The sequence below is a fragment of the Anomaloglossus baeobatrachus genome, chromosome 3, assembly GCF_048569485.1.
Source record: "Anomaloglossus baeobatrachus isolate aAnoBae1 chromosome 3, aAnoBae1.hap1, whole genome shotgun sequence".
Taxonomy (NCBI): Eukaryota; Metazoa; Chordata; class Amphibia; order Anura; family Aromobatidae; genus Anomaloglossus; species Anomaloglossus baeobatrachus.
The window spans coordinates 103814051-103886139 of NC_134355.1; the positions used below are offsets into that span (position 1 = coordinate 103814051).

Here is a 72089-nt window from a genome sequence, read left to right on the forward strand (position 1 = left end):
GGAGTCTGGATGCTTTACCAATCATGGAAGCATCACTGTGCTCACGTACGCTCAGTCCTCAGCGCAGTGCTAGCTGCTTACAGTGTTTGAATGGCTTGCACTGAGGTAATAACAGCGTTATTGGATGTAGTGTGCACCAAACAAAAAAAGTGGAAAAAGCTTGCCTACCTGCTCCTGGAAGTGTTCTGTTTATAGCTGGCAGCTTGTGGTTGGAGACCCAAACTTCCCAATTAGTGACTTCTATTGGGGTTCAGGTCACGTTGGCATCCCAAACCGATCTTAATTTAAAGTTTGGCACACCCCACGGAACCAAACTTTCATGGGTCCGGTTATCTCTAGTCAGGAAGATTATTATTCCGAGAGTGAAGTCAGGCAAAAGCCCAAAAGAGGAAGCTATGTAGTTCAACTGTTCTCAGAGTCAAGTGTCATGTATAATAAAGAAAGAAAAAGAAGGGTATGGATCAGCGGATAAACCTAGAAGTGGACGACCAAGGAAAACTTCCCCCAAAGTTGATCACATTATTATGGGGTCAAAATGAGTCACCAAACTGTGGTACGACGGCTAAGAGCAGGAGGCTTGAATGCACGAGTTCCAGTCAAGAAGCCTTTCATTGCTGCAAAGAACCTAAAGTTGTGACTTGAGTTTGGCAAAGAACACAGCTAATGGAAAGAGACAGACGGGTCTAATGCCTGCTTTACACGCCTCAATAAATCTTTCAATCCGTCGTCGGGGTCAAGTTGTAAGTGACGCACATCCGGCATCGTTCGTGACGTATTTGCGTGTGACACCTACGTGCGATCAAGATTGAACGAAAATACGGTGATCGCATACACGTCGTTTATTCCTCGTACATTGGACGTTTTGTTGTATGAACCTAGTCAATTGAAACGTGCGACATCCCTCATACGATTTTGATGTCTGAGGCTATGTGCGCAGGTGTGTGCTCTGCACCGCAGCTTAAAAAAGGTCCGCTTCAGAGCACAGCTGAAAAGCTGCGATCTGAAGCGCCTCACAATGTCTGTCATTCAGTAATCTCTGTCAGTCCGTCACTATCTCTGTCCCTCTCTCTCTGTCCATGTTAGTCTATCCCTCTTACCCCCTCTCTCATACTCACCGATCCCCGATCACCGGCGCGGCTCTGCACGGCATTCACACTGCTCCGGCGGCTTTTACTGTTTTGAAAAAGCCGGCCGCCCATTAAACAATCTTGTATTCCCTGCTTTCCCCGCCCACCGGCGCCTATGATTGGTTACAGTGAGACACGCCCCCACGCTGAGTGACAGGTGTCACACTGCACCCAATCACAGCAGCCGGTGGGCGTGTCTATACTGTGCAGTGAAATAAATAATTAAATAAATAAAAAAAACGGCGTGCGGTCCCCCCCCAATTTTAAAACCAGCCAGATAAAGCCATACGGCTGAAGGCTGGTATTCTCAGGATGGGGAGCTCCACGTTATGGGGAGCCCCCCAGCCTAACAATATCAGTCAGCAGCCGCCCAGAATTGCCGCATACATTAGATGCGACAGTTCTGGGACTGTACCTGGCTCTTCCCGATTTGCCCTGGTGCGTTGGCAAATCGGGGTAATAAGGAGTTATTGGCAGCCCATAGCTGCCAATAAGTCCTAGATTAATCATGTCAGACGTCTATGAGACACCTTCCATGATTAATCTGTAAATTACAGTAAATAAACACACATACCCGAAAAATCCTTTATTAGAAATAAAAAACACTAACATATACCCTGGTTCACCACTTTAATCAGCCCCAAAAAGCCCTCCATGTCCGGCGTACTCCAGGATGGTCCAGCGTCGCATCCAGCGCTGCTGCATGGAGGTGACCGGAGCTGCAGCAGACACAGCCGCTCCGGTCACCTCCACACAGCAAATGAAGACAGCCGCGCGATCAGCTGAGCTGTCACTGAGGTTACCTGGATGCAGCGGTGGATGCAGCGGTGGCCGCGGGTAACCTCAGTGACAGCTCAGCTGATCGCGCTACTCACCTCAGTTGCTGAGTGGAGGTGAGAGGAGCAGCGGTGAGTAGCGCGATCAGCTGAGCTGTCACTGAGGTTACCCGCGGCCACCGCTGCATCCACCGCTGGATCCAGTGACAGCGGGTAACCTCAGTGACAGCTCAGCTGATTGCGCGGCTGTCTTCATTAGCTGTGTGAAGGTGACAGGAGCGTCTGTGTCTGCTGCAGCTCCGGTCACCTCCATGCAGCAGCGCTGGAAGCGACGTTGCATCATCCTGGAGTACACCGGACAAGGAGGGCTTTTTGGGGCTGATTAAAGTGGTGAACCAGGGTATATGTTTGTGTTTTTTATTTATAATAAAGGATTTTTTCGGCCGTGTGTGTGTTTATTTACTACTGATCCCTTTAGTTCCCTAGGGGGACTAGTAAAATAAAGTAAAAAGTAAAAAAAGGGTTAAAAATTAAAAAAATAAAAAAGCCTAAAAGTTCAAATCACCCCCCATTTGCCCCATTGAAAATAAAAGGGTTAAAAAAATAAAAAATATACACACATTTGGTATCGTCACGTTGAGTAATGCTCAATCTATCATAATATGAAATCAATTAATCTGATTGGTAAACGGCGTAGCGGCAAAAAAATTTCAAATGCCAAAATTACGTTATTTGGTCATCGCAAATTTTGCGCAAAATGCAATAACAGGTGATCAAAAAGTAGCATCTCCACAAAAATGGTGCCATTAAAAATGTCAGCTTGAGATGCAAAAAATAAGCTATCACTAAGCCATAGACCCCAAAAAATTAGAAAGTTACTGTGTGGCAGAAAATAGTGAAAAAAGTGTGCCACTTTTTTGGGCAAACTTTTGAATTTTTTTAATCCCTTACATAGAAGTAAACCTATACATGTTTGGTATCTGCGAGCTTATACCAATCTAAGGAATCATATCGAAACATCAGTTTTACCATATAGTGAACACAGTGAATAAAATATCCCAAAAACAATCATGCAAACACACTTTTTGTTGCAATTTTTCCGCACTTGGAATTTTTTTTACAGTTTTCTAGTACATTATATGGTAAAACATATGGTTTCATTTAAAAGTAGAACTTCTCCCACAAAACATAAGCCCTCATATGGCAAGATTGACAGAAAAATAAAAAAGTTACGGCTCTCGGAAGAATAAAAAAATATGAAAAATGAAAAATTGGCCGAGGTGAAGGGGCTAAATATTAAATAAGGCAAGCTAGCTACAAAAAAAAAAAAAAGATGACTTCCTCTCCAATCAAGATTTTATTTGTTTTTTCTTGTCCAAAAACAGTAGGAAAAAGGTGCACTAAGATATATGATTATAGCGGAAGGTGTTATAGGTGAATTCACACAACTATGACTCCCAGACCGGCTTCCATGCAGTATAATGGGATTACATACAGTATAATAACCTCCACACCTTTTCACACTGAATAATGACCCACACTAGCCCTCCAAAAGTATAATGGTATCCACACAGCCTGCCGCACATTATGATGGACCCCACACAAAATTTAACACAGTATAACTACTTACATACAATATAATGGCCAACAATAGCCATCCATAAAGTATAATGGCCCCCACATAACCCTTCAAAAATTCTAATAGTCTCCATATAGTCTTCCTAATATTATAATGCCTTCGCATAGCACCCCAAATATTATAATGTCCTCCACATAGCCATCCATACAGTATAATGCGCTCGAAATAACTGTCCATATAGTATAATGCACCTCCATAATGCTCCATATAGCATAATGCACCCCCTATAGTCCTCTATCTAGAATGGATCCCACATTGCCTTCCATTTAGTATAATGCACCACATAGTCCTCCATATAGTATAATGCACCTCCTATTGTCCTCCATATAGTAAAATGGACCCCACATTGCCTTCCATATAGTAGACTACACCCCCTATATGTGGAGACATGAGGGTGAGGGTTGCTCTTGTCCACTGGCCTGGCTGTCTTTAGAAAGACTGCATGGACTGGGGCTTATCCTATTGAATGCCTGTAAGCAAAACACTACTCAGATAATGAAGGGTGAGGTTACCACACTACAGTAATGTGATTTTTTTCGCTCCAGAACTGATAGATCTTGCGATGAGTTTACTTTTTTTATTATGATATTTTGCCTGGATGTCCACCTCTTGGCTTTTGAATGACAGGACAGACTTCATTTTGTATTCTTACAACAGTCATGGCAGTCACATGATGCAGTTTGCCAATTTTCTTGGCCGACAGCTGTCGATGAGCTGAATGATGCTGTGTCTATTTTCTTCAGAAATCTTCTTCATGGCTTCTCCTCGATTTAAACCAGTGATGTTTCACTTGGGAATCAACCTAATAAAACATTGAGCTATTAGGGAATGTGAGAACAGGTTGAAATTTGTAGTATACAGGAAGAAAAAGATTTATCAAATACCAGGAGTAAAACAGTAACAATGCAGTGACATGACAAGAATCTGCATAACTAATCATATGCTAAATAGTTGCAAGTCAAATTTATATATTAGATAGCCAAGATGATTGTCTATAAAATGAAGGTAGTGTTGCACTCGAAGCTGCAATGGATAGTGAGATATGGAGCCTGAAAGCCAAAAGTTCAAAATATTGTTACCCTTTTTCTCGCTGGTATAGTATAATGCCCTCCTTATTGTCCTCCATATCATGTAATGCACCCCCCATAGTCCTCCATATTATATAATACACCCCCCATATTTCTCCATCTGGTATAATGCACTTCCCTTAGTAGTCCATATAGTATAATGCCACCCTAAAGCCTGCTTTACACGTTGCAATTTCGCATACGATATCGTATGCGATTTGCAACGCCCCCAACGTATGTGTGGCATGTTCAATTTGTTGAACGTACTGCACAAACGATTAACCCCCGTCACACGTACTTACCTTCCATACGACCTCGATGTGGGCGCCGAACGTCCACTTCCTGGAGTGGGAGGGACGTTTGGCGTCACATCAACATCACGCGGCAGGCAGCCAAAAGAAGTGGAGGGGCGGAGCTGAGCAGGACGTAAACATCCCGCCCACTTCCTTCCTTCCACATTGTGGACCGGGAGCCACAGGACGTAGGTAAGATCTGTTCATCGTTTTCGGGGTGTCACACACTGCAATGTGTGCTACCCCGGGTAGGATGAACAATCTGACGTTCAACTCTAGAGAAAGGTACGATGTGTATGTGATGAACGTTTTAACGTTCAATCGCAATCGCACGTACCTATCACACACTACAATGTAACTTGCGATGCCGGAGGTGGGTCACTTACGACGTGACCCCGCCGACACATTGTAAGATACATTGCAGCGTGGAAAGCAGGCTTTAGTCCATCATATTGTATAATGCATACTATATTTATCCATATAATATATATAATGCATCTGCCATAGTCATCAATATAGTATAATGCACCCAATAGTCATCCATACAGTATTATGGCCACCAGTGTACTCACTGATTTTGAAAAAAATAAATACTGGCCTCTCCATTGTTCCCTGCTGTACCAGTCTCAGCAGCGGTCTGAAGCTCTGTCTTCACTGCTCAGCACAGCAGATGCTATAAAGTGATGTCAGATGCCGAAGGAAAACAATGGAGGAGGAAGAACACAGTTAGCATTCGAAACGCGTTGCCGATCTCTGGGCTCCCTGGCCTCTCTCATTATGACTTTATGCATTGATGATATGTGTAATTTTATGGAATAAAGATTGAAGATTTTACTATTGAAGCTGGACCCTCCCTCCTTTTGTCTCCACAATTATTTGCACCATTCAGAGTGCTGATCCGTGCATGGCGATCTTTGCCACAGTTGAGCTGGGACTTTTTTTCACTTACATTAACAATACTCATGGGCCTTCCCACTCTAATAATACCAACCCCAAGCTGTCGGCAGTACCTTGGCTGGTTATGAAAAATGCAAGCCTATTTTAAAACTATTTGTTTAAATGGGATTGTGACAACATGGACACCAAATGCCTAGCATGAGTTAAAGTTTCTTAAAATTCAGCCAGACGTATTGTTCTTCTGTGTGTTAACTCATGTTTGCTAAACTATTGTTTGGGACCAGACCCTTCTGAGCAATCATTGTAATGTAGTTGTGTATTGCTAATTTAATGTAAATTACCTTAGTAGCCATTGTCTAGTCTATGACTTGCAGACTTCATGTAGATATCCTCAGTCTTTCTATCCACATCATTTAAATGAACATTATCCATGCAGCTTGAAATTCATCCAATAAGATCAGCAACCTTGTACAACCAATCTGATAAGGGCACAGTTTATCCTAAGGGAAGACTATGGCTATAAAGAGGGACTTCTTTAAAGCTGGGGTCACACTAAACGACAGCGACAACGACGTCGCTGTTACGTCACCATTTTCTGTGACGTAGCAGCAACCTTGTAAGTCGCTGTTATGATCGCTGCTTAGCTGTCAAACACAGCAGCCGAAGCAGCGATCATAACGACACGCGTCGCTGTGCTGCAACATGTGCAGAGAGCAGGGAGCCGCGCACACTGAGCGCTGGCTCCCTGCTCTCCTAGCTACAGTACACATCGGGTTAAGTACACGATGTGTACTGCAGCTACATGTGCAGAGAGCAGGGAGCCGCGCACACTGCTTAGCGCTGGCTCCTTGCTCTCCTAGCTACAGTACATATCGGGTTAATTACACGATGTGTACTGCAGCTACATGTGCAGAGAGCAGGGAGCCGCGCACACTGCTTAGCGCTGGCTCCTTGCTCTCCTAGCTACAGTACACATCGGGTTAATTACATGATCTGTACTGCAGCTACATGTGCAGAGAGCAGGAGCCGGCGCTGGCAGCGTGAGAGCGGCGGAGGCTGAGAACGAAGATAAATATCGGGTAACCACCTTGGTTACCCGATGTTTACCTTGGTTACAGCTTACCACAGCTGCCAGATGCCGGCTCCTGCTCCCTGCTCGCTTCATTTCGTCGCTCTCTCGCTGTCACACACAGCGATCTGTGCGTCACAGCGGGAGAGCGACGACCAAAAAATGAAGCTGGACATTCAGCAACGAGCGGCGACCTCACAGCAGGGGCCAGCTCGTTGCTGGATGTCAAACACAGCGACAGCGACGGGACATCGCTGCAACGTCACAGAAAATGGTGATGTAGCAGCGACGTCGTTGTCGTTGTCGCTGTGTGTGACACCACCTTAAGTCAACAGGTGGTTGATGGATTTTGCATGATCCAGTCTAAGCTCTTAGGAGCTGGCTAGAGGATCAGGATAGCTTGTGGACTCGGTCTAGGGCTTTGGCTCCGACTAGAGGATCACTTGGCTACATGACTTCAAACCAGAGACTACTTAAGAAGGAAACCCAGGATGGGACAATTCAGTCACCTGGTATAGACTTTGCAGACCTCAGCCAGCTTCCTAAATCTGGCGTTATTCCATTCTCGGTGGGTGCCCGTCAAAAGCGGGGTGCTGCTGGATTGGAGTAAATAGCCCTGGAACCTCTGAGGCATGGGCATTATAAATCCCTGGTGAGCCAGCGGAAGGGTGAGACTCTGTTACCTGTTACATTTGTGTGTTTTGCTGGTTATGTGTTATGTGCCGTTAATATTTTGGGGATCCAATAAAGTCTCAATATTGTGATTCCCTCACCCTGTGTTGTCTGAGTAGTGTTCCGCCCACGGTTAAGGAGGTCGTGCGTTTAGTTGGGATGAGCCCTGAGCCACGCTGTCTTTCTAAAGGCGGCTGGGCCAGCGGACAAGAGCACCCACTGAGCCCCGTGTCTCCACAGGGATCTCCTCTATATTTCATAACCAGCCAAGGTTATGACAGTTCAGGATTTTAGCTGTGCTGTTTATGAAAAATAGGGGGAACCCACATCACTTTTTTCCTTTATTTATTTACTAGCTGTAGTACCCAGCGTTGGCCTGGATAGTATCTGTCTCTGTCTCTCTCCCTTTCTCCTAATCTCTATTTGTCTGTCTGTCTGTCTCTCTCTCTATCTCTCTATCTGTCTGTCTCTATCTGTCTCTTTCCCTGTCTGTCTCTGTATTTTTTTGTCTGTCTAGCTCTGTCTGTCTATCTGTCTCTCTCTGTCTGTCTCTCTCTCTTTGCTGGTCTGTCTCTGCCTGTCTATCTGTGTGTCTGTCTGTGTGTCTGTCTCTGTCTGTCTCTGTGTCTCTGTCTGTTTGTCTCTTGCTATCTCTCCGTTTGTCTCTGTGTCTGTCCCTGTGTGTCTGTCTGTCTCTTTCCCTGTCTGTCTCTGTCTGTCTCTGTGTGACCGTGTCTTTCCCTGTCTGTCTGTTTCTGTCTGTCTCTGTTTCTTTCCCTGTCTGTCTGTCTCTATGTCTGTCTATCTCTGTCTGTGCCTATGTCTGTCTCTGTCTGTGTCCATCTCTCCACAGAAATCATATTGCCTCACACATAAGCTTCTTATACTAAGAATGTCCCTTGTTCCTATTGTGGCGCCCCTGAGGCTTCAGTCGCCACAGAGTATTGCACCCAAATTTGGGTGTAATGCTAAACCCAAATCCTGAGGAGATCAGTCCCGGTTTCACCACATTACACACTCAAATACACACCTGGTTGCCCTGTTCCCACTGGGGACTGGGCTAGGGTAGGGTAATAAAGGGGTCGCAGACAGAGTGGTATTTATAGGATGCCCGCAATAGAGGTCCCAGTCCCACTAGCTTAGGACCTGGGAGGGGGAAGGTGCAGCCAGAAGGGGAAGTCAGGAGCCAACACAACAGTTAGAGAGTTCTCCAGTAGTAAAGCAATGGAGCAGTTGCATCTTACAGGTGCTCCAGTGGGAAGGAGGAGAAGTTCACAACGATGCTGCGGGGAGAGGGATCTCTGCTCCCAACGGAATCGATGCCAAGCAGGGTGGCAGGACCCTAGGAAAGATAATACTTCACTTTGGTTTTCCAGAATCTGCCTGGACAGGGAAAGTGTCAAGCTTCCCTGACCACAAAGCGCCTGACAGCACAGTGCCAGAGAGGATCCGGGGTCTTGCATCAAGCCGGACCCCATATTGGAACCACAGCACCTGCATATACGGACAAGAGTACATCTCGTGAAAACCCGGGTCCCCATGTAGCATAAAGCTAGGAGATCCACAGACAGGCGTTACAAGGAGGAAACCCACCGAACATCAAACCGGACTTATCTCTAACGGGTCCGGGTTCGACGGAGCCCATCATGACAAGTGACTGGTATTACCCGGGTGAGAGGCACAGCACTAAAAGTGAGTAAACAACCTGGAACTGCAGCCATACACTCTGACTTCTTATTACCGGTACTGCCGCTCCGCGCCCCTATCATCATCCTCCCGGGGCCCGCTCCACCTGTGGGGAGCGATACCATCCATTGCTTCTACCACCATCTGCCCCGGAGGACAGCAACAGCAACGACGGCCCATTCCCTGGCTGCATGCCACAGGTGGCGTCATGACATTCACCTCACTACTACCCCCATCATCCTTCCCCAGCCATTTTCTGTATGCCTCAGGGCAACGGAGCCAGTCTAGGTCGCCCGTGACATTGACAGTCGATGGCCCGGCAACGAGTAGGTTAACCACCTGCCCTGTGGGGCGCTACACTATAGCAAACAATCGGAGCTCCTATTAATGACCTGTAGTTCCCATCTCCATTGACTTTAATGGAGGCAGTTTTTTGGAGAGTAACTGTAAAACGTGGGGTTAAGTTTTCCCTTCAAAACATAGTTTGTGACGTTCCCTGAGTCACATGGGGTGTCTGTGAAAAATGTTGTGATTGTAAATGTGACGGTGTGGATTCCTTTAGCGGACATATACATACATACATACATACATACATACACTCAGCTTTATATATTAGATTTGGCTAAATAGCTATCCATCTATCCATCTATCTATCTATTTATCTATCTATCTAGCAATGTAGCATTTATCTTTCTAGCATTTTTCTAGCTTTGCACATCTTTTACATATAAAAACCCTTCATACAGTGTCATGCTTTTTTTTTTACAGTACCGATGATGTGGATGTCACATTAAAGTCACCGGACATTACACACCCAGACAGCACACGGATAACACACAGACAACACAAGCATGACACACTCATATACATGGATGGACAAAACATACCATGAAATGTGCATTTTTCCACGGATGTGTGAAAGGGGCCTAAAGCTTATTTTTGGTGAAATGTTATCAAGGGCCTCGATTCAGGTAAATTCTTCTGTTAGTAAGCTCTAAATGGGGTTAGGGGAGGTAAATATTAGAAATACATTGGCTAAATATATATTTATGTTAAAAGCATTGTTAAAGTTACTCTCAGACATTCTAACAAAGTCATATTGTAAGTGTAAATAAAAACGCTTTAAACATTACACTTTACTCTTTTAGAAAATAATGCATTTTCCTTATAATAAGACATAAAAAATTAAAGCTTTCAATCCATTAGACGCACAAGCTAATCTGTTTTCATCAACCTTCTTATGTTACAAAGCATAACAGTAATAAGCTCAAAGGTAAAGTATGAAGAACGAGTGATGGTGAAGCTAATCTAGAGATACAATGTCACAGAGACATCACACCTTGTCTCCTCTTCCTTGTCCTAAAAGACCTCCTTCTCTTTCCTTAGACTAGGTTTTCTAATTAGATTTGACATTGACATTTAGTGAACTATAACTGCATTTCTCGCTGCATTTTTCCAAGAATATAGTCCTACCTTATAGTATTATTCTTTTTTATTTTAAATCCATCTCTTTGTGAAATGATTTAACCATATTATAACCTGATGAAAGTCGATCAGCTGCAATGCATGTAGCGAATAATACTAAGAAAATATTAATTTATAAAATGGAAAAGTAAATGGAAATTTAACCCTCCATCACATACAATATCGGTTCTAACGAGTTCACATACAATGTGACTGTCAGACACAGGCTAGAAAAATACCTATAATATCTAATGTTTTCAATTTCAGTGCTCTAAAAGTGATTAGTGACCTTCATAGGGATGTAATAAAAGAGACTACACATAATCAGGTGCAAAAAAAACCCCTTTACTTAACATAAAACTAATAACTCTGAAATACAAACATTTCAAAACTCCCGCCAAATAGTCCCCAGTTCGACTCAAAAAACTGTACAAAGAAAATTTATTGAAACAAACTTAATTTTAAGGTACCTTAAGTATTATTAAACACATATTCAATCACAATTAGATCCTGAAGTTTCCCCAGAAAAATTACACTTGCAGAGCATGTGATGAATAAAAACATAAAATACCAACCTTATTGAGTGTGACGTGTTCACATACAATGAGCCTGAGAGATTAGCGCAGTTATATCTGTCCTCCTGAAGCTCTGCAATCCAACTGTGGTATGAGGTTTCACAGAGCTGCTAGAGACAGGAGACTACCTGGAGGGAGGGGATTTCCTCACAATCTGGTGAGGAAGGAGAAATGAAAGTAAAAGAGATGTGCCTGTCAGGCCTATTGTATGTGACGAAGGGTTAAAAAATTAATTATCAGTAGAAAAAAATAATAAGAACATAAAGAGTGTATTATATTTTTTAACGATACTGTTGTTGGCCATATTTAAAGCCAAAGGACTGTATCGTTTAAATATGATTATTTCTCATTTGATGTTTTGTTTAATAAAATTTGGCTTTTCACCCATTTACTTAAATGGAAACTGAGCTCCATAACCCAAGAGCGCCTAATATATGGTATATAGAGCTTTTGGGTTCCGGCTATGTACACTGTTTACTTCCGGCCCCTATGGGACTTTCTTACAGCTGATCAGTTAGTTTGCTGGTTGTCTGACCCCAACAAAGCTGATAATAATGACTTATCCGGTAGGCCAACAATATCAAAGTCCTGGACAACACTTTTCACTTTCTAACAAGAGAGATTGAACAAATATTCTGTTAATAGAACATTTCTGCTGTTTTGAAAATGACCATGATGACCTTCATACGATGGTGCAGATCTAGATCGGTCATCTTTTGTTGCATAATATGCTCGCTTTATAAAATTGGAGCAGAACTGGTCAAATGTTTGATTTTCAAGGCTCTTCTGCAAGGTTGGAGGACACGTTAAATGGGTTGTACACTACTCAGACAACTGCATCTCAATCACTATATTTCACCCATGAAAAATAATAATAGCTATACTCAACTCCAATGGGCGTGCCATTCCAGAGATGTTGGCGGTTCCTTTCCTGGGACTCATGTGACATTATGTCACGCAGTCTTTGCAGCCAATCAGCGGCTGCTTCACTCTCACCTCCTAAGCACAAAGCTGACATGCAAAAGTAGTGGGAGCTGCTACTATTCTCTGACTTCCTCAGATGTTATTTTTGTCTAAAAATGGTGAGTGAAGTGGCCACTGATTGGCTGAAAGGCTCGTGTTACATTGTTATGCCCCAGGACAGTAAACACCAACATTGCTGGAATGGGCCCCACCACGGAGGTTAGTATAGCAATTATTTTACAAGGGGAAATATAATGATTGAGAAGGGGTTGTCTAAGTAGTGGACAACACCTTAGTGAATAGTTTCATTGAAAAAATTCTGACTTTTTGTTGGGTTTTAGTATTAAAATTGACACATTCTATGCTTGTGCCAAGTACTGCTCAATTTATGGCGGAATAACTTTTTGTAATTTAACTTATCTGGTGCTTTAAGGCTATGTGCACACTGAATGTTTTGAATATTTTTTGAGGAACAGAAACTAGCTATGTGCACATTTGCTTTTTTTGGAGCAGAAACCGAGAAGAAAATCCTCCTCAAAATTCCTGAAAATTTGGAATTTTCACCTAATTTTTGCTTGGTTTTTGCTCAAAAACCTTGTAAGAGTGCACATAGCCACTGAGAGGATGCTGAGCGGAAAATCTGCAAATTGTCCAAAAAAACTTAAAGAATCTGTTCAGTTTTCTCTCTAAAATTTCTCCAAAAAGACTCCATGTGTATATACATGCATTTGCCAGTGAAAAAAAAATGTTTGGTTTCTGTCTAATTTGTGAAGGTCTTAATTTACTTCTTGGTTCTGATTAAATTTAGACTATGTGCGCATGTAGCGTTCTGTCCCTGTAGAAATTTCTGCAGCGATTTGAACAGCACACGTGCACTTCAAATCGCTGCAGAAAGAGTGCGTACTGAAAAAAAAAAAAGTCTATTACATGCGCTCTGAGTGCAGCCCCTCCCATAGACAGAGCGGGGGATTCATGCAGAGCGCACGGAATAAGTGACATGTCACTTCTTAGAACGCGCGCTTCGGACAGCAGCTGAAGCGCTGCGCTCTAATACACCATGTGCGCACGTCTCCTGCATAATCTTCATAGATTATGCTGGGGACGCAGGATGCATGCAGTTACGCTGCGATCTGCACCGCATCGTAACTGCATGCAAATACGCAATGTGCGCACATAGCCTTATAGTTGACTTATTCATCATGACCATTTGACTCATTAATATTTGTTTAGTTTTTTTAAACGAACTCTACCACCTTTGATCTTAAAGGGGTTGTCCACTAATTTACATGTCCCTTTCATGAGAACTAAGCGCCATGAGCTGCTGTAACCTGAGCTGCTCTTCTGGTCACATGATCTCTTAAAGAGAATCTCCCACTTCCTGTGATGTCATATCAGATTCTTCCTCATGAATGGGTGTGGATTGTTAGACGGACAGGTGGGGTGTGCCACACAGATGGGCAGGGGTGCATCCAGCAGAAATCCCTGTTTATTTGTGCATAATATGTTGCTGCAGACCCTGCTCTCTCTTCTATCTCTATGTATATAGCAGGGTGTATATATGTTATGCCCTGGACTAGCCAGGTAGTCACAGGTAGGCCCTTACACAACACCTCCCCCCTTAATAAGGTGACAGCAGCCAACCTACAAAACCCTTGTCACCTCTCTCAGTGTTCAATGGTCACACCAGGGGGGCGGAGCCAGACGGTTGGCCACGCCCACCTAGGAGTCCGGAGAGCCTGAGACAGGAAAACAGTGAGAGAGTGGAGTTGAGTCAGGTTGGAGTCAGGTTCAAGTGCAGCAGGCCTGAAGTGTCAGATCTGCAGCGTCAACACTGACCGGTGCCGGGGTTGTAGCCCTGGTACCGTGGCAAGGAGGCAGACGGTGGTGGCCAACTGCAGGAGCTGGGATTATAGCCTGTGGAACCATAAGGGACCGGGATCGGGTGGTGGCCCGCCGATACTGAACCGGGGAACCAATTAGAAACCGGAGCACCAGGAGGGGTACTCAGACCCAGTACAAGGCCCAGAAACCACTGGACCGAGTCAAAGCCACTGAATGAGGACTGGACTTTAGGTCCTTTCCCACCTAAGACCCGACTGAAGACAACAGCCCAACGATAGGGGTAGAAAGACACCGACCAGGCATCGAGACCCCACGGGCCAGCGTCTGCAGGCAAATGGGCTCTACCGCCACACACAAGGCTGGGGAGCGGACTACTGTTGCTCAGGCATAGGAGTCATCATTTCTACCAAAAGTGAGGTGCAGGAGAAAGGCGGAAACCACCAACCTGAAAAGGGGAAAAGCGCAGCCGGCTGCGGGCACCGTCCACCATCTTGTTTGGTTTACCAGAGACTCCAGCGTGTCTGTAATAGTGAGTACAACAGTGCCTTTGGACCGCGCACCACGCCGCACCGCACCGACACGCCAGCACGCCTCCATTCCCTCGCTTCGGCACCTCCCTCAGTCCCCCAGGACCATCATCCCCCTACCCACAGAGGGGTCAACACCAAGCTGCACAACACCGTCCCCGGGAGCCTAATCACGGCAGCGGTGGTGTCCATCCATTCACCACAACCCGTGGGTGGCGTCACGAACTTAAATCCCCAAACAACAGCGGCCCCGGCCGTGAACATCCCAACGGAACACTACCCCTCATGTAGCGCCAGCACCCTTTCAGAGCGACGTGACCCCGCGTCCGTGAGTAGCTCGAGCCACCCACCGACGAGCACGGATCCGAGCGGCTCGGCAGCCGGCCGAGCCCCGAGACGGTACATATACATGTACCAACACTGCTGATTATCCTGTATAATGTATAGACACCCTGAGGTATTACCCTTAAGATATGAAAACATCTCTCCCCATCCATTGATCCATCCACCCATGTTAATAAGGAGAAGTAGGGGATAATCATTATTGTCAAGGTTGGTGTAATGGTTCTTTAAGCATAAATTCTGTTTCCTGCAATGTTCTGAACGGATCGTGCTGGTGGAGGGAGTGGGTGGGGATTAGGTGGAGTATCAGGTATGTGTTCACTGCAGGCTTGCAGCCCTGCACAAAGGATGATGGGAAATGTAGTAAGAAGGAAGCAGAGGATTCTGAATAGGAAGTGATCGCTATGGCAACAGAGCTGATACCAGGGCACAATACGAGGAGCAGAAGGACAGAAAACAACATAAAACTGGCAGAAAATGTATACGGGGTTACTTAGGGGCATTATCTGTAAGTATTTGTGGTAAAACCTGTAACTTAGTCAGGGTAGTAGACAACATGTTTAAAATTGTTTGACTTTTCTTTTGGTACCTAATGGTGTTCAATCAAAACTCCTTGATGGAGGTTTTAAAAGTATTGTCTGGTCTGAAACTACAAGTTTGTAGTCACTCTATGCGACTGCAAACTTGTGAATTTTCACATCGCAACTTTCACATTGGTGCACCTGCACCGGGTGGGGATAGGGCGTGACCACAAGTATGTGATTTACATACATGAGATCATGTGCCAACTAAACTGTATCCAGGTCAGATATAATCTAGTTCGAATGTGGCCTGAAGTATGCAAATTACATACTTGCAAACACTTTAGTGCTCACTGCTGGTGCAGGCACTGGAGAATCCTCACAGCGTGCAGTGCGCGTGAAGGTTCATAAGCGTATGACTGCAGACTTGCAGTTTCAGACTTGACAACGCCTTTAAGTTCACAAGAAAATACTTTGCCCAGTATAGCCAGACAGTACATCTAATATAAATGCAGTGAGTCAACGTTCTTCTGGATTGGCTATATGGCATAGTTAAATTTGAATGTAGCCTAATTTGCAGCATTGAGGGTATTTTTACTCAATTACTGTAACAGAAGCTGGCTATGTGCACATATAGAGACTGAGCAGAAAATCTCCAAATCCACCAGAAAATGTCAAAACTGCTTAAAAACTTAGAATTTCTAACCCAGAATCTCTGCAAAAAACCTGCCTGTGTACTTGTCCAGTGAGCAGAATTTTCAGGTTTTTGAGCAGTTTTGAGGATTTGGAGATTTTCCAAATGGTTTCTTCTCAAATATCTCAGCAAAAAAAATCAGGGGAAATAAACCCTTACATTATGCGCACAATTAATCTTTTTACTGAGTTTATGGAACAGAGATAAGCAGAACTCCAAATTTTTGAGGCGTTTTGAGGATTTGGAGAGTTTCTGCTTAGTTTCCACTCAGTGGGTATGGGCACACAGATTTTTTTCAAGTTTTTGAAGCAGAAACTGAATTCAAAATTAGCATAACCTTTACAAATACGAGTCCAAATCTCAAAACTCATCTAAAACTTTAGGTTTTTGATCTAAAAATGCAACAAAAAGATTCCGTATGCATATAACCACTTTCTACTCCAAAATTGTCTCATTAAACTCCATTTTCACATAGCTTATTGACATGAACACACAACTTTTTAGGAGTTTTTTTTTTTTTTTTAGAAAAAACTGAGCAAAATCTCTCCAAATCCTCCTAAGGCCTGCAACACACATCCGTGCCTCCTCTACATGTTTGGTACGTTTTTGCACATACCGGAGACACGTTGATCAATGTTACCCTATGGGAGATGGCCCACACCCGTAAAATCACACGGAACGTGTGTCCGTGTGGTTAGTACGTGTGTGCGTTTTCCCACACGGCCGACACACAGGCACGGACCCGCTGAAGTCAACGTTTTCCCACACGGCCGACACGCAGGCACGGACCCGCTGAAGTCAATGGGTCCGTGCCTGTACGGACTGCGCACGTAGCATGTCCGTGTTCAGCACGTACCGTCCGTGTGCGTTTTTAAACGAACGATGTCGGGTTTTTTTTTGTTTGTTAAATGTCAGTCTACTTACCTTTTTTTTTGCTGTTCTCAGTCATCATCCCTTTGGCGCTCGGTCTGTATCTTCCCCTGTCGTATACTCACTGATCCCTGATCATCAGCGCGGCTAAGAACAGCTGGGCCAAAGATACGCGGCTTCAATTAATTTGAAAAAGCCGGCCGCTCATTAATCAATCTACTATTCCCTGCTTCCTCCGCCCACAGGTGCCTATGATTGGTTGCAGTTAGACACGCCCACACGCTGAGTGACAGCTGTCTCACTACAACCAATCACAGCTGCCGGTGGGCGGGTATATACTGTGCAGTAAAATAAATAATTAATTAATTAAAAAAAACGTGCGGTCCCCCCCAATTTTGATATCAGCCAGGGTAAAGCCATACGTCTGAAGGCTGATATTCTCAGGATGGGTAGCTCCACGTTATGAGGAGCCCCGCAGCCTAAAAATATCAGCCAGCAGCCGCCCAGGATTGCCACATCCATTAGATGCGATAGTTCTGGAACTCTACCCGGCTCTTCCCGATTTGCCCTGGTGCGTTAGCAATCGGGGTAATAAGGAGTTTATGGCAGCAACCCATAGCTGCCACTAAGTCCAAGATTAATCATTGCAGGCATCTATGAGACACCCCCAATGACTAACCTGTAATTTAAAGTTAATAAACACACACAACATAAAATCCTTTATTTGCAATAAAAAACACTAACAAATACTCTCATTCACCACTTTATTAAGCCCCAAAAACCCATCCATGTCCGGCGTAATCCACAGAGGTCCCACGTCTCTTCGAGCTCTGCTACATGAAGGTGACAGGAGCTGCAGAAAAACACCACCGTTCCTGTCAGCTCTATGCAGCAACTGAGGTGAGTAGCGCGATCAGCGATGATGTCACTCAGGTAACTAGCGGCCACCACTGGATCCTCCAACTGTGAAAGCAAATCACCCAAGTGACAGCGATGAAGTCCCAGGTGAGTTGTAGTCTCGGGTGGAGGACTCCAGCTAGCCGCGGGTAGCCTGAGTGACGGCATAGCAAATCGCGCTGCTCACTTCAGTCACTCAGGGGATTAGCGGTCACCGGATAGTCCTTCATGGGTGACCGCTAATCAGTACGTGACACCCAGACAGAGCCGCGGTATGACAATGAAGTCGGGTGAAGTTCACCCGAGTTCATTCTCATCGCGCAACTCTGTCTGCTGTCAGCCGACATGTATCAACGACATTGAGCATCACACACGGATCATTTCACACGGACATTACGCGTAGACATACACAGCCATTCCACATGCACACACGGCTAGCATACGCCATCACACGGATGTTATACGTACCGGAGAAACGCCCATAAAAACGGAACACGGACCCGAAAAACGGAACGTGTCACACGTACGTTTTTTATGTGGAAGTGTGTTTTAGGCCTAAGAAGCTTAAAACAGCTAGAGGTTCTGCTCAGTTTCTGCTCTAAAAATTCTGGAAATAGAGTCCTGTGCACATGCCCTTAAGCTATGAGCACACAAAGTCTTTTGCTCATTTTTGGAGCAAAAACTCAATGGAAACTTAAGGTTTTTGATTTTTTGGGGGGATATGAAGGAGGATTTGGAGACTTTACTCAGTTTTTACTCCAAAAACTCATAAAAGAAACTTCTAAATGCACATACCTTTAAAGCATTATTTACTCTAAAGACACTCAATTTTTTCTAAAGACTTCCGGACATCTTTTTAAGCATTTTGGCATTGTTTTTGACTTAAAAACTAAGGATGATCGAATATTTCGATTATTCGGCTTTGCGAATATTTTCCGAATATCTCGCCACTATTTGATTATTCACAAATATTCGATGCGCAATGTAAGTTTATGGGAAACCCGAATAACAACTATTCAGAACTATTCGGGCTTCCCATAGACTTATATTGCGCATTGAATAGCCGAATAGCGGTGAGGTATTCGGAACATATTCACGAAGCCGAATATTTGAGGTATTCGATTATCCCTATTAAAAACCCTTAGCTGTTTCTTCATTGTTGAGTAGAGTTAAAAAAAATATCTGGAAGAGCCAGAAAAAAAAACAACTCCAAAAATGCAATAATGCTCCAAAAACATTCTGGTAACCAAAAATGTTGATTAAGTGCTCATGAAGCGACAACCCACACCTGAAAAATGCTAAAAAGATGCTTTAGGGAATAGAAAGCCAGCAATTCCTAAAGCAAATACCTCTTAACTCACCTGTAAAAAACATCATGTGCACACACCTTAAGGCCCAGTGCCCACACTGTGTAGTTTTGACGCGTATTTTCAGAAATCTGCAGCAAAATTTGCATGTCTATTGTGAAGCCAGCAAAGTCTATGAGAATTCAGAAGTGCTGTGCCCACGTTGCTTATTTTTCCCTTGCGTATTTGGTGCAGATTTGGTGCAGACAAAAGAAATCTGCACCAAATACGCAAGGGAAAAATACTCAACGTGGGCACAGCACTTCTGAATTCTCATAGACTTTACTGGCTTCACAATGGACATGCAGATTTTGCTGCAGATTTCTGAAAACCTGTGTCAAAATCCGTGTCAAAATCCACAGCGTGGGCACAAGGTCTGCTCATTAGGCTCATGAATATTCACTGCACTGACTGCAGATCCAGGAGCAAGTGTGACAGCAGCATCGGAGACAGGTAAGTATTCAAGTTTGTGCTGTACGTGTGCTATCCGGATGTCACACGGATAGCACACGAACAGCACATAGAACACAAGCACATGGACGGACATACGTGCCTACACCACGGACAGTAAAAAAACGTTAGTTTTTTGCACGGATGTGTGATGTGGGCCTTAGATGTATTACTGGTTGTGCACAACTTTTTATGGACAGTATTTTAGCAACCCCTTTAATAAATCAGATACCATTTTTTTTAGTAGGTTTGAACGAAATGTACAAATTGGATTAAGAATAAATTTAAATAAAAAAAAAATATTTGACTTACTTAAATAAAGAAAACTTGTTATGTGACCCTAAGTGTCCTATGGAGACAGGAGGCAGGAAATGTAATCAGCATTTGCTTGTGACTTTGTCTTAGCAATTACTTTTGATTTTGGGGTGTGTCCAATATATACATCGCTCTACCATACATTATCATTGGCTGTATCTGTCATCATCGAATGGTTGGGAAATTCAGAATCCCTTTGCCTTTATTGTAGTTCTTTTTTTAACTAAATGTAAAATCAACCAACTCTTGAAGCTTTTTTTCTCACAATGTCATCTTGACTTGTGTTCTTTAAGTGGGTGCACAATGTAATGGAGAGGTCCTTACGATGACCTTAAATATATTTATAGACAGTTAAAAAGATTATCTCCAAGGTTCCTCAATTCTAGTCTGAGCAAACCTTGTTAAAGAAACTTCATAAAACTAATCTTTATATCTCTATATTCCAGTTCTGAAAAACTTCATGTATGTCACCTTTTCTAAGTAAAATTTACATAGTATAATGCTTACATTCTTTTTTTTAGTCAAATGTAATTATTATACTAGTTATATGACATTGACAATTGTTGCTGAGTTTGTAGTATTGGATAAAGGGATTTGATGGTAATGGCCCCACAAAAGAATGATGCAGTAAGAAAATACTGTAAACACATGGACCCTAATTATACAAGATTTCTAGAGTAAATTACGTTGAAAAATCAAAATAAAATTAGCATATTGCTTAGTTGAGCAAAAATGTTGCAACTTTTGACTTTTTCATGCCAGTTTTGCCCAACTCCACCAGAATGTGTGGAGTTTTAGACAGCATACCATAGCTCATTTAAGTCATTGTAGACCGTGTGTTGAGGTGGTCTCTCAAGAATACAGTGAACAATGGACAAGGAACACGACCAGACACAATAGTTAAGGAACCTTTCTTTACTAAAAACTGGGTCCATTGTTTCTCAAACCACACAAGGGAAATATTTCACACACCTAGTCAGCGTTGATTAGGACCCCTGTGCTAGAAAACCTTATAGGCCAAATTGGTCTACCAATGCTTCCATCTAATGAGGTTGCAGAGAAATTAATCCAAGGAAAATAATACAATAAAATGAGTGCAAGGAACCAACCAAGCAGTGGTGCAGCACAGAAGTTTATAATCTTAACAATTCTCTAACCCACCCATTTTTCCCACCCAAAGGTATTTCTTTGATAGGAGGGTTTTGCTAAGTCTCTACAATACTGTGAGCAAATAGCTTTATTTCATATACTTCTACTAGCTTTGATGTTTAGGCCTGACAGACTGCATTTGGCGCTAAACTCTTTCATGATTAATATGGTGTGGCCTGAGCTTAGGACTTACCTACCATAACCTGGCTGTGGACAAGATTTTCTGGTTGACTGGTTGACAAAAAGCTGAGTGGCTGAGAAATTGGTGATGGACTTGTCACTTGAAGTGTGGATCAGATGATAAGGAGGCCCTCTACACAAGACACAGCAGGTGTCTTCTGAGGAATACGACACTGTACCCAGAAAAGAGCTCTCATTCACTCATGGACGTTACTAGAACAAGAACATGCTTCTCTGCTCAATGCCAGAAGTTTCTAAAACAGGTACATATTTCTCTGGATACCAAGGACACCCATCACAAAGAATGATGACAGATCTTGCTCTCACATGTCCTCACTCTTTCATCAGAATCACTGTTGTTCACCAAGAGGTCTACAGTAGAGTCCTAAGATCTACCATAGAATTTATGATGGAGACAACAGAGAGCTCCTGTGGCTGGACGTCAGCACTGCAAGTTTATTTTTCACCATAAATTCACAGAAAAAACTCACCAGAAATAAAGCCACCAGCCAAACAAATGGTCAAATAATGGCAAAAAGCACATGCAAGATGCATACGGCCCTCCATGATAAAGGTTGGAATTTCACAGGTGCAGAATGCCTATAAAACAACCACCTATGCCTAATATGTCAGAAGGGTGTTGCCGGCATAAAACTGTACACTAATAGGATCCAATATAGGGCGTCAGTCACACAGATATGTGCAATGCACAGTGTCCAGGCAAAACCTATTGATCACACCCTTCTATTAGATCAGGACGGCTGCCCAGCACCTAAAAGGTGCACTGGCACAATGGACAGACATCCCAGGGGACCGGCTGCATCCTGCGGAATTATGCGATAATAAAATGATAAAAAGTATAATAATAAATGGGAGGTATTGGTCCTATTTTAGACAGAATATATAAGCTCGTAAACCATACGTTAAGGGTCCCCACGCTTATGAGTCCCTAACTACATCAAAAAAAGCTCACCAAAGGACATATTCTCACCATCTCACATCTTTGACTGTAGTAAGATTTGTGGCAATGTACACAGATGGCACGCCATTGGTCAGACATTCCTGATTCATTAAAAGGCATGCGCTTTTTATGAATCAGGTGCTTCTGACTCCATCATGCCCCTGTGCTGGACAACCTTATAGGCCAAAACATTGATGTTTAGTTCTAAGTGACTGGTTTGGTGCTTAATTTTTGAGCTGCGAAATCTGTGAGCACACTCCCACCCTGATTAAAATGATGGGGCTTGAGCTCAGAACTTACCGACCAAAACTTTGTCGTCGACGAGACTGGCTGATTGACTGGTGGTTCGATAGCTTACAAAGACAGGGTGCGGAAAAAATTGCATACTGGCCTACTGTAAGATTTCCCTGCTGCAGTCTGAGGAAAGAAGATACTGCAGAGGTGACACAGCCTGGCTAAGCAAAAACCTTACAGAATGCCTCTAGGAAACTTTTGAGATTACAAGATCCCCTCTCGTAAGGGGTTGAGACACGCAAGGGCCTCTTCTCTCAGGTGGTGCATAATGAATGCCACCTTGGCCTGGTCCAAGGGAAATTAATGATCCAGAAGTTCAAAGAGCAGCGTGGACTGGTTGAGGAACCAACGGCTTGCTTGGAGTCATTATCAAACAGCAGAGGAGTAGACAATTGGGGTTTAGAGCTAGTAAAAGGCTTTCTCCCCCTTAATCAGGTGCCTGAACAATGTGTCCTGTCAGAAGTCTGCACATTTGCTAGTTGTTAGGTCCCCTTTACTGCTACCTGCCTTGAATACATTTATCAGTGTTCTTGACTCTGTTCTAGTCCAGTGTGTCCACACCTGAGTTCATTCCAGTCCTGTGTTCTTGTACCCAAGTCCCTGAGTCCTGCCAGTACCTGCAGCCCAGTCTGTACCAACCATCCTTTCAGTAATTGCCATTCAATATTTCCTAGCCATCCTTTCATTACCTGCTGTCCATTTTGCCCCAGCCATCTTTCCTGTACCTGCATTTGAACCTGCTTGGTTGACCCTTGGGTACAGCTGCCGCAGTATCGCGGACTGACCTGTAGTGGTACCTGGTGGCTAACGTCCAGCACAAACCTAACCTCACCATCAGAGGCTCTATTGAAGATGAGGTAGTCATTTAGTAGTCATGCCCCTCCAAAACATAAGCCTGGACCTGTGGCATAGTGGGTCCAAACCTACCAGCATGACAGTTTGCACAGGCCATGGAACCCACTGTCTCCAGATCACCTACACTTTCGGCATTGTACCAGGAGATAACCTACCAACGGGAACAGCAGAAATAGATTCTGACATTTCTGCAGTCCGTCAACACTTATTTGAACACTTTGGCGCTAGCTGCCTCATCTGCATCACTCCAGCCTGCAGCTCCAGCATAGCAGGTTAATCCTACTCAGGAGTACCCAAAAGGTATCCCAGGGGGACCAAATAAGGTTAAATTTCACTTTGATTCTTTTATATAGGTCATATATGGACGCAGGAGAGGCTGACTTTTGATGAGAAGCTATCAAATAATGTGCAGCTCTGAAAATGTGTAATAGAATTTTATTAGTCCTGTTAGATAAATTCTGTGGAAAGATATTAAGGTTTTCTACTACTAATGTCCTTTTTAAGTAAAAAAGATTGAGGTTCTAGGGATAAGCCCAAAGCAAAGACTTGTTTAACCACAGTTTTAACTTTTGTCCAGATTGATCTTCTGAAGGAGCAGTCCCAAAAAAGATGGAAGATACATTCCCTCAATGAAGCACATCTCTAACACAAAGTAGATATGGATTTAACTTATGTAAAAACTTATGAGTGTCATACCAAAAATGGAGGCTCTTATATTGGTTTTCCTTATAGGTGATGAAGGATGCTGAAATGGCTGCTCTTGATCAAACAAACTTCCAGTCAGCATCACTTAGGGTTTCACCCAAATATCTTTCCCATCTGAGAATGTATGGGTGTCGAATCAGGTTACATAGTTACATAGTTACATAGTTACTAAGGTTGAAAAAAGACCTAGGTCCATCTAGTTCAACCTTCCTCCACCAGTTCTACATTTGGTCACTAAGTCATTTATAACCAACAATGTTGTGTGTACTGAGGAAATCATCCAGCCCTTTTTTGAAAGCTGTTATAGTATCTGCCATTACTACCTCTTGTGGTAGGGCATTCCACAGTCTGACTGCTCTAACTGTAAAGAACCCTTTCCTATTTAGCTGTCGGAATCGCTTTTCTTCCACTCGCAGTGAGTGCCCCCTGGTCCTAAGTATTGTCTTCGGAAGAAATAAGTCATGTGCCAGTCCTTTATATTGACCACACATATATTTATACATATAAATGAGATCTCCTCTGAGATGTCTTTTTTCTAAGCTAAACATATCTAACTTTTTCAACCTGTCATCATATGGGAGGTCTTCCATTCCTTGTAATAATCTAGTTGCCTGCCTTTGAACTGACTCTAACTTCTGAATGTCCTTTTTAAAATGTGGAGCCCAAAACTGGATCCCATATTCCAGATGTGGCCTTACAATTGATTTATAGAGGGGTAATAATACATTGGGATCGCGGGATCTAATCTCTCTTTTTATACACCCTAAAATCTTGTTTGCTTTATCAGCTGCTGCCTGACATTGAGTGCTGCTGCTCGGTTTATTTGTAATGAGAATACCCAAGTCCTTCTCCTGTTCTGTAGTCCCAAGTTTACTTCCATTTAATGTGTACGCAGCTATAGGATTACTCCGTCCTAGGTGCATTACTTTACATTTATCAACATTAAATCTCATTTGCCAAGTATCTGCCCATTCTGACATCTTATCCAGATCTTTTTGTAATATTATACTATCAAGGTCAGGTTGTCTATCAGGATTTTGTTAAGATATTATAGACATCAGAGATTAACCCGTTTGTTCAAGAACTGTTTCTACATTGTATTTCAAATGGTGTTGGAGCAGAAATCTGTAAACTTTGAAATAAGGTTTAGGCAAAATGTCTCTTAATGTAGTAGAGTAATGGGAGCATATGAACAGATAATTTGGCTTTAGTCTCATCCATGAGGGTGTATAGTTCTTGCATAATAGGTATGTCTGCAAAGTTAAACTGACTGGTGTGAGTCCATATCCCCCATATTGAGGAAGCCAAACTTTCAGGGAAATTTGGGTGAAATAGGAAGGAAGTGGGCAGTTTGTGAATTATAACTTTTTTTTAGAGCAAGTTCTCCATATGGTTCATTGGGCCCAGGAGTTCATTTGAGGAAGGATTATAAAAAACATTCCAAATTAGAGAGTTTGGGTGAGCCAGGGCAAACCAAAGTTTTACAATTTCCATCCATTTGGCATAGGCACGTTTAGCTGTTCAGACTGGTATTCTACATAGATGGATTACCTACTGGATAAAAAGAGGAACCCCAAGACCTCCCATATTTTTACCTTTTAATAAAATTGACTTCATCAAGCTTCAGAATATATACAATTTTGGGTTTATTTTTAGCCATTCTAGTTTAATCTGCTGCGTGTAAAGCTGATTGACCACCTCCACAGCAGTCTGCTTTAATATGGAGCCATATTGGAGCAGCAGACAGGATACATCAACAGAGATCTAGTCTGATCTGCCATTTAGGATCCTGTGAAAGCTTTAATAAGGTCAATTATTATCACTGAATGCTAAGAATAACTTTGAGATATGGGGGAACGGAAATTAAATGGGCACACACCCCAGCTTTATGATATAGAAAGGGATAGTTACTAAGTGTTTTCTTTTAAATTTAATCTTTTTTGAGAGTAGAGATTTGGTGGCCATTCAATGTTAAGACTAGAGCCATGCTTCCAGATGGTTCTACACTCAATGATGTCCTATTTATAGTACTCTAAAGTGACAGCTTTTGACTTTAAATATTTACTGAGCGCTTCTTCACCCAAATCCTTTTCAATCCTAGACTGCTTGAAGCCCCTGAATAGTGCAGCCATGTCTGTTTTGTTGTAGGTGTTGATGAAGACAGTCGCTGTTTGAAGCTTCCTGCGTACGTACAGTGCTTTACTGATGTCTTTGGTGACCACTCCAAAAGCCAAACTGAACTTCAGTTCATTTGCCCTGTTCAAGATCCCATCTACATCGCTTTCTGTGAATTTCGGGATGATCATACTGGCACCGAATGACTTTATCGATGAACATGTGAACTGCTACTTTGGCGAATATGGTAGGTTTGAAGAAAAAGCCTGGTCTTAGGACCAGATTCCCACCATGCACCAGGCCTACTCCTTCACACAAGTTTGTCAATAAGCAATTAGTTTTTCCAGATGAATCTTATGGTTCTAGGGCCCATGGTCCGTGGATCTGGCCAGAGGCTCCCAATCTTTATCTTTTTTTAACTTGTCCACCACTCTCTTCACAAACTCTGCATGAATTGATTCCTCCAGAAACAGCCACCCAGCAGCAATGCAGTTCTCACCTTTATTAAAGAACACCTATCCCCATCCGTACTGTTTTTCATAGAAAACAGTCTTTACAGATGATCAGACATGATTTTCCAACCAGCTGCAAAGAAACTTTCTTTACTTTACTCACTGCACAATGTTTTATTATGTGCTTTCCTATGGGTGTGAACAGTGTAAATCCTATTTTTCTGACATTGGGATGATCAGAAAGGTGTTGCCCAATAAGAGTTCCACAGACTCTGATGTGCTCTCTGTTGGTGATGGTCAAATTACAATTTGGTCAGGCTTAATTAATTGGGATGGTTGAGCCCTGAATTTTGCCACATGAACTGGTCAATCTATGGATTTATTGGTGGCCAGCTGTTCCTGAAGTTCCTTCATGAGATTGGCAGACCTGTAAATCAAGCAACCTCTGTCCCTTGGATTCATTTAGCAGCAGCTACAGCCTTATTGATGTCCGACTCCTGGGCCAGAGACACTTTGCAAATGATGATTTCATGGGGTTAATCGTCTGATGGTTGTCCTGCCTTCAGTGCCTGTAAAATGTCTGTTGATAAAAAGTGAAAGTGAATGAGGATCTTCATGTTTTTAACATTCTTCTCTATGTAATCTATGAGTTTTTGTCCTTCACGTCTTTACCTCTCAGCCTCCTGACAAACATCTGCATACACTCCTCAAACTTGGTGGCCATGCAGACATCTTCATTCTGCAGCTGCTCCTCCACCAGCCTGTCAACATGCACAGATGCCACTTTAGCCTTGAAGAAAACAGTGGAGTCTTCTATCTGGGGAACATTGGTGAGGATCTTCTTTCAGGAACCATGTATTTCATCCACTATTGCTTGTTCATTTGTGGACAGTTCTAAGGATGCTTTGTCTAATGAATTAAAGTAATGAGACGCCGCAATCATGTTTTTGTCCTCAAACTGACAGCTCTACATCCTCAGAGTTTTCCCATCATTCCCAAAAAGCACCAGACCTTTCTTAGTCACCAAAGCAGGCTTTGATGCCCCAGGAATGTCTAAAGGTTCTCTATCAGGGCTCAGTCTTTTGGAGGTAACAAATTAACCAATAAAGATCAATTTACTTCTATTGAGCTCAGTTCATGCTCTGATCACCTTATCATTCCCTTTGATGACATTGTATATCGCTCCTGCTGGCTGATCCCAATAAATTATAGCAATTTCCATCTTTTGTATTGAGTCATATGTGGCGCCTTCAGTGGGTTTGTGGTATCCTCGGAGCAGAGCTTTGTGCGATCAGATGCACAGCCTCCACCATGCCTTTAACGCCTTTAGGAAAGAGCAATCTGTCGTATATAGAATTGACATGTGTCATGTGAAGGGAACTCACACTTTTTCTGCAGTAGAATATCACCCGTGTCCAGCCAAGAATATTGCAAAGCCACCTATCTTATCTCCTTGCATCAGTGTTTAATGGATGGTGGAGGTCCCCCATATCAAGGCAGGACAGACGGATGGTAGATGATAGACTCATGCTTGGAAGTATCAATGACTTCCATGCAGATGAACAGAGAGCAGAAGGGAAGATCATTCAGCTCGGCCTCCACTGATTTGCATTATTCCACCGCCTCCAGCAGAGTCTGACACTTCACTTGCCAGCCTGGGAATTTAAAACAGAAACGCCATGTTTCTCTGATTCTACTCCTAGTGGATCTGGCTTGCCAGCTGCTTTATCAAGAATTATGAAAACTCCCAACACTTGGTGTCACACTTTCACTAGCTCCTTATACACGTCTTTCCCATACTGGCTCTGTCCAATCACTGCAAAAAAGCAAAAGTAAAACAAAAGCTTGTGGGGTGGGTCAGGTCTCAGTGTCAAGTAATTGTTTCCTCTTTTAGTAACTTCCACAAGCTCTTCTTAGCCGATTTTTAACCATATCAAAGTTCTGCTCAAGGTTGATATCATTTATGGCCAAATAGCCACTCAGAGGAATTAAAAAAATCAGATAAAGAATTACAAACCACCTTATACAATGACCTCACTGCTTCACCACCGTGCGGAGCTGCCACACCACCACCATGCGGAGCTGCCGCCCCACCACCGTGCGTAGCTGCCACCCAACCACCGTGCAGAGCTGCCGCCCCACCACCCCACCTACTGTCTCCTCCCCAAAATCCCTTAGACTGTAAGCCCGCAAGGGCAGGGCCCTCTCCCCTCTGTACCAGTTTGTCTACTGTAACTTGTATATGTGTTCTGTATGTAACCCCTTCTCATGTACAGCACCATGGAATCAATGATGCTCTATAAATAAATAATAATAATAATAATAAAATAGAATAAGCTCACCAATAAGTTCTCAGTGAACTCATTCTGCAGACAGCAATGTGTAAGGAAATAAGAAAGCAAAAAAGGAAGCAAAAAATATATATATATTGAGCATAACATACATGAAATAAGCGATATAAATAGCCTAGGGACCAGTCCCTGTGTTGCGACCAAGTCCTTCCACCTGTAGATTATATGGGGAACAAGGCCACGGAAGGTTAACTCCCGTGGACTCTAGGACCCCTTCTGTCTGTGCCCAGGCCGAGCTGCACCAGCTCCAGGCCGCAGGTCTTCACTCCTCCACTGCTCCTCACTCTCTGACTACACACTCCACACTATGTTCCCACTTTTACTATTGTTTTCCCACTCCTAAGACTCCACCCCCCCAGCCTGGCTTCTGGTATAATCACGCCCTTGCCATGTCTGATGAGGTGTTTCTGAGCCTGGGTGTTGTGCTTTTGTGTGAACTGGTGATGACCTCCTCCTTACTCAGAATGGAATACCACACCTCTGGATGAGGTGCAGTACCTCTGTGGCAACTGAAGCCTCAGGGGTGCCACAGAGACACATACAAACAACACATAGGCAGGCAGAAGGCCCAAGGCTGAGCCAAAGACCCTACCCACAGTCTCATTCCACAGTCCTGCCCCAATGTAAGTCATTTCACCCAGACTTCAAATGTGGATGAAAGAACAACCAGGATGCGGAATTCTTCTCTAAAGCACCTGTTGAATCTTTATAACAGTGCCATCATGACTATGCCTTTACTTTAACATGCTAAATTATGCTGATAGGTTCTCTTTCAACTTAATCCACTAACCAGTCTTGAAGGCATATGTTACCTAAAAACACTTTTAAAGGAAACATGTCCCTTGAGTCATGCTGCCTAAACCACAGGTAGCATTAATCAATGCCTGGCAGCATATTTGCAGCTAGGTATATTTTTTTGTAATGCCAGAACAAGATCCAGCTGGGGCCATAGCCAGAGACGAGACTACTCCATCTTTTCATAGCACAATTCCAGGTGATTTGCAAGACATTTGGTATGGGAGAAGGGCACTGTAGCTTTTTATTTTTCCCCTTTCAACTTTTATATAGGCTACTGGCCTTCACTGCTTCGGCACCTTGGTTGTTTCTTCACAATAGATAATGAGTGTAGGACCATGCTGAAATCAGAGAGACAAGGAATATATTGTCACAGTGGAACTGTGTCTGAGTCAAATTTATCAATCAAAACAAAAGTCAAAGAGGATTTATGTAGTCCAAGGGTCATAGAATGTGATAGGGGTGGACATACCTTTGATGCAACCTGTGCAGCTATACAAGGGCCCAGATAGTTAGGAAAGCAGGAGAAATTATGATGAACTATTGGACTACAAAGTGCTGATATATTGTTTGCACAGGGGTCGTCTTCTGACTGTGTCTACTACTGGAATAGGGGTTTACTTACTGATCACGACGGCCTTCAAAAATCCCAAAACTTAGGTTCTGGAACTAAGAAACCTGGCTTATATGATCCCTGATGTGAATCGAGTGGAAGTATGCATGCTCACCTTCTTGTTATCTTTAGGATTGCTGAAGAAAGCTCAGCACAGCTAAGCTAGAGTTACAGGTCAGTGGTCAAAGTCAGTTATCAGGGTGAGACATTTGACTCATCAATCTGATGTTGATGATATGGATACTGTAAATTTATCCGCTGGCTGTTGGTTCTTGATTGGTCTTCAAATAGCCTCTAGGGATTGACCAGGCAATCAGATCATCTGATTGGCCCAGAAGAGGTTCACCGATGCTGGTTGCCCAGTTTATACATCAAGACCATAACTGCTAATGAAGCAGTGGCAATGCCTGTCAGACCCAATATGTGCTATATTGGAAGTAGGTGAGTTTATAATAGGGCCATTGTATTATAGTAGGTGCGAAAAAAATGATTACATTGATGGTCACAAATATTTACGTTCATTAATAGGCACAAAAAAAATCATAGACTAAATAACAGACATATCCCCAATTAAGAAAAAAAACAAACTATGAAAGCATGAAAGGGGTAAAAAAAATTACACAGCCTATAACAGGGGTCTCAAACACGCGGCCCGCGGGCCGCATGCGGCCCCTCAGGGTAGTTCGTGTGGCCCCTACGTGCGGCCCCCAGGCCCGTGCCCCTGTTCACTATCGCAGCAGCAGCTGCAGGGGCTGCAGCCACTGTCTGCACTTTATGTCAGATGAATGTGTTGCTGCCGCTGCGCTCTCGCTCCGGCAATACAATCATCTCACATAAATCACTGACAGTGACACTGCACCTGCTGCGATAGTGACCAGGGGCACGGGCCTGGGGGCCGCACGAAGCAGAGATGAGGCAGCGGAGGGGGCGCAGGACAGGTGAGAAGAAAGGTTTGTGTGTGTGTGTGTAAGAGTGTGTGCGTGTAAGAGTGTGTGTGTGTGTGTGTGTGTGTGTGTGTGTGTGTGTGTGTGTTGGACGTTAACCCCTTACCGACCTATGATGTACTGGGTACGTTATGGCTCCCTGGTACTTAAGGACCCATGACATACCCCGTACGTCATGGCGAAATCGCAGCCCCGGTGGCTGTGATGGCTGCAAATACCTTAGATTCGGGGAGGAGGGGACCTCAGGAGGGGTGGTGTCTCCTCTCCGGACCTACGGAGGCTGTGATTGGCTGAGCGGCGTTCGTCAGCCAATCACAGCAACTAATGTTTCAGCCATTGAAAATCGCTGAAACATTGAAATCCAGCCAAGATGAGGGCAGCTGTAGCCCTGATCATTGGCTGGAGCTGGGTGACCTGTGTTTCACCTGCCCCCAGCTCTGATTGGAGAGATCGGCCTTGTGACAGATCTCTTCAATCACTGTGGATCTGGGACCGGAGACCGCCCCCTCAGCTTCACTCCGGCATCTGTGGAAGGTGAGGGGAGCTGCTGACCCATTATACATACAGGATGGGGACAAACTGCGCACATTACTATGAGATGGGGATAAGGCTGGGGACATTACTATAGGATTGGGACATTACAAGGATGGGCACAATACCATTGGATGGGGACATTTTTACTATAGTATGGGGACATTAGGATAGGGACTAGGATGGGCACATTACTATAGGAAAGGGACTAGGATGGGCACATTACTAAAGGATAGGGACTAGGATGGGCACATGACTATAGGATGGGGACAAGGCTGGGGACATTACTATAGGATGGGGACAAGGTGGGCACAGTACTATAGGATGGGGACTATGATGGGCACAGTACTATAGGATGGGGACATTACTACAGGATCGGGACAAGGTGGGCACATTACTGTAGGATAGGGACATTACTACAAGGGGACAAGGATGGGAAACATTACTATAGAATAGGGATAATGCTGGGGACATTACTATAGGGTGGGGACAAGGTTGGCACATTACTAAAGGATGGGCACATTACTATAGAATAGGGACAGTACTATAGGATGGGGACATTGCTACAAGGGGACAAGGATGGGGAACATTACTATAAGATGGGTGACAGTACTATAGGATGGGGACAAGGATGAACACATTACTATAGGATGGGGACAAGGATGAACACATTACTATAACATGGGGACAAGGATGAACACATTACTGCAAAATGGGGACAAGGATGGGGAACATTACTTTAGGATGGGGACAAGGATGAGCACATTACTGTGGGTTGGGGACTAAGATGGGGCACATAACTACAAGGGGACAAGGATGGGCACATTACTGTGGGATGGGGCACAATACTACAAGGGGACAAGGATGGGCATGTTACAACAATATGGGGAACATTACTAAAAGATGTTGGTCAAAATTTCTATATAGTGCTAATTGTAAGACTATTAGTTACAAGAAAGGGATAAAATGTAAAAAAAAAAAAAAAAAAAAAAAGGTTTATATTTAAACAAAGAACGTGCACGTTTGCTATAATGAACAAGTGAAAATGTTGAAAATCAGCGATCCCAAGGTGTGTAAAAAAAAAAAATGTCACTTTGTCCTGCAAAGAATGCGGCCCCCCAAATTAGCGGCCCCCCAAATTATTTTTTTTCCTCTGTGCGGCCCATACATCCAGCCGAGTTTGAGACCCCTGGCCTATAACAAGGTGCAAATGTTTTAATATTCATGACTGCATTAGGTTCCAGGTCTCATTGTATAATAAACAACCATTATAGGAGATATTATATATACAGTACATATCCTGGACAGACGTAATCCAAGAAATCACATTCAAAATTCATGTTTTAAAGAAATTATATTACATGATGACATGATAACACCTAGTGTGACCCTTCTATCACAAATAACATCTCAACATTTCGCAGTCTTCATCAGGAGCCTTGATTAGCTCTTTAGTGTAAATGCCGTTTTACACGCTGCGATATCGCTATCGATATAGCTAGCGTGCGTACCCGCCCCCATCGGTTGTGCGTCATGGTCAAATCGCTGCCCGTGGTGCACAGCTGCACAACATCGCTCCAACCCGTCCCACATACTTACCTGCCTAGCGACGTTGCTGTTGCCGGTGAACCGCCTCCTTTCTAAGGGGGCGGTTCGTTCGGCGTCACAGCGACGTCACTATGCGGGCGCCCAATAGAAGCGAGGGGCGGAGATGAGCGGGACGAACATCCCGCCCACCTCCTTCCTTCCTTCCTCATTGCGGGCGGCCGCAGGTAAGGTGAGGTTCCTCGTTCCTGCGGTGTCACACACAGCGATGTGTGCTGTCGCAGGAACGGCGAACAACATCGTACCTGCAGCAGCAACGATATTTGGGAATGGAGGAGCGTGTCAAAGAGCAACGATAAGGTGAGTATTTTTGTTCGTTAGTGGTCGCTCGTACTTTTCACACGCAACGACATCGCTAACGAGGCCAGATGTGCGTCACGAATTCCGTGACCCCAACGACATCGCTTTAGCGATGTCGCTGCTTGTAAAGCGGCCTTTAGTCATGCATTTGTGAAATATTTAAACACATTTCACCTGTTTACATGGTGATATGTATACAGTACATATGAGTGCTCAGTGTTCTGTAAAGCTCAACTAGTATTCAGTTCTAAATATCCTGTATATATTTAATGCTAGGCATGCCAACAGTTCTATATTTAATTGCTAAACACTTTGTTAAAATGATAAAGAAAGTAATAGGAGCACTAGAGGTCACAGCGGTTAACATCACATTCCACGTGGACAGCTGTCACCTCTTTTAGCGGACCCTCATTCCTTCAGCTCGAGGATCTTGTAACAGACCTTACCATGGACTGGACACTGCTTTGATTACATAAGTCAGTTCCATATTTGATAGTTATAAGTGCATGAAATATTTACCGAGAATAAATGCAAAGGTGAAGTATCTGCTTTCTGAAACCTCCTATCTACTTAGTGTAATAAAATCTAATATTTAAAGGGCATGACTTCCCCTTCATTTCAGATTTCATTAATCACATTTTCTTCCTTTGCATGAAAGAAACCATTCATGTATGTCATATTGTTCATCATTTATAAGCTAATGTTTCCTTTTCCAATTGATACAGGTGGGAGAATTCTGACATCAAGATACAGGAAAAAGGAGAGATAGACAGATAGATAGATAGAGATAGATAGATAGATAGAGGGATAGATACATAGATAGATAAATAGATAGATAGATAGATAGATAAATAGATAGATAGAGGGATAGATAGATAGATAGATAGAGGGATAGATAGATAGATAGATAGATAGATAGATAGATAGATAGATAGATAAATAGATAGATAGAGGGATAGATAGATAGATAGATAGATGGATAGATAGAGATAGATAGATAGATAGATAGATAGAGGGATAGATACATAGATAGATAAATAGATAGATAGATAGATAGATAGATAAATAGATAGATAGATAGATAGAGGGATAGATAGATAGATAGATAGATAGATAGATAGATAGATAGATAGAGGGATAGATAGATAGATAAATAGATAGATAGATAAATAGATAGATAGATAGAGGGATAGATAGATAGATAGATAGATAGATAGATAGATAGATAGATAAATAGATAGATAGATAGATAGAGGGATAGATAGATAGATAGAGGGATAGATAGATAGATAGATAGATAGATAAATAGATAGATAGATAGAGGGATAGATAGAGAGATAGATAGATAGATAGAGGGATAGATAGATAGATAGATAAATAGATAGATAGATAGATAGAGGGATAGATAGATAGATAGATAGAGGGATAGAGGGATAGATAGATAGATAGATAGATAGAGGGATAGATAGATAGATAGATAGAGGGATAGATAGATAAATAGATAGATAGATAGATAGATAGAGGGATAGATAGATAGATAGATAGATAGATAGATAGATAGAGAGATAGATAGATAGATAGATAGAGGGATAGATAGATAGATAGATAGAGGGATAGATAGATAAATAGATAGATAGATAGAGGGATATATAGATAGATAGATAGAGGGATAGATAGATAGATAGATAGATAGATAGATAGATAGATAGATAGATAGAGGGATAGAGGGATAGATAGATAGATAGATGGATAGATAGAGGGATAGATAGATGGATAGAGGGATAGATATATGGATAGATAGATAGATAGATAGATAGATAGAGGGATAGATAGATAGATAGATTGAGGGATAGATAGATAGATAGATAGATAGATCCTTATCTGCAGATAGATAGATATTACATGCACATTGTATCTCTTTATTACACAAAAGATAAACTACTTATCTGTGTAGGAAAAAGATTAATATAGTTGAATCAATCACACTGCCAAAAAGAACACATAGATGCACAAGGTTTACTCACGTATCTTGTATGACATTTAGAAAGGCCATCAAGATTTCAGCTATTTATTCTTGATTCTTAACATATTTTTGAAACTGTGCACTTCTCAAGGCAGCAAGTGATTCAGGTTAATTCAACTATGTTGTCAATATACAACCAGATTAAGCAAATGGGATTGGACAACACTTTTTCTTAGGCCTAATTCACATGTCCATACTTAAAAGGAATCTGTCAAGTGGAAAAATGCTATTCACTTGCAGGTATGGGGTTCATCTGCAGGTTAGTAGCTTTTCCAAACCTGCCCGGCGCCTTCACATTAAATCTAGCTGCCGGAAGTAAAAGAACTTTAATCCTCCTGGCAGCATTCCGGTTTCACTCATGAAGGCAGCCCTAGTATGGATTTAGTCTCTGCTCTATGTAATGAGAGTGGCGGCTGTAACCGCGACCCCCTGCACTGACTGACAGACGCTCAGCATTAGAGGAAGCTGTCAGTCAGTGCGGAGGGCGTGGGTACAGCTGCCGCTCTCTATACATAGAGCAGAGTCTGAACCTATGCTGGCGCCGCCTCCAAGACTGAAATTGTATTGCTGCCGTGAGGATTGAAGTTCATTTTCTCCTGGCAGCGGGGTTTAATGTCCAGGGGCTGGGTAGGTTCATGATGCTTTTAACCTGCAGATTAACCCCATATCTGCAGATTAATAACATTTTTCCATGTGACAGGTTACCTTTAAACAAGAATGTAAAAAATGGTACTGTGGTCATCAGTGATTTGCATCAGTATGTCATCCGTGTGTCCGTTTTTACCATCAGCATCTTCAGTGTTTTTCATAGTTGGATCAATAAATAAATAAATTACAAAGCTTCTCCTATACTTTTCAATGTTAAACACATACAGTATACTGATTGCATGCGTGTGCCGTACTGCTTTTCATGGACTTGCATTGACAATTCTCAACCTTGCTGCCAGAAAAAAATGGACATGTCTCCACGTGTTTTGCGTGGATACACAGTCTGAGTAAAAACGTGGATATGTGAATAGCACCTGTCACGCTCCCCGTGTCCCAGCACCACTCCTTACCCACTGATCCACTCCACATGTCCACCGGTCATGGCTGCCGCTCCCGCTCGTGCTCTCCTGTGTCCTGCTCCTGGTCTTATGAGTCTGACTCTGAGTCCTAGCCACATGGTTCTGTATAGGACCAGGCCGCGCCCACTCTCCTAGTCTTATAGGCCCAGCACACCTGCAGCAGGAAATGACATGAGGCTGTGCTGGGTATATAAGACTGGCCTTTCCATGTGGGCGGGGCCTGATCAACGTGTCCTTAAGCTTGTCTTTAGAGCTAGGTGCTCAGGTCCCCTTGTTCTGTGTCCTGTTACTGTTTGTCTTTTGCTACCGGGTACCTGTGCCTGGTTCCTGTATTGTCCTAAAGAACTCCGTGACCCTGGTGACCTGGTTATACCCGTCCCGGCCACGCCAGTGCTCCGGCTGCCGTGTACCCTGCCCCCCGGTGGGGTACTCGGTCCAGTGGATTCACCTCCTGGGCCCATCAGTCCTCCCGGCCCTGACAGATTGATCAGGCCATGGATCCCGCTGGAGCACAAACATCTGAGCTGGCCGAACTACGCCAGGAACTGGTGCAACAGCGTGACACCTTACACCGCATTCTGAAGTTCCTGACGTCTGTGGACCACCGGTTGTACACGTTACAGACTGCCGCCTCGTCTCAGTCCACGCAGCAATCTGTGTCTGGATCTGAACCTGTTGTCTCCACAGCCTCGCAACTTCGCCTCGCTGCTCCGCCTCGGTATGCCGGGGACCCCAAGAACTGCCGGGGGTTTTTGAACCAGTGCTCGCTGCACTTCAAATTACTCCCGCACCTCTTCGCTTCCGACCAAGCCAAGATAGCCTTTGTGATGTCCCACCTAGAAGGCGAGGCATTGGCCTGGATAAATCCGTTGTGGGAGAACGAGGATCCGGTGACGACCGACATCCGGGAATTCCTTCAGGCTTTTCGAAGTACCTTTGATGAACCGGGACGCACTACTGCGGTTACCTCCTCGCTCCTCCGGCTACGCCAAGGAACCCTGACGGTGGGCCAGTACGCCATCCAGTTTCGCACGCTTGCCTCCGAGCTAGGCTGGAACAACGAGGCATTGACGGCAGCCTTTTGGGAGGGCCTGTCAGGCCGCATTAAGGACGAGTTAGCCGGTCGTGATGTTCCCCGTACCTTGGATGCTTTGGTATCACTAGCCACCCGGATTGATCTCCATTTTCAGGAACGGTCCAAGGAGGTATCCCGGGAAAAGCGACCAGTCCGTCACGCCTTTGTCCCGCAGAGGTCTACCGTTCCCCCGCCACTGCCGTTCTGCGATTCCACTCCTGAACCAATGCAAATCGACCGACTGAGTCAAGCTGAACAACGCAGAGCAGAGCGACTTGCCCGGGGCCTTTGTTTCTATTGTGGAAGCGGTACACATCTGCTTCGTTCTTGCCCGGAGAGACCAGGTAGACCCCAAGTCCAAGGGATGGTGGGAACCGCCACTCTTGGTACCGGAATCCCTTCAGTCCCGGTTACACAGACTGTCCAGGTCACGACCGAGAAGACCCAGTTCACGGCAGAGGCTCACATTGATTCGGGAGCAGCGGGTAATTTCATCCTACAAGCTACCGTGGACCGTTATCGGATACCGGTCACCCCGCTTGCAAAACCCCTCTGGTTCACCTCCGTGGACGGAAAACCACTATACGAACCTGTCCGGTACACCACCGAACCCGTGAGACTCTGTATTGGTGCCCTGCACACTGAGACTATTGCATTATACGTCATCCCGAGAATGACTCCTGTGCTCCTGCTGGGTCTGCCCTGGTTACAACTCCATGACCCTGACATCAGTTGGCGCTCTGGCGCAATCTCTCGCTGGAGTCCCTTGTGCCATGATAACTGTCTACAGCCCGTTCCTCAGCCCCTGGCACCTGACCCTATCATGTCACAAGAAGAGGAGAATATGACGCAGTCCAGCGTTGTACCACAGCTCCTGGCACTTGTGCCTGTGGTGCCACCAGAACCAGAAGCGACGACGCACTCCAGCGTTGTTCCACCGTCCCTGACGATTGAGACTCTAATGCCACCGGCTACCGGGGATGAGTCACTGTCCTGTGCCCGGTCCGAGACGCCCGGGCCGGTCGTCCACGATGCCAGTCCTGTTTCTGACGGTCCTCCTCTTCCCGTTGCCCCCGTTGCCACTGCTGGGAGATCGGCTAAGCGCCGTGCGGCTAAGAAGGCGGTACGGGGTCAGCGGTCCTTCCCCGCCTTTGCGTTGGGTCCCGGTCCGGTGTCTCGATCCGGGGTGCCCCTGGGGTTCTGTGCTCGGAGGGGGGGGGCTTAAAGGGGGGGGTATGTCATGCTCCCCGTGTCCCAGCACCACTCCTTACCCACTGATCCACTCCACATGTCCACCGGTCATGGCTGCCGCTCCCGCTCGTGCTCTCCTGTGTCCTGCTCCTGGTCTTATGAGTCTGACTCTGAGTCCTAGCCACATGGTTCTGTATAGGACCAGGCCGCGCCCACTCTCCTAGTCTTATAGGCCCAGCACACCTGCAGCAGGAAATGACATGAGGCTGTGCTGGGTATATAAGACTGGCCTTTCCATGTGGGCGGGGCCTGATCAACGTGTCCTTAAGCTTGTCTTTAGAGCTAGGTGCTCAGGTCCCCTTGTGCTGTGTCCTGTTACTGTTTGTCTTTTGCTACCGGGTACCTGTGCCTGGTTCCTGTATTGTCCTAAAGAACTCCGTGACCCTGGTGACCTGGTTATACCCGTCCCGGCCACGCCAGTGCTCCGGCTGCCGTGTACCCTGCCCCCCGGTGGGGTACTCGGTCCAGTGGATCCACCTCCTGGGCCCATCAGTCCTCCCGGCCCTGACAGCATCATAGATTATACTGGGTGCCGTATCTGGGGAAAAAATGAATACAACATGAATGTGTAACATGGACATGTGAGTGAGGCCATAGTGGTGATGGCTTAAAGAGGTTTTCCCGCAAACAATCTTCATTAAAGTTGATTTTAATCAATAGATCTTATAATAATAATAATTTATACAATTGGATGTTTTTAAAAAAATGTTCCTGTGCTGAGATAAACTTAGGTGTCCCTGTTGTGTGCTGTGTAATGGCTGTGTCTGACTCTACAGCAACATGGTGTGATTATTATTAATATTATTTTCATTATAGGATATATTAATTAAAATCAACTTTGTTTGTGGGAAAACCCCTTAAACTATGGCTCTACAGAAATATTTAAATCACCATGTAGAAGATTATACAAGTGAAATAATGAATTACAACACCCATATCCAACCAAAATAGGTATCTTATCTCGGACACTATATTACTTATGTTGCCTTAAAACTGATGGACGCCTTTAGGGAAATAGTTTTACTTAAAAACATGTATTTTTGTGGTTTTTAAAAAGGCATTTTTTAAGCCTTTATATATCATAGTATACAACAGATTGTGGAATGAGTTAACAATGAATCATCAGTGAGTTTACCTAGCAGCAGGGTCTTTAATCCCATTGGTGCCCTGCAATCACATCACAGGGCCGCCGATGGCGGCGGGGAATGGCACAATCCCTGACGATACATTTTAAATCTCCCTGTCAAAGTTTGACAACACGATCAAACTAGTTAACAGGAGGATACACCCTCGCCTGTTAGCTGCATGTCAGATGATCAGATCAGCCAACAACCACAAGGAATAATATGGGCTCGTATTAAGGTGACAGACATGATTAATGATGTATAGGTACATCATTGGTCGTGAAGGAGTTTAATGATATGCAAATGGTGAAAAAAAATGGAAAACATCTTGATTTATTCTTGAATTATTATGTATTGAATATGAATACAATCTGCACAGATACACACAGTTGCAAACCTTGGCATATTACCAGTAAAGTTATTATTGGTTGTTTAACCCTAGAACGCGCAAGTAATTCAATCTACCATAGAAAACAAATGACCTAGCAGGCCTGCGAGGCCCCAGGTATGTGTTCTAGGGTTAAGGAATTTTCAGTCATGATGAATACACTTGGGCACACAAATCAAGATCTGATGCTGGCAGCTCCCTTTGTAATTGGTGACCAATGATGTTCCAGATGTGCGTGATAAGAAACAAGCCTAATGACACAGGTCAAACAGGAGTACAAGGAACATTTGTCCTGGTGTTGTCGTGTTAATAATCATACCACTGGCTTTATGACCAAAGCACTGTATTGTCGAGCTATTAGTGTACCTGGAATAAGAACTAGACAGGGTCAGTTAGAGTACATTACGCCACTTCATATAATAATGTTGTTAGTAGGACCAATGTTACATTCCTTATTGAAGGCCACTTCATAGCATTGCCCACATGGTCCCCAGACCAATCTCCTTTTAAAATTGTATCCAAGAAAAGAGTGGGACTCATTGCTGAAGAAGAGACCTCCATTCCAGCCTCCACTTATGTGTTGCTCTGCATTGTGATAGCCCTTGGGAGTGGTGGATTGAGGTCAATGTGAGATTTTAGTAGACCTTTGTTAGGTCCCATTCAATTTCAATTGTCCATAGTTGAGAGCCCTGATGGGTTTGAGACGCATAAGATGCACTGTATATATTTACACATCTAACCAACCAATGGCTTTTTAATAGTATGAAATAAAGACTTGTTTTTTATATTTTGGATGAGTTGCTGGATCACCTTTTTTTTGTCCAAGATCAATTTCAATTGGAGTTCAGACTGAATTGATCAAGTGTCCCAGGAGGCGTTTTCAACATGAGAATCCAAGGACACATGTTGCTCATACTACTGTGAGAGGCTTGCATCTTCAAAATGTGCTAATTGCCTGCAGGGTGTCCAGACTTGCTTTCCAGTGAGCACATCTGGAATGTCAGGCAAAGGGAGCTGGCAGCAACGGATCTTGATGATTTGCTTGCTCAAGTGCATTTAGCGCACCAGAACATTACTGAGGCAACCATTAATAACCTTACTAATTGCAGTCAAGATGTGTAAGTGCAGGCATTTCTATATTCTTAATAATAAATAAATCCAAATGTTTTTAAACTTTTGTTTCAATTTTTTAATAATTTGCATATCATTATTGTGTCTATAAATTCTGTGATTTCCATCATTCCATGACTGTTCTTGAGAAGTGTAAATCGCGGTGGCTCAGTAGTTAGCACTGCGTTAGTCTTGCAGCGCTGGGGTCCTGGGTTCAAATCCCACCAAGGACACCATCTGCAAGGAGTTTGTATGTTCTCCCCGTGTTTGAGTGGGTTTCCTTCCAAAACCATACTGATATGGAACTTAGATTGTGAGCCCCAATGGGGACAGTGTTGCCAATGTATGTAAAGTGCTGTAGAATTAATAGCGCTATATAAATGAATAAATATTATTATCTACCATTGGAATTTTATGGTCATTTACGAAATGCTAGGTCTAATATTATTTTCATTTTTTTTTATATATATATTGCTACTGGCAAAGTTTTTATTCTCATACCAGATCAGAAACCAGAACTTAAGAAGTTTGCATTTCACAAAGCTGTGTACTTCTCCCTCCCCCATTTACTCTACTGAGCAAAATGCACAGAGCTGGTAACTGAAACCACTGTAAGCAAAATCATTTAACTAGCTAAGTAATATGGTTTCATTGATCAGGGCTGTGGTTGTGAATGAAAATTTAACACCAATGGTTTCTACCGGAACTATTTTTTTTTTTTGTTTAAACATTGGGTGCTAAATGACTGAAATATTACTCCACTGGAAAGCATTCAGCATAGGTCATAGCTGAAGGGCACTGAAAATGTGTGTATGCGAGGGGGGTGAAATCTTAATTACAGAAAAGCTGCAGTGACCAAAGTATAGTCTGCACACTATTCACTGTAATAATACACAAACACAGGAGCGAAAATCTAAAACAAAGTTATAGAACAAAGTACAGAAGAAAACCTAAAAAGATACAGAAAAACAAAGAAGACGATTGTACACTCGTCGGATTTCTTTAAGACATAAACCCAGACAGTCATTTTTCTTCTTTTTAACTCTATGGTGTTTGACAAAGCTGTCATGTGATATTAAACATGATCTCAAACCTGTGAACACGAACCTTTGCCCTTGCTTTCAAATCTGAAATGTAAATTTGGCTAGCTTACAAAATCCCTTCGACAGCCTGGGTCTGAAAGTTTGCACTCCAGTTTGAATTGAAATGGTACAATGCCGGGGTCAGCTTAACACAAAACACCAGGGCCACTAGACATAACACAGACTCTTTATTTCTAAATACCATTATAGTAGTTGGCAGGCCCATCCCCCTCGTCTCAAATCCACAACCAACTTTCATTTATACTCCCAAAGCTTTTCCTCCTTTATTTTGTTGATGTTTTATGATTCATTCCAATTCACAGTCTAAATTCTCCTTTAAAAAAGAAATATAGCAAAATAATGAACACGTCAATTCCTTGTAAAATTTTAATCAAATATATTTTTTAGCTGGTTTATATCATTTTAATATTATGTTTTGTTAAGGTTATTTATACACTTTTGGACATAAAGATTTATAGAATTTTTCATTCATATCCCTGAGTGTCAAAATTTTGCAGATTTTACAAAAACAAGAATTAATTTCATAAAATAGATCCTGGAATTAAATCTGGACTATTACTTTAAACAATAACCTTTTAAGTACATAGCCAATTATCGCTTTAAAAAAGGAGATTTTCAGCAACTATAGCTTTGGATTTCCCATTGACGTACCTTGTTTTAAGCTTGTCTTTTTGCGTTCCAAGTTATTAGATGTATGACATAATGTTGGAGTATATAGAATTAAGCACTTTTATTTTTATATATATATATATATATATATATATATATATATGTTTTTACATATATATATATATAAAAATATTTATATATATATATATTTATATATATATATATATATATATATATATATATATATATATATATATATATATATATATATATATATATACACACACACACATTTATATTTATATTTTTAGACAGTAGTTTATTTTCTTTTTTTTTACTCTGTTTATTGGTCATTACCAGTAATGCAGTTACTTTCATGTTATTTATTACGACAGATATTGCAAAAATGTAATTTATTAGTTTATTTTTATGCTTTTGCTTTTTATCACTGCATTAATTTTAAATGATAATGAATTTGAACACATGGGTATGCATATAGAAATAAAAATAATCTGGTAGGACATATGATAAACATTATTACATAGAGGAAGAAAAGGAGATGCTTTCTGGTTGACCATGCTGCTGCTGGAAAGGTAATTGTTCCGCGCTGTTTTGTAGTAGTTATTAATAGCTTTATTACGCGTTTCAAGTTCCTAATGAAGTCTTTATCAAAAAAAAGACTACATACAAGTTTTTTTAAAATAGTGGCTATTTATTCATCAATGCATTTCGGGAATACTCTTGCCTTCTTCAGGACAAAATTACATGTACTGGATCATAACACACATGGGATATACATATATAGATATGGGACGCACTTCCTTAATTGTTACAAAAGGCACGTGTTTAAACAGACATTGTCAGGTAATTGTTCTTTAAATGAAAAGAAAATGTTATATATATATTTTATATATATATATATATATATATATATATAAAAACAATTTTCAGAGCAGCACTTAAAAATAAATTGGGTGCAAATTCCTTCACAACAGCATCCTACCATTCCCTTCAACACTTCTGAAAAATCAGAAGGCAGCACTCTACTTCTCTTTCAAATAAAATCTTCTTTAATGGCCCATATCACAGGACGTTTCGGAAGGAAAAAGGTCAGCCTTTGACCGAAACATCCTGTGATATGGGCCATTAATGAAGATTTTATTTGAAAGAGAAGTGGAGTGCTGCCTTCTGATTTTTTGGAAGTATATATATATATATATATATATATATATATACTAGCTGTACTACCCGGCTTCGCCCGGGTTAATAACTGCTGTTAACAAAATAGAATGCATTCAAAACAAAAGAGTCTTTATATTTACCAAAGTATGAAAATACCCAAAAGACACCGTGGTACAAATGTATAAAACATTTTATTTATTATTAATGCATAGGGTATACATAACAATGATTTCAAGAAAAAACGGAATGAGTGAGTGAAAGAAAGGAGGGGAAGAACCCCACGTGACCCAGGATGGAAATCAGATCTCACATAGGACCTGCAGTAATGTTTATAATACTAAAAGGTACCCTCATGCAAGTGTAAGAGGATGCTAACACAATAAACCAAGGTCTACTGTCCAGCAAAACGGTAACCTCATGCGAGTGCAAAAGATGCCAACACAATAGGAACCAAGTCTACTGTCCAGCAAGGTAGAAGGGGCTTACCTAACAAGCAGATCGCCAATACGTCCTGATGTACACGTGGGGACCTGCGTCCCAACACGTGTTTCGTCTAGTGCTTCGTCGGGGGACGATAGATAAAAGTGCTTGGTGTGAGGTTTAAAAAGGGAACCTAATTGTCATAGTCACGCCTCTATACCCACGTGTCCAGGTGTGACTCACCGCTACGGACCGCACCGCGGCTCAATGTCGGCAGCGAAGAACCGGCGGAAGCAAGACTTCCGGTGACGTCACCAGTACTTCCGGTTCCTCGCTGCAGCGAGCGTTGCCACGGACGCGGACGCGAACCAAGAGGCGGGTATCACATCGGGGCTACGTCAGATGCACCTCCCATCCATGAGATGGCAAGTCCAGCTCCGTCAGTCCAGTTAAACGCGATGCAGCTTCAAAGTATACATATACCATAAATGCTTAGCTGTAGTTTACAACATTAAATGTCCGCTTATGGCGGTTTTGAAAATATGGAAGAAAAGGAAGGAATATAGAATGAAAAAGACATTTAAAGGACAGAAGAGCAGACGTCTGCAGGAGTATATAATATATAGACATAGATATAGGTATGCATATAACAATATCAACATAGACACAATCATAAACAATCCATGTCTATTTCCTCCATAACTCCGGAGCCTCCCAAACTCATTAATAAGACATGTAGGCCTCCATTCCTTCCAGACCAAGCTGAATCAGGAAAACTGATGACGGAATCTGGGGAGGGGGGGGGGGAGGAGAATCGAGAGGGGTGTTTTCTGACAAGAAGAAGGTCCTTATAAGCTAAACAAAAAATAAAAGACACACTGTTAAAAGAGTCATATTAGGGTAACCAAAGGCACACAGCATGAACATGACTATTATTATATACAAGAGGCAGCGCATAACTTTCAATTCTTTGTTACGTCTTCATGGTGGATAAGACCACCATAAAGACCCACCAATATTAAATAGACTAGAATCCATTCAGAAAAAATTCCTTTTTCCCAATAGGAGTCACTAAAGACACCATGTTTCAAAAAGGATTAAAACAATTAAAACAATGAAAATTGAAGAGTTATAAAAACGGGGCAAAAGAGAGCCGTTCATTAAGCCCGTGTGGTGCCTGAGTGCCCAAAACAAAAATCCAGCGGCACTCCACCTGTGCCAAACGTTTTTTGAGGTCACCCCCCCGAATTCCGAGATGTACCCTATCGATACCCCGGACCTGCAAGGATGTAGGGTCACACTTGTGAACCTCCCTGAAGTGTCTGGGTATCGTTTTTAGGGATTCGGGGTTGGTGACTTCTTTGGCCGCCAAAATGTCCCGCACGTGCTCCCTTGTGCGGATTCGGAGCTCACGGGAGGTCAATCCGACATATATCTTGTTACAGCCACACGTGGCGTAATAAATTACGCCAGATGTGCTGCAAGAGATATATGCACGAATGGAAAACTCCCTCTTTCCATCTGCTGAGCAAAAAGTCGTGGCCCGAATGATATTCTGGCAGCCACGACAGCTACCACACGGGTAGCAGCCAACGCGTTGGGGACCACATCCAAAGAGGGGGTTCCCTTGACGACATAGTGGCTATGCACCAATGCATCTCTGAGACTCCTACCCCTCCTTGCTGTCATCAAGGGGCGTTCCGGCAAATATCCCCGAAGGGAGGGCTCAGTTTGAAGAATGGCCCAATGTTTGTTTAATACGCCTCTAATTTGCTCCCACTGACGACAATAGGTGGAAATAAATCTCGCCACAGGGCTAGATGTTGACTTCAACGTTACATTCCCCGACAGGAGCTGATCCCGCTGGGAGTGTTTGGCACGCTGGTATCCCTTTTTGATGGATCTCCTACTATAGCCCCTATTCATGAACCTCTCCCTCATATCTCCTGATTCGGATTCAAAAACATCATCCGAAGAGCACAGTCTGCGTAATCGCAAAAACTGGCCAGTTGGAATTGCGTTCACAGTTGACCTGGGATGACCTGAGGTGGCATGGAGGAGGGAATTAACCGAGGTAGTTTTCCGAAAGATGGTAGTGGATACTGCCCCGTTAGATTCTACCGAGATTCGAACATCCAAAAATTCGATGGTCCTTGGTCCGACCTGATGGGTCAAATAGATGTTATAGCTGTTGGAGTTGAGTCGACGCACAAAGTCCTCCAGCTCAGAACCGGTTCCCCCCCAGACGACCAGAATGTCGTCAATATAACGCAGCCAGCACTGCGCATGGGAGCTCGCCGGCACGCCGTCCCCGAAAACCTCCCTCTCCCAAAAACCGAGAAAGAGGTTTGCGTAAGACGGCGCGCAGGCCGCCCCCATCGCAGTGCCGCGCCGCTGGAGGAAGAACCGGTCCCGAAACACAAAGAAGTTGTGCGTCAACACAAACTCCAACAACTCCATAATAAGATCGGACAAGGACCCATCGAGACTACTCGAATCTAAATAGAATTGCACGGCGGCAAGACCATCTCGGTGACGAATACTGGAATACAAGGCCTCAACATCCATCATTACCAATATAGCCTCCTCCTCCAAGATAAGACCCTCCAATCTCCTCAAGACGTCAGCAGTGTCTTTAACATGGGAGGGCAACGTCTCCACCAAGGGATGCAAATAGTGTTCAATGAATTTACATGTGACGTCACAAAGCCCTCCCATGCCAGAGACAATGGGACGCCCGGGAGGTGTCTTAGGGTTTTTATGAATCTTGGGGAGGAGGTAAAAGGTTGGAACCACAGGTGTTTTTACTAAGAGGCCTTCATAGATTTTTTTAGGAATAATCCCCTCCTCAAATGCCCTCAATAATATCATCTCCAGGTCATTGGTGAAACTGCGTACTGGGTTGTGGTGGAGAGGTTCATACGACTCACGATCCCTCAATTGACGCCATGCCTCCCTCTCATATAATTCCACTGGCCATATCACCACGTTTCCGCCTTTGTCAGCAGGTTTAATCACTACCCCGTCAAGCGATTCAATCTCCCGCAGCGCCACCTGTTGTTGTCTGGTGAGATTATTTTTACCCCCTCTCCGTGGGAGTTGCTGAATATCTCTTGACACCAACTCAAAAAAAATCTGAATCGAGGGGCATAATGACAAAGGCGGAAACGTGGTGGATCTTGGCATGGTATGGCGTGGAAAATTACCTGGTTGGTGGTGGGCAGACTCCTCCTCCAGCTCCTCAAGCGCAGCTATAGCCTCCTGTTCACGGATGGAAGTACTAGATTCTCCTGTAGCTTTCTTAGAGTGTAATTTGTGTAGTACCAGCTTCCGCAAAAACAGATGGAGGTCTTTGATCACTAAAAAGAGATTGAAGTTAGTTTGGGGCACAAAGGACAACCCCAACTTCAACACCTCAGTCTGCGTAGGGGTGAGGACATGTTTGGATAAATTAATTACCTCCATATGTCCATCACCTCCTTTCTTCTGAGCTAGAGGAGGAGCCATCCGTCCACCACCCACCGCCGAGGTCTGTTTATTGCGAGCGTTAGTTGCTCTTGTATTGGGTCTTACATTCCTGATATTCTCAGGTGCAATATCCTCCTCTAGTGAAGACATGGATGAGGCGGAGATTGACATAGATGAGGCCTGGTGTTTTTTCTTAGGGAAAGAAGTACCTCGCCAGCGGAAAACCTGGCCATTTTTGTAGTCTGTAACATCTCGTTGATATTTTTTCGTCTTGGTGTTCAGAATCTCTTTTTCCCATTTCCCATAGAATGAAAAAGACATTTAAAGGACTGAAGAGCAGACGTCTGCAGGAGTATATAATATATAGACATAGATATAGGTATGCATATAACAATATCAACATAGACACAATCATAAACAATCCATGTCTATTTCCTCCATAACTCCGGAGCCTCCCAAGCTCATTAATAAGACATGTAGGCCTCCATTCCTTCCAGACCAAGCTGAATCAGGAAAACTGATGACGGAATCTGGGGAGGGGGGGGGGAGGAGAATCGAGAGGGGTGTTTTCTGACAAGAAGAAGGTCCTTTTAAGCTAAACAAAAAATAAAAAATAAAAAATAATAAATAAAAAATAAAAGACACACTGTTAAAAGAGTCATATTAGGGTAACCAAAGGCACACAGCATGAACATGAATATTATTATATACAAGAGGCAGCGCATAACTTTCAATTCTTTGTTACGTCTTCATGGTGGATAAGACCACCATAAAGACCCACCAATATTAAAGTGGGAGGAGGCCGCGTCTAATTGCTCCAGGATTTTCATGCAGCTCTTGATCGAGCTGAATGAAAAATCCATTAGTGATCTGGAGAGTGAAATTGCGGACGCTCAGGCCAATCTAAACTCAGAATTCTCTAAATGGGAAAAAGAGATTCTGAACACCAAGACGAAAAAATATCAACGAGATGTTACAGACTACAAAAATGGCCAGGTTTTCCGCTGGCGAGGTACTTCTTTCCCTAAGAAAAAATACCAGGCCTCATCTATGTCAATCTCCGCCTCATCCATGTCTTCACTAGAGGAGGATATTGCACCTGAGAATATCAGGAATGTAAGACCCAATACAAGAGCAACTAACGCTCGCAATAAACAGACCTCGGCGGTGGGTGGTGGACGGATGGCTCCTCCTCTAGCTCAGAAGAAAGGAGGTGATGGACATATGGAGGTAATTAATTTATCCAAACATGTCCTCACCCCTACGCAGACTGAGGTGTTGAAGTTGGGGTTGTCCTTTGTGCCCCAAACTAACTTCAATCTCTTTTTAGTGATCAAAGACCTCCATCTGTTTTTGCGGAAGCTGGTACTACACAAATTACACTCTAAGAAAGCTACAGGAGAATCTAGTACTTCCATCCGTGAACAGGAGGCTATAGCTGCGCTTGAGGAGCTGGAGGAGGAGTCTGCCCACCACCAACCAGGTAATTTTCCACGCCATACCATGCCAAGATCCACCACGTTTCCGCCTTTGTCATTATGCCCCTCGATTCAGATTTTTTGTGAGTTGGTGTCAAGAGATATTCAGCAACTCCCACGGAGAGGGGGTAAAAATAATCTCACCAGACAACAACAGGTGGCGCTGCGGGAGATTGAATCGCTTGACGGGGTAGTGATTAAACCTGCTGACAAAGGCGGAAACGTGGTGATATGAGAGGGAGGCATGGCGTCAATTGAGGGATCGTGAGGCGTATGAACCTCTCCACCACAACCCAGTACGCAGTTTCACCAATGACCTGGAGATGATATTATTGAGGGCATTTGAGGAGGGGATTATTCCTAAAAAAATCTATGAAGGCCTCTTAGTAAAAACACCTGTGGTTCCAACCTTTTACCTCCTCCCCAAGATTCATAAAAACCCTAAGACACCTCCCGGGCGTCCCATTGTCTCTGGCATGGGAGGGCTTTGTGACGTCACATGTAAATTCATTGAACACTATTTGCATCCCTTGGTGGAGACGTTGCCCTCCCATGTTAAAGACACTGCTGACGTCTTGAGGAGATTGGAGGGTCTTATCTTGGAGGAGAAGGCTATATTGGTAACGATGGATGTTGAGGCCTTGTATTCCAGTATTCGTCACCGAGATGGTCTTGCCGCCGTGCAATTCTATTTAGATTCGAGTAGTCTCGATGGGTCCTTATCCGATCTTATTATGGAGTTGTTGGAGTTTGTGTTGACGCACAACTTCTTTGTGTTTCGGGACCGGTTCTTCCTCCAGCGGCGCGGCACTGCGATGGGGGCGGCCTGCGCGCCGTCTTACGCAAACCTCTTTCTCGGTTTTTGGGAGAGGGAGGTTTTCGGGGACGGCGTGCCGGCGAGCTCCCATGCGCAGTGCTGGCTGCGTTATATTGACGACATTCTGGTCGTCTGGGGGGGAACCGGTTCTGAGCTGGAGGACTTTTTGCGTCGACTCAACTCCAACAGCTATAACATCTATTTGACCCATCAGGTCGGACCAAGGACCATCGAATTTTTGGATGTTCGAATCTCGGTAGAATCTAACGGGGCAGTATCCACTACCATCTTTCGGAAAACTACCTCGGTTAATTCCCTCCTCCATGCCACCTCAGGTCATCCCAGGTCAACTGTGAACGCAATTTCAACTGGCCAGTTTTTGCGATTACGCAGACTGTGCTCTTCGGATGATGTTTTTGAATCCGAATCAGGAGATATGAGGGAGAGGTTCATGAATAGGGGCTATAGTAGGAGATCCATCAAAAAGGGATACCAGCGTGCCAAACACTCCCAGCGGGATCAGCTCCTGTCGGGGAATGTAACGTTGAAGTCAACATCTAGCCCTGTGGCGAGATTTATTTCCACCTATTGTCGTCAGTGGGAGCAAATTAGAGGCGTATTAAACAAACATTGGGCCATTCTTCAAACTGAGCCCTCCCTTCGGGGATATTTGCCGGAACGCCCCTTGATGACAGCAAGGAGGGGTAGGAGTCTCAGAGATGCATTGGTGCATAGCCACTATGTCGTCAAGGGAACCCCCCTCTTTGGATGTGGTCCCCAACGCGTTGGCTGCTACCCGTGTGGTAGCTGTCGTGGCTGCCAGAATATCATTCGGGCCACGACTTTTTGCTCAGCAGATGGAAAGAGGGAGTTTTCCATTCGTGCATATATCTCTTGCAGCACATCTGGCGTAATTTATTACGCCACGTGTGGCTGTAACAAGATATATGTCGGATTGACCTCCCGTGAGCTCCGAATCCGCACAAGGGAGCACGTGCGGGACATTTTGGCGGCCAAAGAAGTCACCAACCCCGAATCCCTAAAAACGATACCCAGACACTTCAGGGAGGTTCACAAGTGTGACCCTACATCCTTGCAGGTCCGGGGTATCGATAGGGTACATCTCGGAATTCGGGGGGGTGACCTCAAAAAACGTTTGGCACAGGTGGAGTGCCGCTGGATTTTTGTTTTGGGCACTCAGGCACCACACGGGCTTAATGAACGGCTCTCTTTTGCCCCGTTTTTATAACTCTTCAATTTTCATTGTTTTAATTGTTTTAATCCTTTTTGAAACATGGTGTCTTTAGTGAATCCTATTGGGAAAAAGGAATTTTTTCTGAATGGATTCTAGTCTATTTAATATTGGTGGGTCTTTATGGTGGTCTTATCCACCATGAAGACGTAACAAAGAATTGAAAGTTATGCGCTGCCTCTTGTATATAATAATATTCATGTTCATGCTGTGTGCCTTTGGTTACCCTAATATGACTCTTTTAACAGTGTGTCTTTTATTTTTTGTTTAGCTTAAAAGGACCTTCTTCTTGTCAGAAAACACCCCTCTCGATTCTCCTCCCCCCCCCTCCCCAGATTCCGTCATCAGTTTTCCTGATTCAGCTTGGTCTGGAAGGAATGGAGGCCTACATGTCTTATTAATGAGCTTGGGAGGCTCCGGAGTTATGGAGGAAATAGACATGGATTGTTTATGATTGTGTCTATGTTGATATTGTTATATGCATACCTATATCTATGTCTATATATTATATACTCCTGCAGACGTCTGCTCTTCTGTCCTTTAAATGTCTTTTTCATTCTATATTCCTTCCTTTTCTTCCATATTTTTAAAACCGCCATAAGCGGACATTTAATGTTGTAAACTACAGCTAAGCATTTATGGTATATGTATACTTTGAAGCTGCATCGCGTTTAACTGGACTGACGGAGCTGGACTTGCCATCTCATGGAGGGGAGGTGCATCTGACGTAGCCCCGATGTGATACCCGCCTCTTGGTTCGCGTCCGCGTCCGTGGCAACGCTCGCTGCAGCGAGGAACCGGAAGTACTGGTGACGTCACCGGAAGTCTTGCTTCCGCCGGTTCTTCGCTGCCGACATTGAGCCGCGGTGCGGTCCGTAGCGGTGAGTCACACCTGGACACGTGGGTATAGAGGCGTGACTATGACAATTAGGTTCCCTTTTTAAACCTCACACCAAGCACTTTTATCTATCGTCCCCCGACGAAGCACTAGACGAAACACGTGTTGGGACGCAGGTCCCCACGTGTACACCAGGACGTATTGGCGATCTGCTTGTTAGGTAAGCCCCTTCTACCTTGCTGGACAGTAGACTTGGTTCCTATTGTGTTGGCATCTTTTGCACTCGCATGAAGTTACCGTTTTGCTGGACAGTAGACCTTGGTTTATTGTGTTAGCATCCTCTTACACTTGCATGAGGGTACCTTTTAGTATTATAAACATTACTGCAGGTCCTATGTGAGATCTGATTTCCATCCTGGGTCACGTGGGGTTCTTCCCCTCCTTTCTTTCACTCACTCATTCCGGTTTTTCTTGAAATCATTGTTATGTATACCCTATGCATTAATAATAAATAAAATGTTTTATACATTTGTACCACGGTGTCTTTTGGGTATTTTCATACTTTGGTAAATATAAAGACTCTTTTGTTTTGAATGCATTATCTTTGAGTTGTTGCCTATAACTTATCTGTGGTTCCTTATGCTATATAACAAAATAGAATGTAATAACAAAAATGTATTCTGCACACAAAAACCACAAAACAAATAGAAATGCAATTATTAAAAGGCAAAAACTAAGCTAATAGAAGCATTTCACAACATATATTTCAACACCCCAGATATTCCACACAGATTTAACTAAATTGGCCAAGTAATGTGCTCCGTCTGTCTCTTTCCAGGTTTGTCTCTTTTCAGGTCTGTCTCTTTCCAGGTCTGTCTCTGTCTGTCTCTTTCCCCCTCTGTCTCTTTTCAGGTGTCTCTTTCCAGGTCTGCCTCTTTGCAGGTCTGCCTCTTTCCTCATCTGTCTCTTTCCCCATCTGTCTCTGTCTGTCTCTTTCCCCATCTGTCTCTGTCTGTCTCTTTCCACATCTGTCTCTTTCCCCATCTGTCTCTTTCCCCATCTGTCTCTTTCCCCGTCTGTCTCCTCCCCGTCTGTCTATTTCCCCGTCTGTCTTTCTCCGTCTGTCTCTTTCCCCGTCTGTCTTTCTCCGTCTGTCTCTTTCCCCATCTGCCTGTCTCTGTCTGTCTCTTTCCTTGTCTGTCTCTATTTCTCTGTCTCTTTCCCCATCTTTCTCTATCAAGGTCTGTGTCTTTCCCCATCTATCTTTGTCTGTCTCTCTGGCTGTCTCCTCCTTCCCTGTCTGCCTGTCTCTGTCCCTGTCTGCATGTCTGTCTATCTCTTTCCCTATCTGTCTCTTTCCCCATTTGTCTCTTTCCAGGTCTGTCTCTTTCCAGGTCTGTCTCTGTCTGTCTCTTTTCCCGTCTGTCTGTTTCTTTCACCGTTTGTCTCTGTCTGTCTCTTTCCCTGTCTGTCTCTATCTCTCTGTCTCTTTCCTGTCTGTGTCTGTCTCTCTCTGTCTTTCTGTCTGTCTCTCTCTATCCGTCTCCCCACCGACATCTTATTACCTCACATATAAGCTTCTTATACTAACAATGTCTTTTGCTCCTATAGCAACCAATCACAGCTACTACTAATAACCTGTAGTTCCAGGCTCCATTTACTTTAATGGAGGCATGTTTTTTGGAGAGTAACTGTAAAGCGCGGGGTTAAATTTTCCTGTCAAAACGTAGTCTACGACGTTGCCTGGGTCACATGAGGTGTCTGTAATTTCGTGATTGTAAATGCTTACACTTTTCGTTTCACTTTTTCCCCATTATGTAGATAGGGGCAAAATTGATTGGTAAATTGGAACGCGCGGGGTTAAAATTTCACCTCACAACATAGCCTATGATGCTCTCGGGGTCCAGATGTGTGAGTGTGCAAAATTTTGTGGCTGTAGCTGCGACAGTGCAGATGCCAATCCCGGACATACACACACACACACACACACACACATACACACATACATACATACACACACACATTCAGCTTTATAGATTGTATATATATATATATATATATATATATATATATATATATACAGATCTGACAAAAAATTAAGAGACCACTGCAAAATTGTCAGTTTTTCAGAATTTTCTCTTTATAGGTATATTTTTGAGTAAAATGTAAATTGTTTCTCACTGTATAAACTACTGACAATGCATTGCTTTCATACCTCAAATAATGCAAAGAAACCAAGATCATAATCATTTAGAAACAACAATACTAATAATGTTTTAACTCAGGAAGAATTCAGAAATCAATATTTTGTGAGTAACCATGTTTGTTAATCACACATTTCATGCATCTTGGCATGCTTTCCACCAGTCTTTCACACTGCTTTTGAATGACCTTATGCCACTCCTGATGCAAAAATGTAAGCAGTTCTTCTTTGCTTGATGGCTTGTGACTATCCATCCTCCTCTTGATTACATTCCAGAGGTTTTCAATGGGGTTCAGGTCTGGAGATTGGGCTGGCCATAATAGGGTTTTGATGTGGTGGACCTTCATCTACACATTGATTGACCTAGCTGTGTGGCATGGTGCATTGTGCTGCTGGGAAAACCAGTCCTCAGAGTTGAGGAACATTGCCTGAGCAGAAGGAAGCAATGTTTTTTCCAGGACAACCTTGTATGCGGCTTGATTCATATGCCCTTTGCAAAGTTTAATCTGCCCAATTCATGCCTTGCTGAAGCATCCACAGATCATTACTGATCCTCCACCAAATTTCACAGTGGGTGCAAGACACTGTTGCTTGTACGCTTCTCCAGGTCTCTGTCTAACCAGGTGTTGGTCAATGCTTAAAATTAGACTCATCAGTGAAGATTACCTTAATCTAGAAATGGAACAGGAATTGGGCAGATTAAACTTTGAGAAGGACGTATGAATCAAGCCCCATACAAGGTTATCCTGGAAAAACGGTTGCTTCCTTCTGCTCTGGCAATGTTCCCCAACTCTGAGGACTGTTTTTTCCAGCAGGACAATGCGCTATGCCACACAGCTAGGTTAATCAATGTATGGATGAAGGATCACCACATCAAAATCCTGTCATGGCCAGCCCAATCTCTAGACCTGAACCCCATTGAACACTTCTGGAATGTAATCAAGAGGAAGATGGATAGTCAAAAGCAGTGTGAAAGACTGGTGGAAATCATGCCAAGATGCATGAAAGCTGTGATTAAAAATCATGGTTATTACACAAAATATTGATTTCTGAACTCTTCCTGAGTTAAAACATTAATATTGTTGTTTCTAAATTAATATGAACTTGTTTTCTTTGCATTATTTGAGGTCTGAAAGCAATGCATTTTTTTTTATTTTGACCATTTCTCATTTTCAGAAAATATATATATGCCGCCACCACACCCGCAGCAACTGGGCTGCTCGGATCCTGACCTGCTGTTTGGCTCAAGGGATCCTCCGAACCCGGGGGTCACGTGGACATGCCGAATGAAAAGGGGACGTAGTTGTACGGCCTTGGCCGTATTCGGTTTGTGACGCCACCCACGGTGTGTGGTGAAGTGGGACACCACCACTGCTGTTGTGGGATACCCGGGTGAGATATAGTGGCAGCCGGATGTTAAGCCCTCCGTGGGTAGGGATGGTTGCCCCGGGGCCCAGTGTCTCTGTGCAGGGTATGACGATGGCAGGGGCTTGTGCGCCCGGATAGACCAGGGGATGTTTGGTTGCTCAAAATTAAATGAATCACACGAGTGTTTTGGTAAACCAAGTTGCTGGTGGGTGGCCGCCGCGGCCGGTTCTACTCTGGTCCCCTACCCGGGCTGGTGGTCGCCCTCTTTTCCTCTGCACTAGTTGTGGTTGTGTGTTTAGACTTCCCGGTATGGAACAAGGGAGTCCGCTCCCAGCTTTCTGTGTGCCTGAGGAGCTGTGCCCGCTGACGCTGACCCGTAGGATCTATGGGCTCTGGCGGTTGCCCTATCCCTCTCTGTGGGTTGTTGTCTGCTTTTGGGACTTTGGTTGGGACAGGACCTGTAATCCTGCCCTCAATCGGTTGGTTAGCTAGGCCGTTGGTTCCGGTCCTGGCTTCAGGGTCCGAGTACCCCCTCTGTGCACAGTTTCCGGTCGGGTCTCCGGTGTTGGTACCGGTGGGCTCCAACCCTGTCCCGATCCTCCTCGGATCTGCCGAGCCATCTTCCCGTCTCTTGCTGATGGAGACCACCGTCTGCCACCTAGCCAAGGTACCAGGGCTCCGACCTTGGCACCGTCCAACTTGAACTTCTCCTCTGCTGGAGCTACACCTAGCTCCAGCCTCACTCCTCTCAACTTGAACTACAACTTAATCTGTTTGTTTTCCCACCCCAGGCTGTCTAGACCCCCAAGGTGGATGTTTCCTAACCACCTGGTCCCGCCCACTGGTCTGCTTGTCTTGTCCCCCAGGGGGGGTTACTAGGGTTTCAGGTCGGCTGTATGTGACCTAGGTGAGGGAATTTGTTATGCGGGTGCCTATTGTGTAACTACCTGGTTTTGCCAGGGAGTCATAAATACAAAATGTATTGTTTGGAAAACATGTTGTCAGTAGTTTATAGAATAAAAGAACAATTTACATTTTAATCAAAAATATACCTAGAAAGAGAAAAATTAGAAAAACTGACAATTTTGCAGTGGTCTCTTGATTTTTGCCAGAGCTGTATATATATATATATATATATATATATATATATACACACACACACAATATTGCATTGTATTTATTTACATACCGTACAATATGTCGAATTAAATAAAGTTCCCCTATTGTACAAACAATAATAATAGCAATTTATCTTCTACAAACATTATTAAATGACACTCTAAAGACCTTTGTCAGACCCCCAGATACTTCTATAAAACTTTCAGTTTACATGTTAACAATTGGAGAAAACAGTAAAGACAAAAAGGGAAACCTTTCCTTTATATGAGGGAGCATTTACAATTTCTCAGGCATTTAATGTATTAAATTAATAGGATCAACATTTTTTCCAATTTTTAGAACGTGTTAATCATTGTTCCTTGCTCACAAAAAATTCCATAGGTATAGCTGCTGTACTCCATGAGGTTACATTGCTGTGTCATTAGCAATTACTATTCCCCTCCTATCTACCCCACTATTTAATGAAAATAGTCTAAGCTAGTAAATGAATTCTTATTATCCATGGTAACAGACTGCAAAAAAAATCTGTGTAGTCTGATCATGCAATCATGTTCCCTTCATTTGACGTCCATCTTTCTGCTAAAATACATTTGGTTGGTTAGCAAGAAGCAAGAGATTGATGGTAGTGTTGTAAGGTGTGAGTGCTGCCATCCAATTTGATTAAGTTTGACTTACTTTTCTTGGATTAAGTGATGCCTTTTTTCTCGTTATAACTGTTACATACAGCATGTATCAGAGTATGTAGCATATCGCAATAGTATCTAGTATATTTAGGGTTAATATTTATATAACACTATATTGGGTTATATAGTATTTTGGGGCTGCTGTGTAAATTGCCAGTCTGGGTGCCTATGACTGAAAGCAACATTGAAAAACATTTCAGACGCAAGTATCATTGAGCCAGCCAAGAGGTTTGAACTAGGTAAATCAACCAGAAAGACTTGAGAAGATGTGTCTTTGCTACTGGTCATCTATTCTAGATAGCAGAAGAACATTGCACAGAATGGCGCTCCAAAGAAAAACACTAAATCTGACACATCTTGAAGGGATTGACCAATGTTCAACTTTATTCCTCCAATAGTTTCAGAAAAATAATTAAATCTTTATACCTTAGCATTAATACTCCAGCATTGGTCTTTGTAGACATTGATACAGTGATAATAACCAGCGGTGTAACGACCGCGATTGCAGAGGTTGCCCCCATGACCGGGCCAGGCTCAGTGAGAGAAGAGCTGCGCTGCTCTTATAATTTCAGTAGCGCAGCTACCGGGGGCAGGGTGTACGGTCACCCTGGACCTCGTGCTCAGAGGGGGCCTACCCGGAGCTACGCTACCATTAACTATATCGGCATGCACAGAACGCCGATATAGCTAACTTCTGCAGTAGTGCCGGGAGACATGATCTCCCTGCACTGCTGCTGAAGACGATGATGAGCACATGCGCAGGACATTAGAGCAGTACTCTGATGTCTTGTGTGTGCGATTACAGCGCTGCAGCAATCAGGACCCTGGAGTAGGTGAGTGTGATTTTTTTTAATGCAGTATGGGGGACACACACACATATATATATATATATATATATATATATATATATATAAATACAGCTCTTTGAGTAAAATGTAAATTGGTCTTTTATTCTATAAACTACTGACAACATGTCTCCGAATTTCCAAGCAAAACATTTTGTATTTATTTTCTGAAAATGAGAAATGGTCAAAATAACAAAAAAATGCATTGCTTTCAGACACCTCAAATAATGCAAAGAAAACAAGTTGATAAGCATTTAGAAACAACAATACTAATGTTTTAACTCAGGAAGGGTTCAGCAATCAATATTTTGTGGAATAAGCATGCTTTCCACCAGTCTTTCACACTGCTTTTGGGTGACCTTATACCACTCCTGGCACAAAAATGTAAGCAGCTCTTCTTTCTTTGATGGCTTGTGACTATCCATCTTCCTCTTGATTACTTTCCAGAGGTTTTTAATGGGGTTCAGGTCTGGAGATTGGAGTTAATTTATTTCAGTAACTCAGTAACCTGTGTAGGTGGGAATTATTCTAATTTTCTTAGATAATGACTTTTGGGTTTTCATTGGCTATAAGCCATAATCATAAATATTAACAGAAATAAACACTGGAAATAAATCACTCTGTAATGACTATATAATATATGCGTTTCCCTTTTTGTATTGAATTACTGAAATAAATTAACTTTATGATGATTGATATTTGAATTTATTGAGCTACACCTGTACCAGTTATTAATTTAAGGAAACTGTTAGCTCTGTGCACATGCATTCTCAAAATTTAGTGTAGGGCTAGGGTCATATTCCATAACAACAGTGGCATGCCAAAGTTTGGGCACCCCTGGTCAAAATTACTGTTATTGTGAACAGTTAAGCAAGTTGAAGATGAACTGATTTCTAAAAGGCATAGATGGCACAATACCTTTGTATTTAAGGCAAAAAAACAATGCTTTTTGTAGATAGCCAAGGTTCTTTCAAATCTTGTTTGAGGGATTTCCATAATTCTTTTTTGGAAAAGTCTTTCAGTTGTGTGAACCATGGACCATCTTGCATGCACTGCTTTTTTAGGTCTAGCCACAGATTTTCAGTGATGTTCAGATCAGGGACTGTGAGGGCCATTGTAAAACCTTCAACTTGCGTCTTTTGAGGTTGACTATTATGGATTTTGACGTATGCTTAAGATCATTATCTGTTTGAAGAAGCCATACTCTTTTTAACTTCCGCTTTTTTACAGATGGTGTTATGTTTGCATCAAAAATTTGTTGAAATTTCAATGAATCCACTCTTTTTTCTACTCGTGAAATGTTCCCTGTGCCATTGGCTACAACACAATCCAAAAGAATGATTGATCAACCTCCATGATTAATGATTGGCCATGTGTTCTTTTCCTTAAATTCTATGCCCTTTTTTCTCCACACATACCTTTGATCATTGTGGCCAAAGAGTTCTATTTTAACCTCATCAGAAAACCGGGATCGGTGGGTCTAACTGGGTTAAAGAAAAACGCCGGTTCTGGCCCAGGATTGGTCCTGGATACCTGCCCAGATGTTGATCACCATATAAGTCTATGGGGACAAGAATACGTCAATTAAAAATGGTGGTAGAAGGGATATGGGTATAGGAGCAAGTGGGCTAAACTTTCCGAGGCTCCGATACAGCTGTAACTTCTTCCAGTAAGCTCATTCCCTTTCAGGGCCACTCATTACCTTCATTACATATACACTGCTTTCCCTACCCACATGTGTCTGTGATTATTTGCAGTCAGCTGCGCCCTCACCCTAAGTTTCATCGTGTCAGCTGACTAGTTCCAATCATGGACGCTGTGTGTGTCTATCATGGTATAAAACTAAATAAAATATTTGTCGTAGGTTCCCCTGAAATTATGATACCCAGCACAAATAAATAATACTCTACAGGCTGCAGCCCCCAACTGTGCGATTATTGTTGCAGTGTATCAAAATAAGAGGAACCATGTGCAGCTTTTTTATTATTATTATTTCAATGAATAATTTATAAAACAAGAGTACAAGTAAATAAACACAAAAAACAAAAAAATCCTTTATTTGCAATAAAACACAAAAAAGCATCTTCTTTCACCAGTTTATTAAGCCTAAAACAGCCCTGCAGGTCCAACGTAATTTCCACAAGGTCCCAAGATGATTCCAGCTTTGCTACATTACTGAAGGCACAGCGCATTATCAAGGTACATGACCGCCCACTGTGGACTTTAGGCAGAGACTGAGCCGCGATGAGCGGTGATGTGACTAGGTAAGTTGCAGGCACAGCTGGAGGTTCCCATGTCCCTCCTCCTGTGACTGCAGGTAAGCTAGGATTGTCGCATCTAATGAATGAGGCAATCTTGGGCGGTTGCAGGCTGCTAATTTTAGGCTTGGGGGACCCAATAAGCATGGGTCTCTCCAGGCTGAGAATACTATCCGTAAGCTTTTCAGCTTTATCATGCTGGATATCATAATTGGAGGGGACCACGTCCTGTTTATTTTTTAATGATTTAGCTTAATTAAAAAAAAAAATGCTGCATGCAGTTCCTTTTATTTTTTTTTTTCAAAAATGTTTATTGAAAAAGAGAAAATATCATACAAAATCAAGTATAAGTAATTATGTAACATAGTGGCATATTTTCAGTTGTGCATGAATACTTTCACATATTGAGGAAATAAAGACAATCGCAATAAGAGATCAAGTGTCAGGTTTCCAGGTTTTCCAGTTCTCTTTTGACTGCCCTTGCCCTCGGTTAACATGGAGGTTACCGTTCTGTTGCCCTACTTCCTGTCCAGCGGCTTAAAAGGCCGCCTCCCAGCCCAGTCCAGTGCCTGAGTATACTGCCTGCTGTGTGCTCCTGCTGTGTTTGCTGCTTATTCCGGATTGCCTCTGGATTCCCCTAAAAGACTACCTACCGATTGATTCTGGACTGTACCCGGCTCTCAAGGCTGTGCCCGGATTCCGTTTACCATCTTCGGTCAGCACTCCGCCTGGTTCTCTTTGTGGTTCGTAACCATTTTGGACAAACATTTCCGTACGGACACTCATTGACTTTACCGCTTGCTCCTTATCCCGACCGCTGCGCATTTAGGCCTTCCGGGGTAGATTGCCGGACAGTCCCTGTATAGGGGTTCGCTCCGGTGGTCTCCCTGGGGGAGTCCGGTGCGTGGTCCCGGGAATCCCCTGCGCGTCTATTCCGGAAAGTATTGTATGTGTTATTGTATTGTTGTGTTTGTTCTGTTTCTACCGTGGTGACATACTATAAAACATCTTGTACCCGGAACTCGTCTCTGATTGTCATTGCCCTACGCTATCGAAATCCTCAGAACATATAATAAGTATTACATCAAGTAAACACAATTCTCCATGCGGACTTTGGTAATGAGTCAATGAAAATAAGAACGTAGATTTCTGAAGCACTAAATTTAGATTCATAAAAAAGCTGGAAAGAGAAAAGAATGTTAAGATGAAGCAAAGAAGAGTTCAAATGAGAGGAAAGACAGAAAAAGAAAGAGAAGAGTTGGAGGGGGACAGAAGGGGGGGCAGAAGGGGGGGAGGGGAAGGAGGGACTTGGGGTCTCCCTTGAAATGCAACCGGTTTAAGGAGGTCTAAACTCCACCTCTCAGCATAAACCGAGCAAAAATTAAGCAATTGGTTCCTAAGAGGAAAGGATTACCTCGAAATCAGCGGATTCTCTAAATAGAAGCCACGGCGTCCAAGAGCTGAAAAACTTGCTCAGCTGGAGCTCAGAGTGGGAGGATAGTTTCTCCATCCTGCAACTGTGATCCATTTCCGCAACCACTTCAGAATCGTCGGGCTTACACCCGACTTCCACTTTCTCGGGATGATTGCTCTGGTCGCGGCAACAAAATGATGGAGAAGACCTTGCTTGATCTCTTTGAAAGCTCCGGGGATCATGGACAAGAGACCGATCTGCGGAAATCATGTGATTGTCCGCCCCGTTATGTGGTTATGAATTTGGAAAACTTTACGCCACAATTCCTGAATTATCGGGCAGGACCACCAGATATGTAGCATGGATCCCTCAGCAGCATTAAATTTCCAACAAGTGTCAGGGACGGTCGGGAAGATTTTGTGTAGCTCCTTCGGACACCTATACCAATGGGAAATTATCTTAAAGTTTTTTTCCTGCACTTTACAAGGCAAGGGAAGCCTATGTACACACATATAAGCTTTTGCCCAATCCACGTCAGAGGAAGCACTCCCCAGATCTTCCTCCCAGGATTTCAGATACCAGACTGAATCCGAATCGATTGGGTCAATCAAAATGGAGTAAATCTGGGAAATTACGTGGGATGGAAATTCTAGTTGGATCAAAAGGGATTCAAAGTTGGTACAGACCCTGGCCAGGTCAGAGGCTGAGCGAGCAGAGGAGATGAACGATTGCAACTGCAAATACATAAACCACTGGATTTGTTGATCAGGGAAGGCAGCTCGGAAATGCTGTAAGGTTGGCAGAGAAGGCGCTCCCAGCAGGGTATCACCAATCCTAGGCCTCTGGGATGAAGACCAGATCATAAACCTGTCCACACCAACAGCCGGCAGAAGTCAGGATTATCAAAAAGGGGTGTCAGGGGGCCTCATGCTTTGGACAGATTAAAATGAGCATTACTTCTGTCCCAAATGATGACTAGGTCGCAGTTCCTTTTATTTTAGTACACAGCCAAGATAAGCATATGGCTTGGGGCTGCAGCCTGTAGCTGTATGCTTCATCTGTGGTAGATATCATAATATGTCGGGACACTAAGTCAATTTTTTTTTTAATTAATTTATTTTTACCGTATGGTAGTGACCCTCAGACAGGGTCTGTGATTGGAAGTCATCAGACACACTGTCACACAGGCTGGGGGCGCGTCTGACTGCAACCAATCACAGAGACTGGTGGGCAGGAAAAGCAGTGCATATGCAATAAACTTAATGAGCGGCTGTGGTTGCAGTTACAGCTGCACCGGTGACTCAGTAAGTACAGCTCGCTTGCCTTATTATTTTTTACTTTATTTTTCCTTTATATTTTTGTATTACCCGAGTGCCGGATCCTGGTCAATACCAGGAATTGCCTGAGAATTCCGGGCATGGATCCACTCAGGTACCATTGACTCCACCGCAGGTCCAGACTTCTACAGTCCGAGTCCGCCCATCACTACTCATCAATGCACAGGTCTTGTTTCCAAAATGCATCAGGATTTTTTAGATTTCTTTTGTATACTTCTGATGCTGAATTTTATAGTGAGTATATGGAGATAAGGTATGCACACCAGTGACTATGCAAGGGGAATACATGTAATAGCAGAAACTGCTGTGTGAATACTGACATGAAAAATTCAATAGCTATATGTAAGAATGAAATGTGAAAAATGGAACCTGCATTACTGCCATGAACATATGAATCAAGAGAAATTTAGCTACTGAATTGATCAATGCAATAGAGCCCCAACACTACGCCAAAGTATTTCTCTACGTTGGGGTCCCTAGCTTGTGTGTGTCCTCTCATGCGGTTAAAAAACTTACCGTGTATGGGAAGTTGAGACCCAGGCTATATATGCGTATAATGTGGACTGGCAATAGGTGTGAGTGGGGTGGGTTCACAAACGAAAAACTACTAACAAATAAGGAATAACGTTTGGAACTCCATTCTATGTCTGAACTAGGTGCAAAAACCTTAAAAAAACATCACTATAGGGAGATAAGGTATGCACACCAGTGACTATGTAAGGGGATTACATGGAATAGCAGAAACTGCTGTGTGAATACTGACATGAAAAATTCAATAGCTATATGTAAGAATGAAATGTGAAAAATGGAACCTGCATTACTGCCATGAACATATGAATCAAGAGAAATTTAGCTACTGAATTGATCAATGCAATAGAGCCCCAACACTACGCCAAAGGGTATGAATGGAGTTCCAAACGTTATTCCTTATTTGTTAGTAGTTTTTCGTTTGTGAACCCACCCCACTCACACCTATTGCCAGTCCACATTATACGCATATATAGCCTGGGTCTCAGCTTCCCATACACGGTAAGTTTTTTAACCGCATGAGAGGACACACACAAGCTAGGGACCCCAACGTAGAGAAATACTTTGGCGTAGTGTTGGGGCTCTATTGCATTGATCAATTCAGTAGCTAAATTTCTCTTTATTCATATATTCATGGCAGTAATGCAGGTTCCATTTTTCACATTTCATTCTTGCATATAGCTATTGAATTTTTCATGTCAGTATTCACACAGCAGTTTCTGGTTTCTGCTATTACATGTATTCCCCTTGCATAGTCACTGATGTGCATACCTTATCTCCATATAGTGATTTTTTTTTAGGTTTTTGCACCCAGTTCAGACATAGAATGGAGTATCAAACGTTATTCCTTATTTGAATTTTATAGTGAGGACACAAGAGAGGTTTTCTTTAGATGACTCTTCCATGAAGGCTATATTTGTGCTGGTGCCTCTGAACAGTAGAACAATCTACCACAACTCCAGAGTCTGTTAAATCTTCCTGAAGGTCCTTTGCAGTGAAGCCAGTATTCTGATTTGCCTCTCTAGCAATCCTACCATCAGCTATCAAAGAAATTTTGATTGGTCCTCCAGAACTTACCTTGAACCCCACTGTTCCTTTTAACTGCCATTTCTTAATTACATTTCAAACAGATGAAAGGGCAACTTGAAAACACTTTCCATTTTCATTTTCAGAGTGTTAGGCAGCTGTTAAAAAATAACTCATTGCTGCTGTTTTTAACACAAGGTTAGAGGATGCTGGGTTTTTATAAGCTGTGAAAATTGCATCACCTGGCATTTCCTAACGGTGATAGTGAACAAGCCAAAACACTAACAGGCTAATTAAGGCTTGAAACCTTGGTCAAGGTTATCTGAGCACACAAGTCTCCAAGGGTGTCTAAACTTTTGCATCAGTCCATTTTTTTTGGTGATTTTTAAAATGTAAAAGATGAAAATATTAGTTTTGCCTAAAATACCATGGAAGTGTATCATCTTTAACTTTATGCCTTTAAGAGATCATTTCATCTTTAACTTACTTAACTGTTCACCATGGCATTAATTTGACCAGGGGTAAGCAAGCTTTTGTTAATTACCACTATAACCTACTGAGACTTCAATGTTTCATTTTTTACCAGTAAATCCTGCATGACAAACATTACTTGTAAGGTGATATTGAGCATAAAAAATGTGAAAAAGAAAGGGAAGTTACCACTGATTGAGTGATTGGTGAGGAGGGAGGCTTTGCTGTGAAATCATTACTTTCCCCCAGGTGGAGCTGAAGAACTTTTCTACAGCCATCACTGGTGGGAAAAAAGTGAAAATATTTTTAAATAGATTTTTTTTTAGTTAAATGGTAGAATTCCTATAAACTAAGCTCCACCTAGTGGTGCCAGCAGACAACTAGTTTTATGCTAATTGAGTGAATGATAGCAGGGAATTACGAGCTGCGTAAATATCTGTCCATTTGTAACAGATGTCAGGCTGGGCACCATACTTATGAATTTAGATAAATTTATTAAGGCTTCAATCATGTGGAGCCCAAGTTGGTCATTAAATACTCCCTAAATTTTTCATTATAAAACTGTCAGCATTTTCATTATACACATTTTATTTGTTAAATAAGAATACCCCTTTAAGTACTATACAAATAATTAAGATTGGTTACAAAAACAAAAAGTCTGGACTACAATACAGATCAGTTTTCTACGTCACACACCTATTTTGTGAAAAGACTTCAACTGCTGAATATAAATAAATAAATATATATATATATATATATATATATATATATATATATATAGCAAGTGTCAGTTTAACAGGTGATCTATGCTAGAAAAAAGAAACAGTCACATTCTCAGGTGCGGCATAAGTACAGCTCCACCTGCTGGAAAGATATAAAAAGTAGTGTTGTTCCATTCTGCAGTGCTTTTCTGTTCACAGGAGATAGACATCTTCATTGTTACATAGTTACATAGTTACATAGTTACTTAGGTTGAAAAAAGACCTAGGTCCATCTAGTTCAACCTTCCTCCACTAGTTCTACATTTAGTCACTAAGTCATTTATAACCAACCATGTTGTGTGTAGTGAAGAAATCATCCAGCCCTTTTTTAAAAGCTGTTATAGTATCTGCCATTACTACCTCTTGTGGTAGACAACAAAGAACAGTAGAGAAGGGTTTCAATACCGCGCCAATGATCGACAATCCGGGAGTGTCAGATTAATGTTTCTTTATTTCATGCACAGGTCAGGTCAACGCGTTTCAAGAGGCACGGCTCTCTTCATCAGGACAAGCTGGCTAAAAACATCAAATCCCACAGCAGTTTCTGCTATTACATGTATTCCCCTTGCATAGTCACTGGTGTGCATACCTTATCTCCATATAGTGATGTTTTTTTAGGTTTTTGCACCCAGTTCAGACATAGAATGGAGTTCCAAACGTTATTCCTTATTTATTAGTAGTTTTTCGTTTGTGAACCCACCCCATTCACACCTATTGCCAGTCCACATTATACGCATCAAAGAGATTTGATGTTTTTAGCCAGCTTGTCCTGATGAAGAGAGCGGTGCCTCTTGAAACGCGTTGACCTGACCTGTGCATGAAATAAAGAAACATTAATCTGACACTCCCGGATTGCCGATCATTGGCGCGGTATTGAAACCCTTCTCTACTGTTCTCTGTTGTCTGCCAAATTGGGGACCGCTGCCGTGATTGGAGCTACATGCTTGCATAGGAGTTGTGACTTTTACAACCATCTTTGGTGAGTAGGATTGCTCATCGCAGACCCCTTACATACCGGGGTAAGACCCTATTGCGCTTCTCTTTCCACAGATTTTTCTTACCTCTTGTGGTAGGGCATTCCACAGTCTGACTGCTCTAACTGTAAAGAACCCTTTCCTATTTAGCTGTCGGAATCGCTTTTCTTCCACTCGCAGTGAGTGCCCCCTGGTCCTTAGTACTGTCTTTGGAAGAAATAAGTCATGTGCCAGTCCTTTATATTGACCAGACATGTATTTATACATATAAATGAGATCTCCTCTGAGACGTCTTTTTTCTAAGCTAAACATATCTAACTTTTTCAACCTGCCATCATATGGGAGGCCTTCCATTCCTTGTAATAGTCTAGTTGCCCGCCTTTTAACTGACTCTAACTTCTGAATGTCCTTTTTAAAATGTGGAGCCCAAAACTGGATCCCGTATTCCAGATGTAGCCTTACAAGTGATTTATAGAGGGGTAACAATACGTTGGGATCACGGGATCTAATCCCTCTTTTTATACACCCTAAAATCTTGTTTGCTTTAGCAGCTGCTGCTTGACATTGAGTGCTGCTGCTCAGCTTATTTATAATGAGAATACCCAAGTCCTTCTCCTGTTCTGTAGTCCCGAGTTTACTTCCATTTAATGTATACGCAGTTATAGTATTACTCCGTCCTAGGTGCATTACTTTACATTTATCAACATTAAATCTCATTTGCCAAGTATCTGCCCATTCTGACATCTTATCCAGATCTTTTTGTAATATTGTACTATCCAGGTCAGTTTTTAATATCCTACATAGTTTGGTGTCATCGGCAAAGACTGACAGTGTACTATCAATCCCATCCACAAGGTCATTAATAAAGAGATTAAAAAGAATCGGTCCAAGCACAGATCCCTGTGGCACCCCACTGCTGACTATAGCCCATTTAGAGAATGTACCATTTATGACTACTCTTTGTTTCCTATCTTTTAGCCAATTCCTTACCCAGTTGCATATTGTGTCCCCTAGTCCTTGCTTCTGGAGCTTTAGTATAAGGCTATTATGTGGTACAGTATCAAATGCCTTTGCAAAGTCCAAATAAATCACATCAGCTGCATTACCAATATCCAGGTTTGAACTTACCCCCTCATAGAACCCCAAAAGGTTTGTTAGACACGACTTATCTTTCATGAATCCATGCTGTTTGTCAGTTATCATATTATTTTCTGCAATATATTTTTGCATGTCATCCCTTAAAATGCCCTCAAAAACTTTGCATACTACTGATGTCAGGCTTACTGGACGGTAGTTGCCTGGATCTACCCTCTTACCTTTCTTAAATATCGGTACCACATCAGCAATCCTCCAATCCTGAGGCACCAACCCTGTTACAAGTGAGTCTAAAAAGATGAGATACAGCGGTCTGTGGATTACGGAGCTCAATTCCCTCAATATTCGTGGATGAATGCCATCTGGCCCTGGGGATTTGTCAATGTTTAATTTACTCAGACGTAGGCGTACTTCATCTTGTGTTAAATTAATTATATCCGGTGGTGAACTTTGATTTTTCACTTGTTGAATGATCCCTGGTACAGTCAGTTCCTTGGTGAATACAGATGAGAAATGCCTATTTAATATCTCAGTCTTTTGTTTGTCCTCTATAACTAACTTGTTATTATATTTTAAGGGGCCGATACTATCCTTTGTTTTCCTTTTGGCATTAATGTATTTATAAAAGATTTTGGGATTTATTTTAATGTCATTGGCGATTTTTGTTTCAGTAGCTAATTTTGCTTGTTTGATTTCTTTTTTACATTTCCTATTGATATCTTTATACTTCTGAAATGCTATATCTGTATTCTCAGCCTTTAAGATTTTAAATGCCCTTTGTTTTTGTTTTATTATACTTTGTACAGTCTTATTTATCCATAGTGGTTTCTTTTTATTCCTGGACATTTTATTACCAGAGGGTATACGTTTTTTACAGGACTCTAGCAGTATATCCTTAAACTTACCCCATTTATGTTCGGTATCCCCAGTTATTATGACTTTGTCCCAATCTACACATTTAAGCTCTTCCCTTAATTTGTTGAAATCAGCTTTCCTAAAATTCCAGGTTTTAGCATTCCCCCTTTGAAATGTTCTATTGAATATTATGTTGAAGCTTACCATATTATGATCGCTGGTGCCCAAGTGCTCCCGGACCTGTAGATCTGAAATTGTATCCGGTCTATTTGACAGGACCAGATCTAGCAAATTATCTCCCCTTGTCGGTTCACCTACCATCTGAGAGAAGAAATTGTCTTGAATAGTAGATAAGAACTTACAGCTTTTAGCAGAACCAGAAGATTCTATGTCCCACTGTATGTCTGGATAGTTGAAATCCCCCATAATAAGAACCCGATTATTATTATTAGCTGCCTTTTCAATTTGTTCCAGCATTTCACCCTTTATTTGTTGAGGTATGTTAGGAGGCTTATAGCAAACTCCAATTAGCATTTTTCCATTATTCCCCTCCCCATGTACATTTACCCATACTGACTCTACATTGTTGCTGTTCCCCTCAATGTCATCATACAACACAGGTTTTAGGTTAGATTTAATAAATATACACACCCCACCACCTTTTTGGCCTTTCCTGTCCTTCCTAAATGTACTATAACCCTGTATGTTTGTCACCCAGTCATGGCTTTCATCCAGCCAGGTTTCCGTAATGCCCACCACATCATAATCCATGGTTGACATAAGAATCTCCAATTCATTCGTTTTGTTTGCAAGACTTCTTGCATTTGCCAGTAGACATTTAATCCTATTAACACCTTTATTACTCCTAGCCCCCCTACATTCCTTGTATGTCCCATCCCCCCTAATCCTTCATTGACCCCTACCGTCTCACTGTCTCTATCTGCTCTATGTCTCCCCTTATTTGCTCCACTACCCTCCCTCCCCCCGATCCTAGTTTAAAAGCTCCTCCATCCGTCTGACCATTTTCTCCCCCAGCACAGCTGCACCTTCCCCATTGAGGTGGAGAAGTCGGCCCAGTTCTCCATGAACCCGAACCCTTCCTTCCTGCACCAATTTCTAAGAAACATATTTATCTCCCTAAGCTCCCGCTGTCTTTCTAGTGACGCTCGTGGCACCGGTAGTATTTCTGAAAACACCACCTTGGAGGTCCTGGACTTCAGCTTCTCTCCTAGTTCCCTGTAATCATTTTTAAGGACCTTCCACCTGCCTCTAACTTTGTCATTAGTACCAATGTGCACCATGACCGCTGGGTTTTCCCCAGCCCCACCCAGCAATCTGTCTATCCGATCCGCAATATGCTGAACCCGAGCACCCGGCAGACAACACACTGTTCGGCATTCACGGTCTCGGCGACAGAGGACCCTGTCTGTCCGCCTAATTATAGCGTACCCTACCACCAACATCTGTCTGGGCTTTGCTGCACTCCTATTTCCCTCCGTCCTACAGCAGTTGTTTTCCTGGTTGCTAGGAGCAACATCCTGCTGTAGTGACCCTAGTCCAGGCCCTTCATTCCTAATATCAGCCAAACAGGCATATTTACTAGGTTGTGCCAGGTCTGGAATAGGCTCCCTGACACTTTTCCCCCTACCTCTTCTTCTAACTGTTACCCAGCTACCTACCTCTGGGTCCTGATCTTCCCCACCTCCACCCTCCTCCATATCACTGGCCCCAGCCAGAGAAAGCTCAATGAGCTCTAAACTCCTCTCCAGGTTTGCAATGCCCCTTAGTGTTGCAAGCTGCTTATTTAGATCAGTTAACTTGGCTTCCAAATACGCAACATGCTTCCATCGAGTGCAGACATAGTCACCCTCGAACGACTGCTCAAGGCATGCATACATCTGACAAGATACACACCTGGTAGCATTGTCCATGGAGCACCTATTAAATGGGGATAAACGTTAAAGTAGTAAAACAAAGAGAAAAAAAAACCAATGGAAACGTATAAGGATAAATTCAAACTATGTTCTTGTGTCAAACTATGTAATTGTGTTGAAACTATGCACTT

At 43.0% G+C, this 72089-nt stretch overlaps 1 pseudogene; it reads right to left on the reverse strand.

Annotated features, from left to right (window-relative positions):
* Positions 1-26194: 26194 nt before the first annotated feature.
* Positions 26195-49023, reverse strand: LOC142297180 (cytosolic 10-formyltetrahydrofolate dehydrogenase-like; annotated as a pseudogene).
* Between the last annotated feature and the right edge of the window lie 23066 nt (positions 49024-72089).